The sequence below is a fragment of the Epinephelus moara genome, chromosome 20, assembly GCF_006386435.1.
Source record: "Epinephelus moara isolate mb chromosome 20, YSFRI_EMoa_1.0, whole genome shotgun sequence".
Lineage (NCBI taxonomy): Eukaryota > Metazoa > Chordata > Actinopteri > Perciformes > Serranidae > Epinephelus > Epinephelus moara.
In genome coordinates, this window is record NC_065525.1 from 22,640,533 (window position 1) to 22,712,621 (window position 72,089).

The 72,089-nt window shown below is 41.9% G+C and overlaps 2 protein-coding genes across 3 annotated transcripts in view; both read right to left on the reverse strand.

Annotated features, from left to right (window-relative positions):
- Nucleotides 1-6,607: 6,607 nt before the first annotated feature.
- On the reverse strand, nucleotides 6,608-29,751 carry LOC126407558 (hepatocyte growth factor). Of its 2 annotated transcripts, none has more exons than XM_050072554.1 (18): nucleotides 29,570-29,751; nucleotides 27,927-28,086; nucleotides 27,523-27,635; nucleotides 26,782-26,896; nucleotides 23,722-23,870; nucleotides 20,726-20,846; nucleotides 19,546-19,664; nucleotides 15,653-15,818; nucleotides 15,432-15,565; nucleotides 14,465-14,558; nucleotides 13,094-13,230; nucleotides 12,113-12,142; nucleotides 11,437-11,542; nucleotides 9,949-10,023; nucleotides 9,546-9,695; nucleotides 9,342-9,448; nucleotides 8,819-8,961; nucleotides 6,608-8,273 (listed from the first exon to the last, which is right to left on the reverse strand). In XM_050072554.1, exons 1-18 carry the CDS (start codon nucleotides 29,616-29,618, stop codon nucleotides 8,094-8,096), a joined length of 2,148 nt encoding a protein of 715 aa, XP_049928511.1. In that variant the 5' UTR covers nucleotides 29,619-29,751; the 3' UTR covers nucleotides 6,608-8,093. The 2 variants fall into 2 exon arrangements, with proteins under 2 accessions (XP_049928511.1, XP_049928512.1); XM_050072555.1 differs by having other exon boundaries at nucleotides 13,109-13,230; nucleotides 29,570-29,750.
- A 14,892-nt stretch (nucleotides 29,752-44,643) lies between these two features.
- The window catches only part of LOC126407560 (voltage-dependent calcium channel subunit alpha-2/delta-1), an 84,590-nt gene continuing 57,144 nt past the window's right edge, over nucleotides 44,644-72,089 (reverse strand). The window contains exons 19-41 of the mRNA XM_050072558.1: nucleotides 67,500-67,571; nucleotides 67,148-67,219; nucleotides 66,369-66,430; nucleotides 65,826-65,902; nucleotides 64,889-64,904; nucleotides 60,627-60,631; nucleotides 60,373-60,433; nucleotides 60,188-60,279; nucleotides 58,952-59,033; nucleotides 58,330-58,392; nucleotides 57,618-57,721; nucleotides 57,003-57,092; nucleotides 56,833-56,900; nucleotides 56,680-56,718; nucleotides 55,387-55,458; nucleotides 53,225-53,377; nucleotides 51,748-51,800; nucleotides 51,284-51,339; nucleotides 50,995-51,124; nucleotides 50,189-50,301; nucleotides 49,377-49,459; nucleotides 48,955-49,033; nucleotides 44,644-44,751 (exon numbers count right to left, since the gene is read on the reverse strand). Of these exons, the coding sequence (XP_049928515.1) occupies nucleotides 44,744-44,751; nucleotides 48,955-49,033; nucleotides 49,377-49,459; nucleotides 50,189-50,301; nucleotides 50,995-51,124; nucleotides 51,284-51,339; nucleotides 51,748-51,800; nucleotides 53,225-53,377; nucleotides 55,387-55,458; nucleotides 56,680-56,718; nucleotides 56,833-56,900; nucleotides 57,003-57,092; nucleotides 57,618-57,721; nucleotides 58,330-58,392; nucleotides 58,952-59,033; nucleotides 60,188-60,279; nucleotides 60,373-60,433; nucleotides 60,627-60,631; nucleotides 64,889-64,904; nucleotides 65,826-65,902; nucleotides 66,369-66,430; nucleotides 67,148-67,219; nucleotides 67,500-67,571 (1,650 nt within the window). The 3' untranslated portion in view covers nucleotides 44,644-44,743. The remainder of the gene's footprint in view (nucleotides 44,752-48,954; nucleotides 49,034-49,376; nucleotides 49,460-50,188; nucleotides 50,302-50,994; nucleotides 51,125-51,283; nucleotides 51,340-51,747; nucleotides 51,801-53,224; nucleotides 53,378-55,386; nucleotides 55,459-56,679; nucleotides 56,719-56,832; nucleotides 56,901-57,002; nucleotides 57,093-57,617; nucleotides 57,722-58,329; nucleotides 58,393-58,951; nucleotides 59,034-60,187; nucleotides 60,280-60,372; nucleotides 60,434-60,626; nucleotides 60,632-64,888; nucleotides 64,905-65,825; nucleotides 65,903-66,368; nucleotides 66,431-67,147; nucleotides 67,220-67,499; nucleotides 67,572-72,089) is intronic.

The window sequence follows — 72,089 nt, forward strand, 5'->3', positions numbered from 1 at the left end:
GGTTGTCACTTTGAGATTTAGTGATCTTCCAGACTATGCTGTTTAATGTCCCCCAGCCTCCCCACCCCCATTCTGATGATTCACCCTGCTGTGTGTCTGCCTGCCTGCCTCTCCGTCTGTCTGTCTCTCAGTCTGTTGTGCTGCCTCCTGGGGGCCCTGATTGAATAACTAATGATTAATATCAACACAGCCACTGCCACGGCGACTGATTTACCGCACCCATTGATCCAGACCTTGAGCTGTCATGAAAAAAGGCGCAGATTGAACCGCAGGCAAGGTTTTGTGCGACTAAATTATCGGAGCCTGACAACCCAAATTCTGTGTGCATTGGTGAAAAAAAAAAATACTGCCCAGGACAGAACTTTTCATTCCCAGGTCCAAGCATTGAATCAAATCATTTATTTAACCAGGTGTGTTATGAAAAATAAATTATAAGTCCAGGATTTTATATGCATTCACACCTGGTTGCTGCCCACTATGAATATAATGTCAATTCTTTGGCCGATGAGCAGCTTCATTTGAACAGTTGGGGATTAACTGCTTTTCTCCGGGGTGTTTGCAAAGCAGTTGCTGAGCAAAGATAGAGCACTTTACTCATACTCCTTTCTGCCAGGTTCTTTAAACCCAGAAATATGAAACAGAGACTTTCTGGATAGCTGGTTAGCTTTTCTAAACATCAGGATAATGCCAGTCTGATGTAACCCTTCACTGTTCTTAAAATATCTATCAAAACTGGGACTGAGAGTTGTAGAATAAAAAATTAGATTTTTAAATAGATGTAAAACAGGACTTTGTAAGCCTGGTTCAGTTTTAGCTGTGCGATTGGAGAGCAAGCTGCTACAGTGTAGTAAAACTTGTGCAGATGTAACTACACATCAGATTTTTGTAAGAAAATCATTTTTACCTTTCATCTCTGCAGATGAACTCTTTCATGTCCTTTCCCTTTCTTCTCTCTGGCCGTCTTAGCTGATCAAATATTTTCTGCACTGTTGTTGAAAGTCAAAAAATGATTAGTCAACAGTGGATATCTGCAACATGTATCCAGGCAAGACCTCATGATGATGCAATGCTTAGAACACAAAATTGTATGGATGAAAAATATGACAAAAATAACTTAGATAAAGGCGACATTGGCATTCATCGCAGGTCGTGTTTGTGGCCACCTGGCGAATATAGTTTCAGTTTTCCCTCTACTTGTAGTATCTGACCCTTTAGCTGCTAAACGTTCCATTATTTTCACCAGTAGAAGCTAATTTTGTTTGTCTGCTGTTTGGTGCTGCACAGGTAGGACAGAGTGGAGCTTTTTGCTGAAAACAGCTCCACAGAACATTGGAAACAAGACTGATTAGAGCAGTGAGAGTGGACCAGGATAGTGAAGTTGTGGGCCTGAAAAACAAAACACAGAGCTGAAACATGCTAAAATCATGCATGTACGAGAAGTGGATACAGCATTGGATGCAGGGCCTCATTCATTTCTATGGGAGATACTCAGTGGCGCACAAAGCAAAAAAAGCTCAAATACTGCAGTAAGAGATTACCTGGATCTTCTGTTGTGGGGCTCATAGAGCAAGTGCCATAGAGACTTCCCCCTCCCGGATGGACTTCCAGTTTAGCCCTTTGCTAACCTGAATGGGGTTGAAAATGATAAACTTTAGAAATGGATGAAAACATCCTGAAATATCCAGACCCAGATGTTGTAATTGGCCACTATGTAAAATTGTCTTCAAAGCCCAGCACTGTTCCTGGGGACTTGGCTATATCACTCTGTATATCTTAGGCAAACTGCAGGGTCAGGTTACCACACTTACCACACCCTGTATCCACTGAGCAGTACAGTACAGTGCAGTTCAGTTCAGTACACTTTTTTTCCGTTTCCAGGGTGAAAAGTTGTGGATGGTACCAATGGAACCGTTCGGTGCCGTCCCCATTTTTGGTCCCCCCTCTGTTGGGGTACCTAGCACACAGATCTGGTACTAAAAGGTAGAGCTGTTGACAGTGCAGTCAGTTTATTCGTCAATAGTTGACAGTCACTCTGCTCAGGGTTGAATTGTGACTGGTTTTGAGGGTTATGTAACCACTGTTCATACTATGGAGAGTTTTACATATATTAGTAAACTGTAACTATAAAATGAAAGGATGTTTTGCTGCCTCTTGCTGCAGCTGGAGTCGGCGTGCAACCTCGTTCTGTGGGCGATAAACCAGGTGCAGACTTCCCTCTGTGTCAACAGCGTTGAGGTAACACAGTGGACCGCATTTAAGGATACTGTTTGTGATGGGAACGTGAAGCAGACCTAGGGTCTAGGTACCATGTCTGAAGGATTACTTTTGGTTCCAAAGGTACGATTCTGAAAGTGTTTGGTGGAAACGGAGCTTTAGGTTCTTCACTATGAGTGACCACTTCACATTATACATTTCATCCTTTGTTAATATAAATAAATATTGCTCATAGGGAGAAAAGTATAACAAGATCATGAACGACTCCAAAAGATGAAGAAAAAGCCAAGAGGAGCTCGTTTTACCAACTGCTTAAGTTACTAGCAGTGCAGAAGTTTTCTGATCATTTGGTGTGATTTGGACAGTTAAAGCTACAGTACAGGACTTTTACATAAGTATAAACATCTGTTACATCCAAGGTCTTGATAATAAAGTTCGTACAGTACTGATTAAGCCTATTGGCACCAGGAAAAGCTTTCTTAATTTTGCAGTATACCTGAGTTGTTGTGTCTGTGGTGACTTTCCCTTGCTGCGGAAGCGGAAGCGGTGTGAGCTAATGCCGGTATAAGCAATGGTGACAGTGTTTATGTAATTACTGTCAGTGCCAGAGGGGGGAGACAAAAGTTTGGCACTCCGGCTTTGATTTCATGAGCATTTTGCTTTATTGTGTGTACTGCATATAGATTGCTGTACCTCCCTGAGTTTCTGAGTTACAATTTCTGTATACAATCAGTACAGTCTTATTTTGTAAAATAGTATGAATCCTGATTACTGGCACTATAATCTGCAAATATATTTTAAGCTGTAAGAAAATCACATACATATTTGAAAGTCGCCGGAGAAAGGCTACCATTCAGTGTAACTGATGTCACTGTCAGAGTTCATTTCCTTGTTGAAGTGTGTGGAAAGCCATTACATTCTATTCTCTCTAAGCACACCATGAAAAGTGAGAATCATCTTGATGGTAAACTGAAGTGTGAGGGTGGAGTGGTGGGTCAAGTTACAAGATGAAATTCTGATACAGGAAAAATAATTTTAAAAGCTTCTCTATTATCCCACACACACTCCCTCCTGCTTCGACGGTAGTAATCCTACACGTGACACTTGGAAATATGCACACACACCCAACAGAGTCCTAAAACTGAAGAGTCCACAGAGAGGGAAGGAAGTGCCTGAAAAGAGGTTAAATGACATTACAAAGACAACCCAATTAGATTATGAAAGATATTCTTAACTAAGTCTGAAACTCAATGATCAGTAATGGGAGTCCTGTGGCTTATAAAAGCCTTTCCCTGGGATAATCAGTCTCTCTCTCGCCATCATTTTGCCTCGTTCTCTCTCACTCACACACACACACACACACACAAACACACACACATGTGACACACACATACAGAGGAATTGAGAGGGCACCAGCCGCACTTAGATCTGTGCTCGCAATCATCAGCCAACTGTGGCAGCAAGTGAGAGTCGCCGGCCAGCTCGAGTTTTAGTTCGAAATTCATCAGGAAATGCCAAATGTATCCATCACACCAACTCAGTCTGGATCTATTTATGTGCCCTGACCTGCACAGATGAACGTGTGAGGTCGTGAGTACGAGCTGCACTTTCCACCTCTGTGTAACAAACTACATTACATGTTTAGAAGAAGGGTAGAAAAAGCAACCATTCTACAAACTGAAAGCTCACAGCTGTGATGCTGCACATCTGTACCAGTCTCCCTTTACTCTGTAATCTGTCATATTACAGCACTGCAAATTCATTTTTTCTCGATTTTATCTTTACAAAATTTGCCAGGAACGTCATAAAGGATAAATTGCTGTTTGGAAATTGATTATTGTACTCAATCATTACATACTTAAATGTATGCTATGCAGGATTTTCCGAAAAAACAGTATATAGCACAGGGTTTATCTGATGGACGATGCCATCTTTCATCGTCGATGGCAGTCAGTCATTGTTCACTGCCCATCGTCCTTCGTTCCATTCTTCCACACCAGCACTGGGGCGCAGGTTTGCAGTTTGTAGTGTTGCTAGTGGCATTCATGTGGTTAAAAAGTCGCAATCCTGATTCTGAACTCTCTGAACTGTGAGCTGCCAGATGGGTGAGGTCATACCTCTGTTAGTGAACAAGTGTGTCGCTGCCATGGTGCAGATTTGCCACTGTCACTGATCAATATCACCCTTTTTTTTTTTTTTTAATTTATTCGTATTTATATCACAAGTTCCCATAAGAGGGTCAAAAGATGAAGTTATCAATAATAGTAACATTCATGTGCAATAGTCCACCATCTCCTCCACTCACATTCTTTCAAACACACACATGTGCTGCGGCTGCTCTTACCTCAGTCCTCAGTCCTGACAGTTGTACTACTATAATGCATAAAGCTGGCAATTTGTGGGTCAGGTTCAGGTGGTGGATTAATGGTGACTGATGGACATCATCATATGCCAGTTCGGTAGACATTGCCCAACCCTAATATAGACTCATACAAAAGTCATTCCTCTCAATCATTATCGTCCATTAGAAGTGTGTGGCAGTTAATTTATCTGCGGAGACACTGACCTCTGCCTATATTTCCTTACTTTACTTTACTTTACTTTACTTTACTTTACTATGTCTGGGACATTTCTGGGGACAGGAATGTGTTGGGTAGATGTTGTTGGGACTGTATTAAAGTTAGCAACCAGGTGCCAAACTGTACGCAGCTGGTATCCAAGAGGAAACTACAAAAATGGTGGACAAAGAGCAGAAAAAAAGTCTTGGGGACACTGTTGTGGGCATTTTATGGGTGCAATGTCCAGTTGGATAGCAGAAGTAGAAGTAAGCTTTAGTCCTACAGACTGTCTGTGATTCGGCCCAGTGGCTAATCATGGTGGCTTGGTGTCAGAGATAGTAGAGGTATGATCGTATTGTCCCATTTGACATGCAATAGGCGGTGACTTCCACATGTTTTATTTTCCCAGTCTCTCTAGCAAAGATGATTAGTGTACCGTTACCCTTGGAAAATGCTGCCTCTGGTTCAGGACTGGAAGTCGCACCCATAATTCTCGCAAGGTATCATGGAGGCAAGGAATAAGGCCGACTATTCCTGTATAGTATACCTTTAATTAGCCCACTATATTTTGAGAACCCCACCAAGAAACAATGATACATTCATCCTGAAATAATGAACTTTACTATTTACCATATGAGTCATTTACATATAAACTTTAAACATATTTGTATAATCTAGACATTGAAAGACATGGCCCTTTGGTTCCTGAGTGAATGCATTTCAGAGTCTGTTCTCTTTTTTCAACATTCTCTCTCTCAGACACACACACATACACCCACACACACACACACACACACACACACACACACACACACACACACACACACACACACAATGCTTTCACGCCAACCTGAACAGCCCTGACACAAGCCATGTTCTCTGGATCATTAGCCTCATGTATGCTATAGATCTCACGGTGCACTGAGCTAGGGTCGAGTCAGCCACTCAGCCTGTGTGCGCGTATGTGTGTGTTGGTGTGTGTGTGTGTGTGAGCACTCGTCCTCCTGTCTGTCTTGTTGTTTATGTCTACATTTTCTGTCTTTCTGTCCACCCAGCTGACCTGCAGATGAAAGCAAACTTCTTACACTTCATCTCCCTTTGATGCTTCTACAGTATCTGTTATCACAGAGTGCTCTGTTTGTGTATGTGCGTGTACTGCATACGTGTGTGTTGTGTCAGCATCGGGGCTAGGCGCACACAGTGTGCATAGCAACAGAAAAATGTCGATCCCCGTGTATTTTCTGCTTGCTCCAGAAGTTCCTTAATACAGCATCAATGGATTCACAATTAATCTCCAGCTCACAGTCCCCGCTTTCCTGCACTCTTTCACCTTCACTCACTCTGCTGCTCACCCCCTCAAACACACACACACACACACACACACACACACACACACACACACTCACAGATACATTGTTATGCCCCCCCCATATCTATCTTTCACTCCCTGTCTATTAAACTCTGAATAGGGTGACAGCAGAATACTGCCATTCTGTTGTAGTATTTGATCAAGGACAGCCACAAGGCTGAAATGGGTGGTGTGTGTAGGTATGTGCATCTGTGTGCATGCAAGTGGATGAGAGTGTGACTAAAGATGTGGGAATATGGGAGTGTGTGTGAGGGAGAGATTAGTAAGATTACTAAAACATCTTTATAGTCTCTGTGCGGCTGTGGTGCCATCTTCTGGTGGGGAAGCACAACAGCGTTGACTTAATTATACAGCAAGCAGGAGAGCTGGCTGAGACGATGCACATTTGCATTCAGAACACTCAAACAGGGCGAATGCGACATTTAAAATATGAAATGAAAAACAAACTCATAGATTAAAAAAAAAACACATTTATTATAGTGACAGACATCATAAAACATTTCAAATATTTGCTGAAATTGGGTTTAACATTTAGCATATTGGATAAGATGACATGGAATTTATAGTAAATGTACATTATACAGGAAACATAAGACAGTACTGTACAACCTGTAGAATATAGCAGCTTGCAACCTCTTTCAGTGCACACACATACACACACACACACACACACACACACACACACACACACACACACTCACACTCACACATTTTCTCACTCATATACGGACATAATGCTGTTGTAATACAGAGCCTTCGCAATCACTTACACTGCTAAAGGAGATGTGTTAATTTGTTTCAAGGGCCGTTCAGTGATCTCAGTGAAGCATCCGTTACAGACAATGCAGTTACAAAGACTGTCCCTTCTTTTCCATGACAAAGTTTGAAGTGACAGACTTTGTGACGCTAATATCCAGAGTGGATTGAAATTGGAGGTCTGCCAAGGTCTGAGTGTGGGGAGATGATAATTCATTCAGCTCAGGCTCAAACATACACGCACACACACTCTCTCCTTCTGCAGTTTTCTCTTTGCATACTGACACTACTGCAGAAAAACTTCCAAACACAGATGCACACACACACACACACAAGATGAATTAACACATTGGAAATATTCAATTCTTTATAGAAAGAGCATGAATGTCACATTTTCTGCCTCTTTTTTTAAACGCTTTAACGCTGACCAGCCATACATTCCTTTCATCTACACAGAATGCAAAGAGCACATTCATATATACAGTCAGTGACTTTGCGATAACATTAAAATACTGAAAATGGAGTTCACTTTGGTGCTTCCGTACAGTGGACATCATTATGAGACGGAAACTTGGCTGAAAAGCTGAAATGTAGATAACACACTGTACATCGTTTATCTGCCTTCCACGACATTAATTTCTTTTGTCATAGATCTATAAGACCCAAATCACCTTTAGAGTGTCACAAATACACTCATTAAAATACTATATACAGTAAGGACCACTCTATCTAATCCCCCTGGAGATGCGTGAAGCTTGACGAGAGTGCCCTTAACATTGCCCTACCACTGGATAGTTTTCTAAGTGGCCCATTGATGTACTCTACAAAGGGAGCTGCTGAACCACTGCACTTTGGTGTTCAAACATTCAAGTAATGCCAGGAATCAAGAGTATTCACATACACACATACCACTCTGGTGGATTTGCTACCAAAAGAAAAATCATGTAAAATGGATGAAACCAAATGTTTGCCTGGTCTGCTCCCAACTCAATCAAAAGAATCAGTTCAGGATGTGTTTAAATCACAGTGTTACCCCATGCATTCATCTGTTAAGAGTGCTCAGATCAGGTTCGAATTGATCTGCTGGCTGTGCAGGGTGGAACAACATAGAAACCAGGTGTCCTGAGTGCACAGCTGGATTTACAGAAGTAGAGGCTCTAGGTTTGATTTAGTCCCCCCTGGTTCTGTTTCATGCTCTATTGAGTCTCAGGGTTGGGGTAGTATTTGAAGACCTTGTAGATCCACTGTGTGTAGTAGGGCACATTGATGAAGATGCCAGGCTGGTTTGCTCGTGCACAGCCTCTGCCGTGGACGCTCACTCCCACAATAACCCTGAGCTCTCCATCCTGACACACAAGAGGGCCGCCGTAATCCCTCTGCAAAAGAAGAAAGAGATAGCACATTTATTGACGTCGCTTGTGGAGAAGTGGCCATCATCACTGTTTACATTTATGTCAGGGTTAAACGGAAGCAAAATGCATTTTTAAGCTCCCAGTGACAGACAGTACCATCAGTATTTGTGAACATGGACAGCTCTCCTCTGAAGCTGGAAACCACAAAACCAAAGCTTTGATCGCTGATGAAATTTAGTGCAACAGTCTCCAGCTGCTCTATTTACAACGGACTGAATACTAAGCCTACGGATTCAAAGAACATTTGTTTGAGATGTGGATCAAACTGAGCTTTGAAAGCTCTGTGTTGAACCAAGGCACTAATATACAGTAGTTGAGAATTCACACTGAGAACAATTACTCTATCCAAAGGTCTAAAAGGCCTGTTCTTGTATACCAACAAGGATTGATCGCACTGTATGAATTCTAGTGTGGAGTTTTCCTTCTGATCTGTAAAACAGTTATTTGGCCTCGTGTTTAAATGGTAAAACACCTCAGTGGGAAAAGAATATGAATAAGTAACAGTTTACCTCACACACTCCCTCATTCCTCCTGCCTCCTGCACAGATCTTGGTGTTGGTGATGTGGAGGTTCCCTCTGTGCATCTCTCTACACCTCGTATTACTGACAATGGGCAGGTCCACCGCCTTCAGTATGTCATCGTGGCCAGTGTCTGAAAGAAATAAAGGTTGCACTTTACTGAGTCTGTTCTGTTGTAGCATATGCATTACAAATGCAACCATTGTACTGTAGAGCTGCTATTTTTTGGCATGATTTTGTTTGTACAGAAATTATAGCATAGTTTAACTTTTATTAAAAACATCAATCTTCTGTGATCCTGTGTGTAAAGCAAGCCACCCAACAAGCACTTCTGAGCCAGAGTTGAGAAACATATGGCCTAAACAGTGACCAATTATTTGAGAGAGGACTGTGTTACAGTATACTTTTGCACCTCCAGAATATACAACATAATCCAGGAGAGATGCAATATATTGCAGACCTGGAGACCAGATACAACAGCTTTAGTGAACACACAATATAGAATATCAGTACCTTTGGTCTCCCCCCATCCATACATTTTACATAATGTTCCTTCTGGAATGGAGCACCCAGCAATGGGTAGCTGAAGTGTATGGACATTATCTGCGGGAAGGGCAGGCCTGGAAGTATTAAATGAAAACAGAAAAGCATGAGCAACATCACACACACACACATACATATCAATATATCTTTGAGATTATTTTTCCAGGCACTCACTTAGACAGCCTTACGAGGGCTAAACTGGAGCCCTCAGGACCACATCTCACATGAGCTATGCTGACTTCCTGTCTCTTGGACCAGTCAGGAGCGCCCTCTCGAATATCTGAGACTCCCAGCCACACCCGATACTCGCTGAGGTCTGGAACACTGAAGACAGAGTTAATGCTTAATAAAAGCATTCCACATTTATTACTCTCTACAAGCTCAGACTGACAAGGGCAGACAGTCACAACTGAAGAGAGTTAAGTACTTACGCTTGAATTAAAAGAAATATATATGAACTGAACAAATAAATCTTACATTTAATACACTGAGGATATAAAAGCAAAATGCAGCAACAATTCAAGGTTCAAGCAAAAGGAAATAAACAACATTAACAGACAGCGAGCGTTGAAGTTACCATGAGGAGAAGCACTGTCTGTCAGTGAGGACCCACTCCTCTCGTATTAGTGAACCTCCACACCAGTGCTGTGACCTGAAAAGAGACAAGAAAACAAATCAAGGAAGGCTGTGAAATACTGGACACACACTAAAATTATCTTGCCACTGTTAGAAACTTAAGCACTAAAGTATATAAAACTTGAGGAGGGGGGAAACAGCAGTACAATGAAAACCATCCATCCATTTTCATCCGCTTATCCGGGGCCAGGTCGCAGGGGCAGCAGGCCAAGCAAAGCACCCCAGACATCCCTCTCCCCAGCTACGCTTTCCAGATCCTCCTAGGGGATCCCAAGGTATTCCCAGGCCAGATGAGATATGTAATCCCTCCAGCATGTTCTGGGTCTGCCCCAGGGCCTCCTACCAGTGGGACGTGCCCGGAACATCTCTAAAGAGAGGCACACAGGCATCCTAATCAGATGTCCGAACCACCTCAACTGATTCCTTCTGATGTGAAGGAGCAGCAGCTCTACTCCGAGCTACCTCAAGCTGTCCGTGCTTCTCACCCTATCTCTAAGGCTGAGCCCAGCCACCCCACAGAGGAAACTCATTTCAGCCACTTGTATCCATGATCTCATTTTTTTCGGTCACTACCAAGAGCTCATGACCATAGATTATGGTTTGGGACGTAGATGGACCAGTAAATCAAAAGCTTTGCCTTCTGGCTCAGCTCCCTCTTCACCACCACGGACCGGCGCAGGGCCAGTATCACTGCATCCCAGGCTCCATTCTACCCTGACTTGTAAACAAGACCCTGAGATACTTCAACTCCCTCGCTTCAGGCAGAAACCCTCTCCCAACCCAGAGGGGCCACCGGTCTACAGGCTGAGAACCATGGCCTCAGATTCGGAGGTGATGACTCTCATCCCGACTGCTTCACACTCGGCTGCAAAATGCCCCAGTGCCTACTGGAGGTCAAGGTGTAATGAAGCCAACAGAAGCACATCATCTGCAAAAAGCGGAGACACAATTCTGAGGTTCCCAAACGGGACCCCTCTGTCCCTTTTCCTTTCTTTTCCTCACAATACAAACCTAACAATGCAATTTTAGTCCATAAAACCACATGACAAAATGTCACCTCAAACTTAACACATGAAGTAGTGCGAGACTTTGAGTGTGTATAATAAAATAAAGCATTTGCAGGGCAGACAGGGTATTTTAGAATTCTGACTTGAAGGACTATTTTGTTGCTGGCATTGTTAGGAAAAGAAGTAAGAGTTTTAGAAATTTCTATCTAAATTTCCATCTCTATTTGCGTGCGTGTGCTTCTAAGCCCTGTGGAAAGGCCTCTGAAACAGCATTTGAACCCTCAACTGAAAACAAAAATGAGAAGAAAAAAACAATTCCACTGAATTTTTTTAAGAATTCAAGGGTGGTCTGGGCCGGATGGCCTACTGTTCTTCTCCAGTGGTGAAGGAAAATGTGCAGAATATTAAATGTGCCTCCGTACCCTTTCTGTATGCTGACCATCCAGCTGCCGTCTGATATGCCCACCGGATAACCTCCCACAATCCTGGTTCTTTTATGGACAAAACACCCCCCAGAGGACAGCTCACCTGGAGAAGCAGAAACACACAGACACACACACACCAATATTTTTATACATCTCATGTCATAGAATGCGCATTTTACACATAAATATGCACTCACAGGCACGGCACACTGTAGTTAACAGTGACATATTGTTTACACTGTCACAACACAAGAGGCACTTGAGCTGCCTAATGATCCGCCATAATCATCATTAGATTTAAAACATGATGATGAGGCCATTCATTAAGGTAATTATTGAATGTGTTTATATGACACATGTGTCATTTAAACTGTATACGCCAAGAGATTGAGGGGTTCATCCTCTGTTCTTGAGTTATTATGTGCACAAGAACACAAACACACACACACACACACACACACACTGCTATACACCATATACACAGAAACAGATGCCACCGTGACAACCTAATGTCCTGCATTATGTGCCATGATGTACCATGATGGCTCGACATTAAAAGGACTCCAGGAGGTTCTGAAAACACTACTACTTGCCTTGGAGGCTATCAAAGACAGATCAGCAGCTGAGCCACTTGCAAACACAGATAGACAGACGAGTAGACGGAGACACTCACCCAGTGGAATGGTGTTCTGTGAAGCATCACCTGCAGAAAGTAGCAGAGACAAACAAGAGGTCAGGGAGTGTTAACTGATGCAAGATAAGAGGTGACCTCACATGCGGTTGCAAATTTTACAATGGCCGCCAGGGCCCTCGTGTTTGTCTGACATGTATTGATCATTTTTTTGAATCTGGAGGGCTTTAACTGTATGTAACAATCCTTAAAGGACCATACTACAGTATACAAGTTATGAAGATCATTTTCAAACCCAAGATTAACTTTTTTAGATTTTTGTTAATATACTTCATCTTTAGTTCCAGGCCAGCAGTTGGTCTCCATTAATTTTCGTACAGTGTGAAAATAAATTAGCACACTCTCATAATCTCCTAATGTTGTGTAATCCATCAAAGTAAACATCAAGGTTCTACTAATTTGGTGTCAGCATTAAATTATTCTTGCATGCTCATGCAGATTACACACATGACTGCACTGCATTACCCCGTGACATTAATGGAACTTCGACAAGGTAACAGCAGACAGAACATACTAAAATATCTTAAACATAGCAGCATTGTTTGCAAAATTATTAGCTGTAATGTAAAGTATATTTGCACTGCAACTATGACTATGCCACCAATATAGAGCCATGATCGAAAACACGCACACACACATGCACACAGTCATGATGCCTCTGGCTCTTGGTCCATGTGGGAATAGTTAGAAGGAGCCCTCCCCTGTCTTCCTGATGAGTTGTGAATCTCCTCTGACACACACTGACCTGCAAGCGTAGACAGATCTACACACTGCAAACTAAGTGTGTATATGTACATGTGTGTGTGTGCATGAGACAGACATCCAGACAGAGTGCATACAAATCTTCACTAGCTTTGTCTCAGACCAAGAAGAATGAAAAACTTTCAATTTCACAGTGTCACAGACTATTTTCCCCAACTGTGTGTCTCTATGTGTGATTGTGTGCGGCTTGCATGTACACACCGTATGTGCACTCACATGGTTTAACATTGCAGTAGTCCCAGGGAATGGCAGAGTTGTTGGTGTAACACCAGGGACCATGTTTGTCTTTATCAGGGTTTCTGCAGTAGGTTCCCTCCAGGCTAGCCATTAGCATGCCACTTGACAAACACACAAACATAAAAGATCCAATAACTTATCTTTTATCAACATTCAGTAAGCCCAAAAGACAATTTTCAAAACAAAAGGAAGTTTTTTCCCCCTTCAAGTAGATAATCCGGCTGTTGATGAAAGTAAAAAGGATTTGCTGGTGATTTATAACCATTAGTAAAAGCTGAACAAATTTTGCCAGATAGGATCTGGACTGTAAAAACTACGCAGCTGTGTAGGCTCCGTCCCTCTGGACAAGATAAGGAGGTGATTTGCAAAGGAATTACTCACTGAGACAGTATGTACCCACCTACATGCACATATCTAATACATGCTCATGCAGACATATCCCACACATGGAATATTCTCATAAGAATTTTAAAACCACAAACAAAACCTGTTCCCACACTGAATTCCTTGACCGATAAGGTGGAGAACTGGAAGGTAAAAGGGAGACACAGGAGAGGGATGCTGGGTACTAGTGTGCTGTGTTTCTCGCAGCTAGCATAACAGCCAGCTCTAGCTGTGACTCTCTAACCCTGACTTCTGACCCCTTAGCAGGAGCCAAGCGGTGGAGCTGATTGGCTTTGAAGTGTTCCTACAAAGGAGGGGTTTGGGGTCAGAGGTGAGGAGTGAAGTGTATATCCCCCAGCCAAGTTATCACTCGGAGTCATTCCTGCTGAGTTAGGTCATCTTCAGGGAAACACTTCTCTAGCCATTAGGAGATGCTGGAGAGGCGAGTCACGGCACCCGCAGGAGCCGTTTTCTCCTCTGAGGAACAGGAGGCCCGACTTGATCCGCTAACAACAATAAGACGTAACTAGAGGTCAATACTGGGGCGCCTCCCCGCACTAACCACCATGTCTCAGGTTCGCACACATGGTTCTTGAAAACACAGACACATTCCCCTGCACACTGAGGCTGTCACGCACAAGCTTGTATCACAAAGAGCTAATTTCCCAAGAATTCTCTCTCGTGTTGAAACCCATGAAATTTGCTTATTTTCTGTTCATTATCAGTGATTTCCTTTGATCCCACTGAGCTTTAAAAAAAAAAAAACGTTCTACACTATGTTGGACTCTCCCTGATGGGTTACATGTACTTGAGCTGTGTGACATCTTGATCTCTATTTTAGGCAGAGGCGCTTGTCTGCAGTTTATTGATGGTGCGGATCTGTTTTGTACATCTTTGAGGAGTTTGGGAAAGTTATTAGGTTAGAAAGTAGCAGGGATCCAGCCAGCTGACCTGTTGCTGTGGTTTCTCCAGGGACCACAGGGAAGGTTTGATCTAGTCCTTGACTGCTCTCCTTGGTAATTCTCCCCAAAGCCTTCATAGCAGTCTGTATTTGGACAAAAAAAAAAGAAGTAAAATGAGACAGGCATACTTTATGTCTCTGCGAACAAACAGCTTTGAACAAAAAAACGTGCACAACAGGCAGTGCTCAGCATTACAAAGCTTTTGTAAACCTTCATCACCACAACAATAGTTTTTTGTGCAGTCTTTGTCATGCAGTGTTGTTGTACTCCAAACTATTAAAAAAAGACTAGTCAATTATATGCGGAGGAATAAAAATAACCATTAGTTTCTGATCTATCGTGGTTGTCATTGGATCTCAAATACAGAGAGCTGAGAACACAAAGAAGTCGTCTACAAAGATGCCTTAGAAACATGAGTCGTAAATAAGTTTTAGATGCTGTCTGTCACCCTGCGTCTCATTTCTATATGAGAACGTATTCAACCCTCCAGGGTAGACCACAACGCAACCTCAGAGGGGGTTTGTAATCCCAATGCAAGGCCACATACCCTCAAAGACATGTCGCTAAGATCCCTTGGGAAATCTGCATTTGTGTACTCAGCCATAGATCTACATCTTTTACTTCCAAATCTCTTGCTACCCCAGAAAGACTCCCATCCAGCACTAATCCTTCCACTCCATCTTTCACTGTCCAGTGAGACCTGACGATCCTGAGCCGCTGTCAGAGTTTGTTTATGTGAGGCGAGGTGGTCAGTCCTTCCCACAGTCCTATAGGGCTACAGTACTCCGCAGGGATGGAGAAAACGTGGTTACAAGCCAGTGAGTGTGGTTACAGGGTCTCATGTGAACTTGTCCACAAAATATGAAAATGTGGACTTGTTCTGTGTTCAGGATGTAGTGAAAATCAGCTTTCTCCTCGCTGTTTTTAGAATCAGATAAAGCTGTTGAGTCTCTCACCACTGACAGCCTTGTTTTGGGTGCCGCACTGAGGGATGTTGGTGCAGAACATTGTGCGCACTCTTGGGTCCGTAGTGAAGCACCACGGGAATTCTTGGCCATCTGGATTCCGACAGTAGTTTTCTCTCAGGTCCCTGGAAAACAGAGAGAAAGTCATCCTGTAATCTGCTCAGATTTAAGTGCATGCAGGTGGGTGAGTGAGTGAATGGTGTCTGACTCACTTGCAGGGGTAGGCTTGAGGTATGAATGTGTGGTTATGGGGATACTGAGAGTCCCAGCGTTGGCAGGTGAGTCCAGTAGGCACCACATCCACCGTCCCTCTGTAATTCTCTCCTCTGCCCTGGTAACACTCGGTTGTTTCCACCTCATTATTTTCAGGTGGTGTTTCTGTTAAAAAGAGCAAAAATATGTTGAGGGGTGGGCATTTTTGTTCAAGGTAACATACAGCTTGTTTGTATTCCCTTAAATAACATGGGTGAGTACGCAGATGAAGGAAATAGTTTGGTGAAGAACTCATCATAGTTTTTCAGTCTTTCCTAGCAACCCAAGCTTATACAAGTTTCACAGTATAACAAAACAGTATAGTAATTAAGACTTTAGATCTTGTGGTTTTATAGTTGAAACACGAAAGTTGTTTCAACATTACCCCCCCAGAAAAGCTTCATATTTCCACATTTGCTTACAATGCCTCTCTTTTCTCACACACATTCACTCAGTGGACTTTGAAGCACCGTTTAAACACTAATAAATGCAGAGAACAACACGCTAAACAACAGGTAGCTAATCCCAGCTCAAATTTCCATGTGATTGCAGTACCCCTAGAACTTTTTTATTCTAGGGGTGGCCAGATGGGGCCACTTAAAGTCTTGTGGAAGTCGAAAACCATGTCAATAAGAGAATTAAGGAATCACATACTAGGGCTGCCCCCTAAGAGTCAGAGATTCGAATCATCAGTTGGGGACCTCTAAGTCAACTGCGATTCTTGGGGACGAATCCATCCTCAGATTTAGCTGTAGAGTGGGCGCTCCTCATACACAGAGGAGGAGAAGAGATGCTTTGCCTGGTCAGTTTTTTTTTTATATCTAGTGTTGGCAAAAAAATGTTGTGGCAGATTTACCATCCATCGTTAGCATAGTTAGCTTGTTTGCTATAGTATGTGAATGTCACTGTCACACTGAATGTCCCGCTAAACCCCAATCAAACTCTCAAACTCTAACTTTTATAAAAAATAAGGAACAAATAGTCAAATATTTGTATTGAAAAGCCACATTTGATTCGACTGACATAATTCTCATTTGGGTACAGCCCTTTTGCATACTGACATACTTTGGTTACCTACTTTACAGTTAATGTTACTAATTATCTTTTGTACATAGACTAATACCGGTACATTTAATATTTTGAATTCCAAGACAATCCTGTTTTAATAATGTGAAATGTATCTGCTTATGTTAGACGATGTTCCTCAAATGGGCTGGTTGTTCTTTGATGGTAAAGAACATAACATTTACTGGAAACATGTCAAGGTTAGGGGAGACTTGTGGGTACCCAAGAAACCCATTTTCATTTAGATATCAGCTGTGGCTCCTTCAGCAAGATACTGAACACCAAATTGCTCCCAATGGCTGTTCCACTGGTGTGCGAGTGTGTGAATGTGACTCGTAGTGTTGTAGTGTAGTGTTTGATTAGTCAGATGATTAGAAAGGCGCTATACAAGTGCAGGTCCAGATCTTGAGGTGAGAGTTCAAGGGACCTCTTCAAACATGGCCATGCCAGTTGTTGCCTAACCACAATTTAGCCTAACTCTGAAGCATTATTTAGCCCCCCTATGCCAATATGGTTAATACCAATGAATGCCTTAGGTTGTCTAGTTCCACAAGAGCATGCTAAAGCAGACTCCAAACTCTCTTGCTCAATACTGGACCAATGTCAAAAACTGTTGTTCCCATTTGTCACTCAAACACAAAAGCATGGGAAATAGGGTCCAGATTGAAAAATACCAAAGTTACTCTTTAGGGATTGTCAGGGACAAAGGAAAGGGTGGGGGATGTGTGATAAGTCTAACGACCATAGTCATTTGGTGAATTAATCATGTTGTTGATTTCCTCAGGTAGTCTAAATTGTAATTTCAGCATACAGGAATTTTGAGTACCAACACTCAAGTCAGCTCTCAGGAGTGCCACTGTGTGATTGCACCAAAATAGGACATTAATCAAAGATAACCTGACTTAGTAATTTATGCTGCACAGAAAAGGCAAAGACAGATAAAAGCCAAATTAGTTTGAAATAGTGAATGGAGAGATGTGGGAGACTGTGAACTGCAGAGAAAGTTGGAGGTGAGTGAAGTTTGCAAGAGCGAGGCGAACTTCACATGAACTGTGGCACTGTACTGACACCTTGATGGACCGGACTATATATTATAGAATAAAATACTCTACATGACACATGGCACATTACACATTTTTCCATTTGCCTGCTCTTCTTTTATTATTTCTCCCACTCACACACATGTTGTAGAAATCCCAACTCCGGTCGTAAAAATCACACAGTGCAGGATTTTATCTCCCAGCTGTCAACACCAAATGGTCCAGGCTGTAACAGACAATTTGCTCTTATCAGGAGTGATGCCCGAATCAATTGGCCAAAAAATTCCAGTGTGTTCGCACCCTCGGGTCTTTAAGTGCTTCCATGAGGGTTGCGAATACTTCCCTTTATCTGGTTATAATCAGGTTGTTGTAGCACATGTACAAGCAATTACAAACAATAATGAATAGTAAAATGATTTAGCACTGAGGAAACAGTGTGACAGTGCTTTTGACAAGACGAATGGCTAAACAGCCTCAATGTCTTGGCCACCTGCTTTCCACAGAACAGCTCACTGTACGGATTAAGAAGACTCACAGTATAATGAGGCTGATATGGCCAAAATTGGAAAAACAAGTCAGGAAATCTTATCTGCTCCACTTTTCTTTAGAGAAGGGCTGCTCATTACGCATGAGTTGCAAAAGTTCATTAGCCTGAACATTGTGCACAATTGTATCCGACCATGTGCAACGCTGCAGATCTCCAAGACCCTAAAACAGACATTTTCTGTCCATACAATATGTCTAAAAATAGATATGCACCAGTTGTGACAGTAAACAAAAGAGCAGGCCTTGACAAAAGAACACTTTGTCTCTCTGTCTCTTGCTCCCTCCACTCTGCCTTGTTTTGATTAAGACTAACTGGGTCGTAAACTTGGTCTGTTCCCAACAAACTCCCATATCAGAAAGAGAGTCAGAGAGAGACACACAGAGAGTGCAGGAGGGGGAGACAGTTTTTAGAGGGAGAAAAACAGGGGGGGAACAGTGAATCACTGGGTCCACATGGAGGAGTGCCATCTAGTAAACATGGTGCCAGGACGGCTGATGATTCTAGCAGGCAAACAGGCCAGTCACAGACCCAGGAGAAAGAAGCTGAGCCCAACAATAACACCAGAGCTCTCTCTGTTTTATGTTCTCGAGGACCACAGTGGCTGTCTCAGTGACTCGTCACTGATTGTAGGTCAACTAAGAGCGTGCAGTATCTGCTGGTGTATTACTAAGTATAGACACCCGAAACACAAAGCCAGATGTGACACACACACCTAGCTCTTACACATTAATCACACTGCTTATGGTTGGTCTTTGAGGTGTAATGAAAATGATCTGCTTGTAGTGTGTGTGACCCTGGTGTTGTGTCTGAATGTGTAACAGGAGGTTAATGTGGAGCGGTAACTGAGCCCAGTGCAGTTTGACCACCACACATAAGAGCTGGCATAGAACAATAAACAGCAGCCCAGTGGCGCGGGGGAAAAATAAACATTCTTGCTATTAGAGAAGACATAACAGAGAGCCAAACCAAAGAGGGGAACTCTGTGTGTGCATGTGGGTGTGTGTGTGTGTGTATTCTATAATATAAGCCAACGTGGGGGTAAAGGAGTGGTAAAATGAAAGGTACAGGAAGCTGTAAATTCTGGTGCCGTCAGTCACACTTCGTTGGCCTGCACAGCACACAAACACACCCACGCACATAGATTTCCACTTAACATGCATGACATTCAACCACACACAAACAAACATGCACACATGCTTACCACAAACTTTGATGTTGCAATACTCCCAGGGTGTGTTTGGGTCCGTGGTAAAACACCAGGGTCTTTGGCGTCCGTCTGGGTTTCTACAATAGTTATCATCCAGGCCCTTGTCCGGGTACCTAACACAAAACATGCGGTATAAGAATTTTAATGTATCGACAAAAGGGATATGAGTGAAAACAACTATCACACTGGTGCACGACCCTTAGTGCAGCTCTCAGACTTGAAGCTAAGTTGCACAAAACACTAATTGCCACGTTTCTGAAAGCCCAGAGGTACCTGAAAAGAGAATCATATTTTCATTTTCCTTCTGAATCCTTAGGAGAACAGAGCAAAAGTGGAGAGACAATTCACTCTTGCACGCAACTGAGGCATAAATAACTGGAATGGTGCAAGGACTCCATCTGTGAATCTGTTCAGAGCTCAGGGGAGTGAGGAAGATAATAGGCTGCACCACTACAGGTGTTCTACAGTAAGTCATCCCAAAGTCCCGCATCCCTCCAGGCCTCCAGCCTCCAGGCGTGCAGTATCAGGCTGTGGGACCCTCTCATTACATTAGTGCTATGAGCAGTCTGGGACCTCGTTTACACAAACACTGGGATGATTAAGGATGTGTTAACGAGTCCCCACTAATCCAGACCACCTGCCATCCGACTAGCTGGAACATTCTCTTGACACGGACGCGCGCGCACTTAGCAGACATGCACATACACAAGCAATTAGGGAATATACTAATGCAGCCTGAAATATATGGCCTCTCTATAATAGGTATAAGCTTATCTCATGGCTGGGTATGAGTCTGCTTTATAATCTATGGAGAACTTAAAGGAATTTGGACCAATTATAAATGAGTGAAGAGTTTTCCCAGCAAAGTGTTGCTAAAAACATACAATTACACACTGAATTCTGATAGCATTCCTTCAGGGAAAGGCACACTGGCTGACTTTAAATCACTCCAGAGTCTGTGCACCAAAACCACATGAAATTATTGTGTGAACTTATTATTACATAAAATGTTCTCATGCTTTTTGCCGTACATTTTATGCATCCATGTGTGTGGGCTTAAGTGTGATTGAGCACGCACAATTTGGTGTGACGCTAAGTGATGCAGATGCGTGTGTGTGCGTGTGTGTGTGTGTGTGTGTGTGTGTGTGTGTGTGTGTGTGTGTGTGTGTGTCACCTCTTGGGGTGGTACAGGTGTTTGTGTGGATCATCCAGGTCCCAGCGCTGGCATTCCTTTCCACTTTCTGTGTGGTCCATGGGTCCTCTGTAATCTTCCCCATTACAGTTCATACACTCAACTATGCAGCAAAGACACGCACATACACATGTACATGCAGACACACACACCCACAAACACACAGAGCAACAGATTAGAGGAACACAGTATCAAACTACCAAAAATTCACTTAGCAAAACAGAAACATAGAGAGCACAGAATGAAAATCAATCATGATACTTTTAGCGGCACAGCTATGGCTTGTTGAAGCAATAAACGTGGACATAGTGGATCATCAAATATAACTTTAAAGAAGTATTTCACTGCTGGGAAGATGCTCCTTTCATAAAACTATGATGCTGATGCAGTAGAAAGACGCAACTACACTTGAAATTGGTGCTAAATGACCAGAGGAAAAAAATCAGAGAAAAAGGGCTGTGGCATTTGCTATTGCTCTAGAGGTGGAAAAACCTACAACTACCAGAATGCACTGCGCCGCACCGGACCAATAAATGCTCCCACTAGTGCGGGATGTAATGTGGGCTTGGCCATGGCGAATTACAGCTTAATGGTAAGCTAAAATATGTTTCTGAGAACATTTTCGACGAGACATGGACAACACAGTTTGTTTTTTATAGGATCCATTTTTGCAATACAGGAAACAGTATGGTGCTTACGTTTTGTTCATATATTCTTGTATTACAGCTAAACAGTGCACTAAAATATGCTTCGGAAGACATTTTAGGTGAGAAATAGGCAATACAGTAACAGTATCTTGGCTTATATTTGATCAGCACTGCCTAGTTTTACTACCCTGGAAATCCAGAGTTCTCGTGACAGCCCAATTTGAATTTGCTTGGCGAGTCACTCTGGCACTCAGTAATGATGCTCATCACCTATGCCCATGAAACCGAGCTGCACCAATCACATCGGTGTATCTGATATAGGCGGACCAGAGGCGAGCTAAACAGATGACGACAGCGCTGCGACGACGAAGTCCGGAATCAGTCAGTAAACACTGCAAGATGGCTACAGATGAACACCAGTTGTTTGAAACGGCTTTGGCCGCTACAATGAACGAGTTAGACTTGGCTTTTTCTCTAAAAGAGGAACAGAAGACGGCGCTCGAATCTTTCCTTTGCAAGAAGGACGTTTTTGCTGTTTTGCCGACCGGATACGGCAAGAGTCTAATCCACCAGTTAGCTCCGCTGGTAGCTAAATGTATACGTCACCCCGTGTATTGTTCTGATTGGTCGTAGTGTTATCCAATTGCGTGCAGTGATATTTACAAATGCATGCTTGGTGCCGCCCCTTGAGTTGGGCCATTTTCATTACTCATAGCCAGACCCTAAATCTTTCTAGATTTGGGTCTGGATTTCCAGGCTATAGTTTTACAGTTTGATCTGAGTTTGGTCTGAGTTTAAGAGAGAGGGGCCAGGTTCTCTCTGGATCTGCTTCTATACGCTTCGTGTTTGTGGTGGCGGGAATACAAAAATGCCGATGTATCATCTATCGTTTGAGCAAGAGCCCTAGAGCCAGCGAGAGATGAGCAGGGAGATCTGGGCACTGGTAGGATATAGGGAAGTTTACTATGGCTCATTTACACATATAACACACATTACATTGTATTATGATACACAGCTAGTTGAAAATTGGCAAAGTATCCCCCAAAAGAAGTTGCGAGCACAGAATGCAGATAAATCATGGTACTTTTCGAAGTGTAGCTTTGTGTCGACAAAGCAATAAACTTGGACAGAGTGGATCATCAAATTTAATCACATCATTTTCTGCCTCAAAGTGCTTATCCAATAAAACCTTTTATAAAGTCTTAATAGATCTCCCTGAAGTTCAGACATTATACACATACAGTTAACGTATAGGTCACCCTAATGACATCAATGATGTCTTTGATGTAGAGAAGGCACCCCTTTTTGCATGTTGACTCGTACACAGTCTAGTGTAAACAACAGAGAGCACGCAGATTAGAACCAGATGTTTATGAGTCCGCCGCTGTCATGACAGAGCACTTTTAATACCACTGGCTGCATGCGCATGTGTATTTGTGCACGCCATGCTTTCGTGTCCATGTGTATGTTTCCTATTAGGACCAGCTAATTTCTGGAGAAACCCTTCCAGTCATTTTCGTCTGAACGAGCGCATGCTCTTTATTAAAAATATAAAGTCATTATCTGTGTTGTACAACTTATGATAACCCAGGGGGACACCACATGTGAGCTGGAGAGCAAGAAGGGTTCCCATCCCGTCTTATCGAGTCACAGCCTGGTTCTTCATTAAGGTGATCCAGTGTCATATACATGCGCAGGAAACAACCCGCCTGACAGCATGAATCCCCGGGGATTAGATAAGAGAGGTCATTATCATCCCTTTCTTCGGCAAGACATCAGCGTCTGACAGTAATATTGTGTGATGTAACGTAGAGGCTGAAACACCGGTGGGAAAGTGTTTTTCTGTCATCACGAGTTTTACTTACACGGACCCATAACTCGCACTCAGCAGTTACATTCTGCGTGTGCCACAGGGATGGATGAAATAGCTAACAATTTATCTATAGGAGACGACAGGGGATTAATATCCTCTAACATTCCAACGCCAGCCTCTTTAGGTTCAAACCATTTACAAAAGCTGAGGCTGATGGAATGAGAGGGGACAGCATAAACTGAACCACACACCTGGAAACGGCTGCAGCTGGCCTCAGCAAATAAAGAAAATCTGTGCCCCACGCACACAAACGCACACACACAGATGTAGAGCACAGTTAGAGCCAGCGTTGCTTATTCCAAGGCACTGTGTGATTGCCTAATTTGCCGCAGCACATTTCAGACCATGAAGCCTGAATTGGTGAGGCAATTTGCAATGTGGAATGGGCATTATTTTAAGAGAAATGTCCGCTCAGACTCATACAGTACAGACATATTTTGTGTGTGTGTGTAGCCTACCCTGTGAACACTGCGGTATGCCACACTCCTGGTGTCTGAGGTGTGGCCGGGGGTCTGTGGTAAAGCACCATGGGCCGACGGTGGAGTTGTCTGGGTTGCGACAGAAGTTTTCTCTGAGGTCCTTCTTCCTGAACCTCTTAGACATGAATCTGTCGGGAGCAGAGCCGCAGTTACACAAACAGACACATGTACCAAGAACGGTTGCCAAGTGTTTCAGCTGGCATGCAGAGCAACTTCTTTTGAAAAACACCCAAGGTCGCAGTTTCTGTTTTCTTTTATTCATCCCTGGCAGAATGACGAATCCTCCACTTATTTATAAGTGGGCTGCTGTTTGACTCTGATAGCTGAAACCTGCCTGTAAACACCTCCACCGAAAATTAACAAGTGTACCAGTAATTGATGGCAAAGCTGGAGGGTCAAGCACTCGATGACATGGTGTTATTAATAAGAGAAAACAAATTAATATGTAGAGGCAATGTTAGTTTTCCATGAGGCTGGTTCTGAAAGTAGTGTAAACACACTGACAAATGACTCATATCTTCTGCATCAGGGAAGCACATGGCCGTGGTCACCGGTTGCGATGATGGACACAGTGTGGTCTTTGAGTCAAGCTGTGTTTTTCCACATGATGATGAAAAGATAAAGCTCTGAAGTAGTCTTTTAGTGGAGTGGGTAATGACAGTTACAGAAATGAGAAGGCCCTTGCTGGGCAGTCAAAACGGAGGAGAAATCTTTCACTGATAAAAATGCAATTTGTTCTTGTGTGTGCATGTGTGTGTGTGTGTGTGTGTGTGTGTGTCTGTCAGAGTTTCCCAAGCCTGTAAGCTGACTGATAAAACATACAAAGCGCCTGGGTTTAATTACGTGATCTACAGACATTAATAGCAGCCTGATAAAGCAGGTTCACTGGAGGTACAAACGTATGCTGCCCTCTTTGATTCGTCTACTGCGGCGACATCTCACTACAAAGCCTTTCAAAGTCATTTAATACCTCTGAGTAGTGGGGAGTGGAGACAGAAGGAGGTAGCATGCGGTTCAAAGATAATGAAGGTCTAAGATGAGGTGTACATGTTGTTTCTCTGATGGTTATTAATATCTGGCAAGTCTTAAACTTTGTTCTTATTTTACTGGTGTGTTCTCCTCAGTGTTTTTCAACATTGTCCCTTCACTTGACTTAAAATATTGCAGTCTTTTTTAAATTTAAACATAGATGATGGGAAAAGATAACATACTGCAAGTCATTTGTCTCATATTCTCATGTTTGTGTAGCAGTGAGGATTGCAGAATCCAACAAGCTGAAACTTTTCCCATGTGCCAAGCGTGCCAACTCCCCAGATAGGATTCCTTCAGTGTTCATTGTTCAGGAGGTTTTTACGCTGAACCAGTTATCCACAGAGGTCCCTTCTTCTCCAAAACAAACAGATCAGGTGAATTAAACCCGCAAAAAAACTGAATAAAGCAGTTTCAAGTTATAAATCAGTGTTTCTCTGATGTTGTTTGGCTCACTGCAGATTGGCTGTTAGCTCAGCATCTCCTAATGTAATGTGTGCTCCCCTTTTTTTCTCTGATAATTTTTTTTAGTTTTTTTTTTATATACTTTTTTTTTTATAACTTAAGATCCAAATGCTCAGGAGATTTTTACCAGGAGCCGAATTATCCGCAGAGGTCTCTTCCTCTCCAAAACAAACGAATCAGGTGATTTAAACTGGTAAAAACACTGATTAAAGCAGTTTCAAGTTACAAATCAGTGTTTTTCCGATGCTGTTTGGCTCATTGCAGATGGGCCGTTTGCCCAGCATCTGCTAATATGCGCTCACTTTTTTTCTGTGATAACTTAAGATCCAGATGCTCAAGAGATTTTTATCGGGAGCTGAATTATGCACAGAGGTCTCTTCCTCTCCAAAACAAAGGGATCAGGTGATTTAAACTGGTAAAAACACTGAATAAAGTAGTTTCACATTACAAATCAGTGTTTTTCCAATGTTGTTTGGCTCACTGCAGATTGGCTGTTAGCTCAGCATCTGCTAATGTGTGCTCCCCTTTTTTTCCCTGATTACTCAAGATACAAATGCTCAGGAGATTTTTTACCAGGAGCCGAATTATCCGCAGAGGACTCTGCCTTTCCAGAACAATTGGACCAGCGATTAAAAACCTGTCAAAACACTGAATAAAGCAGTTCTGTGTTGAACGATCAGTGTTTTTCCCACACTGCTCATCAGAGTGGCTGAGTGGCTAACACGAAAACACAAATGGCCCTATCTAGACCAAGTGTTGATTTGTCTGTTCTGGGCTGCGGCAGAAACATGTTGTTGCAACCTATTAGACTCCATGGATGAGGACCCGCTCTCTTTGTGGTTATAAACGGCTTATTTTGAGACAACAAAAACTCATATTTTCAGTTGATTATACACTAAAGAAAACATACTTATTATGTTATATTCCACTTCTGCCAATATATCCCCCTACATCCTACACACTGGACCTTTAAAAGAAACTACATCTACAGTAGACTTAATATGAGACTAAATACTTTGTTGGACATTTTGTAAAGGATAAATGCAGTTATCTTGTAGCTTACCAGGCAATTAGTGCTAACTTTCATAATCCTATAGAAGGCATTGTTTTGCTTGCAACGTTTGTCTTTAAACTCCACTTAATTGGCCCCTTCTCTATGCTGCATCAGAAAGTAAGCCTGCGTATTGAAAAAAGAGCTTTATCTGGGAATTTAGCTGGGGATGTACCTAAAGCTTAACCAAAAGCTGCATATTAGATATGATCCTAATCCCAGAAAAACACACCCACACATGCGCGCACACACACCTAGATAAACAGTAGGGGCGCAGCAGGAAATGATCTGTGACTCTGTAAAGCGTTACAATGAGGTCAGATCTGATGAATGACTGCTCCCAGGAGCCTAATCAACCCCTAATATATCATACTCATATACACACACAGACACATGCAGGCTAGCCTCTAGCTACTAGCTAATTGCATCAGTAACAGTAAGAAGTGGCTTTAACACTACTTTGTTTGACACTGTGGTGAAAATCAGATTCTTACTTGTGTTCATGAGGAATAGGAGAGGCCCAAGCCTGGCACAGGATCCCGCTCACTGTCACTGACCTCCGCCCCCTGTAGTTCTGACCTGTACCCACAATGCACTCCCTCACATAGTCTGAAAGAAAGAGAGGATGGGGAGAGACGGGGAGACAAGTTGACAGCGAAAAAGACAGCGAGTGAGTGGGACGAGCCAACAACCTGATCACTGTGTTGTGTACACAGAGCCAGTATGGATGATGAAGAAAACAGACAGAAGGAGATGTTCAGCTATAATGCAGAGCTTAACAAGGACGTGACAATGCCAAAAGCCAAATCTGTTTTCCTAATCTTCTGCAAAACATTTGGATCCAGTAAAATAGGCTACACAGCTTGCATGTTCACTGTTGTGGTCAGTCAGAGTCAAGTGGGATGGGGGTTTCCGTCGTTTACACAAACTTAATGACAGAAAATGAACCATAATGTGCTGCGACACAATAAACACGACAATGGTCCTTGCCCTTCCTTGTCTTGATCTAGAGAAATGGCATCATGACGAAGCTACAAACACTTTGAAAATGGGTATTTATAAAGTTATAAAAGTATCCTGCATATTCTAAAACAAGGAGTGAACTAAAGCTTACTGCTGATTGGAAGTGACACTATGCTTTGCAGTTTTCTGATATATTTCCAGATATGGTGACAGAAGAAGACGTCACTTTAGTATCAGCCGCTAAAGAGGAAAGTTGGAACAGCAGAGGGTACCTTTCTTTTGATAGAGTTGGTAGTTGAAGTCCTGTTGGCTCTGAACTCCTGGTGAGTTCTTGTCGAACGACAGCCACTGGCATTTCCTGTTTTTATGATCATAGAGAAACGCTCTGGAGAATAAAGAGGAAAGGAAGGGGAGAAAACGAGAGTGGGGTAAGAGTGAAGTAAATGTCAAGGCTGTTAACACAGCTGTTACATGGGTATGCTAAGCAGTTAAGAGGCCTGCCGAACCAGACGGACAACAATGCATTACACAGGTGGAACACATAATTAAGCAACTTGAGGAACAGTACTCTCTGTGCACTGATTCATTGACACTGTGGCAGAGTTACTTTACTATGTTACACAAAAAAAAAACCTGCAGCTAAAAGTGTGACGCCACAGTGTAAGAGCAAACATACCTGCAGCTGAAGGGAAGTCTTCTGTTGCGGCTGCAGGCTTTTGCACACTTGGCCGTGCTGACCCTCTTGCTTTTGGTCAGGTGGGAGGCATCTGGAGACAGGACAACCAGCCGTATCCCCTCAGTCTTCTGGTAGTCCTGGAGCGCATTTCTCTTGCCCTCTGATACACAATTAAACAACATGTCCATGACCTTCAGCAGTGTTTAAAGGTAGTCTGGCACCACGAGGTTGACAGCACTGATTACAAGCCTTGGTGTCATCATTACAACAGATACTCCTGTCTAATTTATGGTTTGTTTTATCAATAAAAGGAATACAAGGAACATTGAACTGTAAGATGCTACAAGATTTTATTATAACAACATATATGCATATTATAATAACAAAACCGGTTGTTTTTAGAGAGACAAAGTGACATTTCAAGTTGTGATTGTGCCACCAAAACCAGGCATCTGAAGCCCATTACCAAGTGGTTTTTGTTCCCAAATGTACACACAGATTTCCACAAAGTTTCAACATTATTATTACTATCATTATTATTATAATCAACCCAAAGCCCTCTCTGTGTCTGGTAGACAGTGTGTATAATCAGCTAATGATCCCACTCAGACTGAGAACACTGTGCAACACCATACAGTTTGTCAATTAGTCCTATTTAACTGTTATTAATCTACAGGACTTAATAGGATGCACAGTCATTTATCACTGCCCCCCCAATAAAAACCAAGGCTGCCACAAAATCAGAGAGCCAGTTACACATTTACATTTAGACAGAAAACTCGTTTCTCCTCCTCCCACCCATCTCAACTCTCTGCCTATATGCACTCCAGTCGATTCAAGAGCTTTTATCATGAGGAAAAAAACTTAATCATGTGGTGTTTCTGTCAGAAGGGTGCTTGAAAAGCTGTCTATTCTTGGAAGTCATGTAAACAGCATAAAGGCAGCTGGTGTTTCAGATTCAGGATTTGGGTGCTGGTGATGCAACCTGAGGATCATGCACAGAGGACCGGACCAGGCATCATGTTTGTCCGATCCTCAACTTGAGTTCACCGTGTCGGCAGTTTCAGTGCCTTAGAGGGAGCAATGAGCCGCACAATCGCGCTCTGCTATGACTACAGGATGACTCAAGCACTAATTTGATTTTAATAAGGGTCATTTTGTGGGACGGTGGTTTGCGTCTGTTCACTTTACCATAGCGTGTATTTATCCCGCGATCCATTGAGATAATGCGTGTCTTACAGTAATGCGTCCCTATGCGGTGTAATGCGCTCTGGCACAGAGCGGGCGCAATACAGCAAGAGTTGGGATTTAAAAGCCCCTGTGTGATCGTCAGTGATGGCAAAAGCATTTTTCATATTTCTTCCAGGAACTTAAGAAATGTTCTCAAGACTGATAATCACTTTTAGCACTGTCTTGTTAGAATTAGATGTGCAAAATAACCGATACAAACATCACAATGAACAAAACACTAACCGATACATTATTATCTGAATATTACGCACACCAGATGATGGTTAAGTTACATTATTAAAGATATCTTATCTGTTTTGCACTGAGCGCAAACCAACGCGTTCAGACACCAGCTCCAGCTCCAGCTCAGTGGCGGGCGTCATGGAGAGAAAAATGGTTTTCGCCAAACTTACCAGAACAAGAAATGATGAAGAGTCCGATAATGAGCTTGTAAATCCACATCGCCACGTCACGCACAACAACACTTTCAGAGAACCAAGTGTGGGAAAACAAACGCTGCTTGCTGTGCTGTCAGACTGCGACCAGGAGATGTTGCTTCCACCACTGCACAGATGATGCGTCTCCTCTCTAAGTACTTCCTCGCTTCCCTCCCTCCCTCCTTCCCTCCCTCCCTCTCTGTGCGTACGACTTTATCCCCCTCTCCCTCTCTCTCGCCTCATCTCTTTCTCCTTGCAATTAAGTGTTTTTTGATTGGCCTGAATGGCACAAACAATACAGCAGTGACAGTGCTGAATATGTCAGGTTTCATGCCCTGATCTTTATGTCACTGTGTGAGTGAGTGTGTGTGTGTGTCATTAGGGTATAACCACGTGTTACCATTTGTTCCCACTCAATAATCAAGACTTCCTGTTATAAGAAAATATGACATTATCAGCATATTTTGGTTCTTTTTCTTTCAGTTTCTTTGCTGAACTTTGTCCCTCACCATCCTGTCTTCTCATTTAAAGCAGTGGTTCCCAACTGGTGGGTTGTGGTCCAAAAGTTGGTCGCAGGTCCTTTCCGATTGGACCGCAACTTACTTGCAAATGTGTTGTTTGTAAAAACATTTTACTTTTCAGCACAGAGCCTTTATTTTAAAATGCCATTTCCTGCTGTAGAGGTAGCGACTAATGGACAGCTACTTACAAAAGGACAGTAAACTAGCAAGGTACTTCCGTTTTCACAGGAAATTTTACGTTTACATACAGTCCCTTTCAAAATAAAGGCAGCACGTCGGTACAACACCGCAAATTTGAAGTTTTATTCCTTCAACAACAAACACACATGGTTAGGTTTAGGAAAAAAAGAACAGGGTTTGGCTTTAGAATCTTACATGAACACCGCCCTCTCAGGTGGAAGTCGTGGTTTGTTGGACCCATCCACTGCCTCTCCTGACCGCCTAACTTTCATTCTCGTCTTGCGGCGTTTCCACCTGACACAGCTGGGCGCCGGTAGACCAAAATGCTAACCGGCTGCGTATCATGCTGACGTTAAAGGATGCCTTTTTCCGTTGGTTTCTGACGCCGCAAGTCACTGCCCAAGCACCGGATTTCGACAACTTTGGAGTGAGACCAGGCTCTGCAAACATGTCGATTGCATGCCTTTATTTTTAAATGCCATGTCCTGCTGTAGAGTGAGTGACGAATAGACAGCTACTTCACAAAGGACAGCAAACTAGCTTGACGACATGGCCAAAAGCAAGTATGTCACCGAATGTGGAATGTGGACCCTGTGACTGGACCAGTTGGGAACCACTGACTTGGAGAACCTATAAAACAGCATGCCATGTAAATATACAAATAAAGGTCCTCCTCAGAATGTGCAGGAATGTGTATTTATTGAGTGAATTCCTCAGTGAGATTTAAAACTCCCATGAAGCATGATGATGTCTGACAGAAACACACTATAAATCCCTGCTGAAAAACTGAAGCAATATAATAATAATTGTATTTATTCAACAGATTCTGTGTCCGTCCCTCCCTGTCACACAGCAGCATCAATCATCTTCTTGTATCTTGTTTCCCCCCCCCAAGATAACCGAGTAGCACAGTGTGCACAATGTAACAGATATTGGCAGGCACTTGTCAGCGCAGGGAAACTCAGTGGGGATGTAAAAAGAGGAGGGGGAGGAGTGTGTGTGTGTGTGTTAGTGTGTGTGTTAGTGTGTGTGTGTGTGTGTGTGGTTGTTTATGCTACTTTCCTTCTTCCCCCCTGTGTCAGATAAGAAGTGAAGTTACTGGTGGGAGGTTGATGAGGACAAGACATCCCAATCCATCTCCTGAGTGTCATCTCTATTTGCAGCGATGACAGCATGAGATAGGAGATGTGACACTTAGCCGGCCTTTTGCGTTTTCTCTAAACACACGGCAGCAGCAGAGCAGCGCTCCCGTCCTCTGGTGACAGTCCAATGAGGGTGCACGGTAAGTAGGAATCACATTAGTTATCACGGTGCAGATTGAGAGTTAATGCATTGTGGGAATTCCCGGTATTTTCTTTAAACAGAGGGATAGATGGGTAAATCTGTAGGAGGAGACAGACTCCATCTCTATCTCCTCTCTGGTTCAATGAGTAATGCTCCTGTGGCTTCCTGAGAGGACCACAGAGCCATTCGCAATAATAAACAATCAGCCATGAGTCAGATACTTTCACTGGAGCGGAGCACAAGTCTCATTTTCTCTCTCTTCCTCTACCTTCTTCTCCGTACGTACACATGCAACGCAACCACACATGCTCTCTGTTGCAGGCAAACATGCATTCAGTCTGTCTTTTCTTGTGTCACACTCACAAACACGCATGCTCGTACATAACCAGCAGCAGATGACTGCTCAAACCTTCGACCAGTTTGAGCCCTCATCACCACAATCTCATTACTGACTCTCCTAGCAAGAATCCAGTGGGTGTTTTCGCTGCGTCTGCACTAGAGGATGGAAATTAGAGAGACCCGGTAGCCCACTGCTCACCATTCAAGACGCCTCACATCTGTGGCTGGTTATTGCCAGAAACTTCATATCTCCATGCAGCTGGTAATGGAGGGAGGAAGTTCAGTGGGAGATGGAGATGATATGGAGAATGAAGAAGTTGATACTGAGATAGTGTAGATGAAGAGCAATGTGAGTAGAATGGATGGACTGTAGCGGGGAGGTACAATGCAGACCAGTGTGCTGACGGCTGGGCTGTCGGAGTGCATATTTGTGGAGTGTGTGGAGTATTAATAGACTTCCTGCAGATTTGTTTGGAAGTTTTTGTGTGCATTGTGTGAGTCAGATGTTGTATACCGGTATTCCTTATGTGTCTATGTATGTGTCCATGTGTGTTTTCATCTGCAGCAAATTAGTCGGACCTCATTGTGACCTCTAAACGCCCCAGCCTCTGTTCAAGACTTCAGCCGTGTGACCTTATGTACAAAAGATGGAGTGGGATGGAAAATTGAAAGAAGGGATGACAGGGGCAGGGGACGGACAGTGTGATAGTTTGAGTGAGACGGGGACAGATAAGAAAGTGGAGAGAGACTCAGACAGAGGAAGTGTGGGAGTGCAGAGCAGTTGTGGCTCAGGTATTTCACTCTAATGAGAAACCAAAGAAGTTTAGGGGTTGTGTGTGTGTGTGTGTGTGTGTGTGTTGGGGGTTAGTGATGACAGTGGTGGGTCTAGATGCTGTAAACACAGATACTCTGTCAAGACATCCTCCTTTAAACAAACACACACTTCCTGTTGTCAGTACATGCGACTGTAGTTACTGCTAGTAATTGAGGTCTGCTGACAGTTCGGGTAACACAAATAAACTACGCACACGCATCTGTCCACACAAACAGTTAAAAAATATGGCTTCTCAGATGTGTAACACAGGACTTTTTTTTCATTCAGCCCTGTGGTCTGCCTTCAAGTCACATTTCCATTTGATTTTTTAGATTGCGACGGTGAACAAAAGGCTGGAGAGTGGGCAGCAGACAAATGCGAAACCGGAGTTTTAACACATCAGTTCATTATAATGCACATTAGCAGAGTGAGTCACCAACACATCCCCCAAAATAGCTTGAAAGAGGATCAGAGGACTATAACAGATATACAGTAAAACACTCAATATGCCATTGATTTTTCTTCACTCTCTAACACAGAACAACTGCTTTTGTCATTGTCACCGACACACTGAAACTTACACTATCGATCACGGAAAGTGGAGCGCAAAGTTTTGCAAATGACTCATGATGTGCTGAATCATTCAAAATTTAACAGCGATGTCATGTCTGCAGATGTGCCTTGGAAATTGCATGGATTCTTCTTCTTTTTTTGGCAGAAGTGATTTTACTGTCAGCAAAAGAACCTTTTGTGAGTAAAATTTACAAGTTTCTCATGAGACAGCAACCTTTGAAACCCACAAACTTATGTTGAGAGATACAGAGTCTTAAGACACTATTCAACCCTGTCTCCTAGAAATTACATTTGTATGTTACTAAACTACCTTCTAATTACGCTGTTTTGGCAATGTATTCGCCTCCTGGATTATGTTCAGACACAATGTTTCTGTCAAGTAATGAAACACTACATTCATAGGCCTCGCAAGGAGGTGGTTGTGGAGGATGGCGGGCCTACAAAGTGCAGAACCTTGACACCAGAACTCCGAGTTTGCATCCAGACTCCTGTCTTAGGTTTAGACAGGAAATGCACTCTGGTTAAGGTTAGGGAAAGATCGTGATTTCAGTTAAATGTCAAAAAAAAAAAGATGCTGGATTGCACGATTGCCTATTTTAGAGGAAAACAAAACACGTTTTCATTGAACATTTAGCTAATATGGTCAATTACAACATTTTTACAAACTGACAGATTCATTAATTCGCAACATTACCTCATTATGTTAATACAGAACTTAATACGCTTGGCATTTCTTTTCCTCAAAACCTATTTTCTGCTTTGAATTAATCATACATAAACAGAATATCTAGGGGACAGGGCTGAACCGTTTCAACTCAACAGAACACGTCCCACTCACAGTGCACAGTCCTTATTCAGTCTTTTGTCTGTCCCTCCTCCTGTGTTTATGGGTGTTGATGTGAACGCTTGAGACACAGCCTCGAAACAATTCATCAGCAAAATGGCCTTGTGAGTTTGTATATCCACGCAAGCCATAACTGTTTAAATGACACATCCTTTAGCATCGTACACATGAAGCTTGTCGCACAAACACATCAACATCCCACACACACCCTTTTGTGCCCTTTGACAGCAGATGTCAAACACACAAATAGGTCACGTTTACATACACTAGCTGTATGGTAAAGGAAGGACTATTTAGTGCTATTGTCCTGCTTTCAGATATAAATGTTTATTTTTCAAACCATGGATTTAGTGGTTTATACCTATACTTCCTCTTAGGATCTGTTAATTAGAGCTGGATATTTAAGTAGAATTACTAAAAATCTATGTTAATACCATAAAACCAGTGTGACCACAGGAGATATTTAGAACAGTGACATTTTTTAACATGTCACTTGCACACAAAGAGGCCTATTGTAATTATCCAAAACCTATTATTTAGCTTCAAGTGAAAAATTCCAAACATATATCCCCTCAAAAGAATAACTATTACTAACTACTAACAGCCAAGATAGGAAACCAAACACAGCCTGAGGACAAGGGGAAAGGGGAGAGCAGGTCTTAAAATAGAGGCTAAACCTGTGTTTCCTCATTTCTTACACATCTGCTAACAGTCAGCTTGTCTTGTCTGCTGCTTACTGCTAATTTACCCCCGCATGACTCATGTAGAACTGGAGACACACATGGGAGGGAGGGTGGTCGGCAAAATTAAAGAACAGAGGAGAAAAAAAAGCAGCTCTGGGGCGGCAGGTACATTTCATCCCACATGTGTCTGTGTCAGACCTCATATGTGTAATTAACATGTTGATGGTGAACATGGCGCGAGGCAAGCGGGGCAGCGTGCAGCCTGGGTCTTCAGAGCCCACCTGAGTGATTCGCCAGACATGCACACAGGTAACTTGAAGCATGAAAACACATAAATATGTTCTGTGGGGTCTTTAGAAGCCAGCTGCAAAAGTTTTACCACTCCACTTTCTCTTAGTGGAGGAGCAGCGCAGCAAAGATGCCAGTGCCACAACACGATAACAACCATGTGACCTTTTACCCCCCCCTCCAACCTATGCTGCTGCAGCGGAGAGGCAAGGGGCCCAGCCAACCCAGGTGGTATGCAACCAAACTGGGTGGAACTATGGCCTAACCCTGCAGGCGTTGAGAGACAAGCAATAGACACCCTGCATACCACATCTACCGGGTCATCAAAGAGCAAGGGAACACGTAGGTGTATTATGCCCAGAGGGAAGTCAGGTGCAACACAACTGGCACACACTCAACCCTTTTTTTAACCATCCCTGTGACATTTCAGCAAGCACCACCCTGGAAAGAAGGCTGGCATTTCCAAGAGTCTAAACTTAGGCATTGTTTGGCAGGCCTTGCAGGCTGGTAGCTGTTGAACATCAGTCTCTGCATGGTCTGTGCCAGGGCACTGATGAGGCTCCTGAAAAAGTGACTTCATCCGTGGAGGACGCTGAGCAGCGGGCAGATCATTGCTTAAGAGGAAAGAGACAGTGTCATGGAAATCCTTTCTATCCTGTATGATTGACCAGCTCATTTATGCAAATCACAAGCACACATTCACCTACCGGAGATTGGAGGTGTGTATAACCTTTAGAGTCCAGCAGTGGGCGGAGCCTGTGTGAGGTAGACCTAACAAGAACAGGTTCGGCCCAAGTATCTCTTGTTTTTATTAAGGCATACTTAATGGTCCCTTTATTATTCAATAAAACGTGATTTGTTTTGCACATAAGCAGCAAAGTGCTTTACAGATGACTGACAAGCTTATATTTATGTTAATAAATCCATTTTTAATGCTTTATGACTCAGTTACAAGACATTAACAGCAGTATTTTAGTTTCCAGGTGTCAAAAATCCCTTTGATTTGTGAATATCCTACTCCAGTACAACTTTAATGTTAAAGCCTGCAATATAACTTGATGAAATATTATAGCAATACCAAGACATCTACCAGATGCACTAGGTTAAAGTTGGAACATTCATTTGCCCGAGAGGATGAATCTTTGGTGATGCTTTGACTTTTCATCTAGCACCGTTAACATGCTCAGAGGTAGAGCGAGTCGTCCACTAATCAGAAGATCTGTGGTTCGATCCCTGGTTCCTCCAGTCTGCATGTCGAAGTATCCTTGAGCAAGATACTGAACCCCAAATTGCTCCTGATGGCTGTTCCATCAGTGTGAAAGCGAGTGTGAATGGTTACTGCGCTCTACAAGTGCAGTCCATTTTCCATCACCATGTCACTGTTTCAATTTGTCCAGTACTTCAGTTTATGACCAAAACCTTCAAATATAATGACATTCCCATCAGTGTTTGTTGTGCTTTGTGTTAAGTGCTAGCTGACAAAAATTAGCATGTTAGCATGGATGTGTTAAGGAAAAGTAAAGCCTCACAGGTTTAATAGTATGGCTGTAGACTCTTAAGACTCTTAAGTCCTTTGAACACTAAGTCCATATTTTTTCGTAGACGTATTTGTAATCGATCATCTGATAAAAATCCATCCGCACAGAAACCTTGCACACGGAGTCTGACGCCTTTTATTGTTCAATGAAATAATACTGCGCAGCTACTTAATTGCACTCTGCTCATTGTGTATTTCTGGATAATGTTACATTCTCTTTGTCATGGAAGATTTCAAGAAGGACATTGCTTATATATATATATTTTTACTTGTAGAACTTGCTGACTCGCTGTCCACTTCTGCCCCGTTCCTCTCTCATATTGCGGATGCATATGTCGTGCAGGTTACGCCACAATTTCTTGACTGCTTCTTGTTCAAATAACTCTCTAAAGGCGTTCACTGGATGCAAAAAACGCAGAAAATCGAACCTCTTCTGAAAACTTAACAATGGGCATTGTGAAAATATACCTTTGTTGACACTTTTGACCAATAACAATGGATTACTTTGAAGTTTATACATTTTTATGACATTTAAAAACATCATTGCTGTAGATGTACAGTGTGTGCTCTTCTGGTTTATATTATTTTTAGAATCAGAGAAGTGCATTCTGTCCAGTACTTATCCTGATACTATAGGTTTGTGTTGTACTGAATGGAACATAAACTATCTGAAGCACTATTGTTATCCATGGAATGTGACAGGTTAGATAAAGTATGCATCCTCAAGTGTGCGCACAATACAAACAACAACCCAGTTGTAAGAGCATTACTACATAGCGCTACTATGGTATGTTTAAAACACCTTACAGTTTGAATGTCATGTACGCAAAAAAAGTACTAATAAAGAGACTTAACAAAATACCTGAGCCCATAGAGAGTGACATATACCCTCTAACCTTGGTGGATGTGCGTGCCCCCTGCAAATCTAACACCTCATGTTACCAGTTAATGTATGTTAGGCCCCACTCTAAACACAGAGAAAATCCACAAATCAATCTCCAATCTGCGCTGGAATGGAATGTGTCCCGTTGAGACTGTTCACCTGGACAGAGTTTTCCAGTGTTATGCCTGCCAATCACTTCGAGTGCACGCACTCAGACGCACGCAAAGCATGCTTACAATCTGAGAGAAGAGGAGAAGAGAGAAAAAAAAGAAACCAAGGTAGTGAGAACAGACAAGTGTGTGGTCATGTTTATGGGTTTGGAAAAGCCCGTGGCATTTCCTGATAATCCATGCCAAGTGTGTGTTTGGTGTTCTTTCCAACCTCAGTTTGTCTAACACCAGTCTTTCTCTCCCTCCCCATTTTGCAAATATATTTTAAGGTTTTCTTTGGCTTACGTTGTTGCCAGATTATGTGGAGGTTTGTAAGAACAGGTGCCAAAAAGTTTGAACAATCGCAGGAAAATATCTGAAGCCTATTTAGGATCCTTTTTTGTGATTAAGAACTTATTTGACGCTATCTGTATTTTCCTTTTGCAGCAAACAAAACCCATTTGGAGTTCCATAATCGTTAGTAAAAACATTAAGATTTATCTGCAGACACTGTTTGATCCAAGTCTGGGGAGAAAGAGTTTGTCTCATACAGGAAAACACCCAGCATAAGTCAGGTAGAAGTCACTGACAGTACTGGAGGACTTCAATGCACAGTAAAGGATAAGTTTAGCTTTTTTATGGGATGTCAGGGCTGCAGAACCTTAGTGACCCTGATGCCCTTTCCCCGTTGTGTTTTATTGTGATGGAAAAACTGTGACCTTTCAGTTGCTGCTTACAGGAAGTGTACTCTTTTTCAGTATTAGAAAAAAACAAATGGTGCCAATTAAAAATCTCTCAGCTAATGTAAACCACATTATAGCTGCCAGATTGAGGGAAGTTTATTCTGACTTGGGTTGATTGCCCCGGGGGTGTCATGACCCAGAGCCTGCTGAGAGTGTTGAGACTAAATTTAATGCTAATGGTACAATCAGAGTGTCATTGAGCCGCAAAACGCTTCCAAAAATAGCATTCGCTGGTAGAACTCTACGCAAATGGATGTTGTATTACTATCAAATGAACTTTAGAGGGGCTTACTAATGACATGCTGATCCTTGGAGCTCCAGTCACGGGTCATGTTGTTGATGCAGCATCAATCTCATGTGTCACTTCCTGCAATTAGTGGAACAAACTCAAAAAGGCACTCTCCGACTTTAACGTAACCACCAGTGAGTCATGCAGTCTCAGCTCTGAAATGGCCCTTTCTTAAGGAACCAAACACTGCTGGTGTTCTGGAGAAATATCTGTGTTGAATCAGCGGGTAAAAAGGAAAAGCTGATGGGTAGAAAAACAGCAAAACTATTCTTGAGAAGAGGGTATTTGGTAATGAAGGGGGGGAAATGAAAGGAAAATACCCATTACTCAAATTAAAATATGTCTGTTGTATGAATCATTGTTCTGTTTGACATCATAACAATACCAGAACAATTGCATAAACATCTTTATGGAAAAGAACAAGTCAGAATGGAGTTTTCTGATCAGGGAAAATTTAAACAAATCCCCCAATTTGCCCGAGTTTTCGAAACCATTTATTTGACCAAGTGTGCATTATAATCATCTTTGAATTGTAAATCCACATGTGCACATATTTACTACACTGCAAGTACAGTGGGCCAAAGTTAGATCAGAAAATAAAGACTTTTACAGACAGATAAGGTCACTATTTTAATGCTCAACTCTATTTTCTCTCCAAACAAACAGTTTAAATACCATGGTAAAAATATGGACTTGTTTTGTGTTTGGCCAGCGGTCTAAGACTCATGCCATAACTGCGATCCCACGGTTTGATTCTGGCCTGCAAGCTTTATTGTATTTCATCCCCATTTGCTCTCTTACCACGACTCTGGTCACATTAGACTATCAACTATCCAATAAAGGAAAAAATAAGAGGTAGAACAGAGAGAAAGGGAAGCTGCTGCATGTACAGAATTGACTCAGTTAAGCAGTGATTAGCACAGTCACTTTGATACCATATGTCAGCAGTGAAGTTGGGAAGTTGTCACAATGAAAAGGATCCATGCCCAGAGCCACAAATAAACAGACACAAGTTCTAAGAAATCAACAGCAAAAAACATCCGTTGATTCACTCTCTTATTGTGGGTTTTTGATTTGAAGAGTTACAAATTACAAATTGAAAAGAGATGTCGAGCTTGTCCCTGCTTTCCCTGCGTCTGTAACTTCTTAAGCCAGGCATGTTAAAGGCTACGACCTCGTCCCCATTTACAAGAGTATCCTGTTACAACCTCCCTTCTACATATCGCTGTATAGCACACATACAGAGACCTCCCAGTCCGACACATCTCCAAGAAAAACAAACGCCTTTATACTTCTCCACTCCAAACTGCGGCCGTATTGATTCTTAGATTACCATCAGATAAACACAAATACCATCAAGTGAAGCGTTTGTAATTTACAACTACTTTGTAACGCTGGTGTTAGCATCTGGCTTTCTGCTGCAGCTCTGGGCAGGAGATGGCTGAGCTGTCTGTGTCAGTAATGTTGGCAGAGGCGTCATAAAATTAGAAACACAGATATAAGACCTCAGTCGGAGCTCATGGGGACAGACTCTGCCATCCTGTGTCATTATGCATACAGTCAAGCTTTTCATTTGGAGGGAGCTTCTGTCGTCCTGTTCAATGTGGTGTTCATGTGGAAATGCACGTGTGTGTGTGTGTGTCTGGGTTTGTACCGCTTTGTACTCGGGGATGGAGGAGGAAGAACTCAGTAAACAGGAAATAACTAGTTCATGCAATTTTTTTTCTTTTCTTTTTTTCCTTTTTTTTTTCAAAAGAGCAGTTACGTAGGTAATTTCTGGGTCGGTCATTTCTACTTAAAATTGATGATCTCTACCAAGTGTGTTTTTATGCTGAAATAAACAACTTTATTAAGTAAGATCAAATCAATAAATACATTTTAATATTTTTTTTATTATGTGAGGTTGAGCTTTTTTGATGCCGCAAACATGTCTACCAGTCCATTTAATTTAACTAGCCTTCAGCTGTTAGCACATTAAGTATATGAATACTTCACTTGTATTTTGGATTTCTATAAGAACATTGTTTTTCCATACTATCTGCACTGAACACCTGTTATCGTGCTCTGTCTAAAATGCTCCAATTTAGCGCCTATGTCTTTAAGCCTGATCTGCTTTGATTGGTCAGCACCTGTACTCTTAGTGTCTCTGCACCATCACTGCTGATGGGCAATGACTGTGAGCGACACTTAAATCTTCAGAACCGGACATGCTCCAACACGAACATCATTTGAAATCAGGGATTAACGATTAACAACATCAGCAACCAAGATTACATGTTTCCCTGACATTAGCATGTAGCTACATGTAGCATTGTATGTAACGTAAACACTTGCAGTTGTATGCCTGGAACAGATGAACATATAAAAAAAATGTATCATAAGGGTTGCCTCTAGCTCATTGACAGAGTGTGTGCCCCATATAGGCTGAGTCCTTTGCAGCGGCCTGGGTTCGATTCCAGCCCGTGGCCTTTTACTGTGTGTCATCCCCTGTCTCATGTTTCCTGTCTATCTTTAGCTATACTATCATACTAACTATCAATACTACCAAAGGCAAAAATGCCCCCCCACCCCCCTTCCAAAAAATATATATGTAGACCCTTTTAGTGTAACAGTATGACATTTTTTTGGTGGGCAAGGCTTAGCTGGAGGCAAAACAACTCTCCACAGACATCAGTTAGCCGAAGCTAACAAGTTCTGTCGGCTTTTTTTAGACGATGGAAGAAGATGATGCTAGTGGTGCAGTCAGAAATACTCATTCTGAGTGCTGTAGCACACTCTGGCACAAACTGGACCATTTTTAAATTCAGAGTACTCTCAAAATGTACTGTTCAGTTTTCCAGAGCACCGCACTGTAGGCACTTTGTCTGAGGAGTGCCCACAGAGTTAGCATTATGGAGAAATCCAGTATTCCTCTCAATACCTCCTAAGTTTCTGATTAGGTGGACATGATAACCCTTAATACACATAACATTACAACAACCCTTTCCCTAACCTGATATAGTGTCCCTAACCTGATATAGTGTGCTCTGCATTAGGATTTTTAATGATCGCCTCGGTGCAGTCCTTTCGTCTCATTTAACCAGAAATGTCTTTGTTTTTGTTGAGGGGTAGTCCTTCTTCTATTCTGGCATCCAATAACAAAACAAGATGACATTTTAAGACTCCTGTGCAGCCTACAGCCATGTGGTGGTGAGTCAAGTTTTGCCTCCAGCTAATAAAATGACCTCATTGTGATGTCGTCCTTAACCGGGTCTATAAAAAAAAAAAGAATTTTGTCACAAGATGACATCAGCTCGTCTCAAAAGTGCAAAAAAACAGTTGGAAATAGTATAGTAGAGCTTGAGGTATTCCATCACAGAGACTTTTACACAAGTTTACCTAATTATTTGAAACTTTGGCCAAGTTTCATATGAACAATTGACACTGTAACATTATATACATGACAGAAAATAATTAAAAGCGTAATAGGCTGCCTTTAACAGCCACTGAAAATCTTGTTTTTGCTGACTCTCACTGAAATAGCTGACACCGTATGTACACCATTACATCACTGTTTGTTGGCCGTAATTACAAGTGCAACATAGCACTGTTCTGACTACACCCAGCGACCAATCTCACCCATCAGTCACGCTCTGTCAGAGATAAAACAGACTTGAGACTTTCAACCCGAGAGGTCAGTGAAACATTGTTTTTCAGTCTGGTGTTGAATTATTCCTTTATCCTAGCTTCTTAAAATTATTTGACATTGCTAAGTAGTTTAGAAATTATCTGCAGAGGGCGATTTGACAAAGCAGCAATGACCAACATGTACCTCACACACAGACAGAGACAGTGAAACACAGATGCGGATGCGTTTCCCTTTTTCAGCAGCTGTCTCTTTTTCCAGGAAGTATGACATGTTTGGTCTTCTTGCGGAGCCAAAGCACCCCGCCAGATGTGACAATAAAAAAGAAACACATCGGGTCATAACAATACAACACTTTTATTGTGAATATATTATATTTGCACAATAATTAACACCATATTATAAACATTTTTTCTTCTCTTTCATTTTCTCTTTTATACAGTAAATAGTATTAGTGTACAAATGTATACAAAATTTATTCAGGCTAGTCAAGTTCCACAAAAGAGTAATTCATGTACAGTATTAAAGCACAATCAGATATCGGAGGGACACGCACATGCCTGCACATAGACACCCCCGGGGTAAAACACAAGTCAACACGCGACTTTGATAGACAGGCATAACCTGAACACTCAACAAGGTCAGCATGAAGGCTAGCTGGAGAGAACTTTAATTGTTCAAATAGCTAAAAAAAGGAAAACTTAAATACCTAAGTGTGATCTTCATGACTTATGGTAATGTAAGGCAATGCAAAATTACCACTGGTAGTAGTGTACTCGCAAAGTTCTCTCCAACAGGCCCTGATGCTGACCGTAGGCATAGACAGCGTTCAAACACAGAACAAGCTCATCCCATGACATTGCAGCGTTTCGACACTGAGCCCTCAGCGTCTGCTTCACAGCACTTATAGAGCAAAAAACAAAGAGGAAACAAGCATAAGGAGGAGAACAGCAAGGAGAAGAAAACAAAGAAACAGTCATTTTGATATGCTGATCTCATTCACAAGTCATCTTGGCTCCTGAGTCTGGTGATCCAGAAAGGGAACAGAAACAGGACTAATAAAGAGAGGTGCTGGAACGCAAAACTCAAGTCTGGTTTAGGTTTGTTTTGACCATGAAGGAAAACGATATTCCTCTCCCATAATCAAAATCACGGGTTGTTTCTGCTGCTGTCGGGGCCAAATAAATTAGTACAACTGCAGCAGATCTGGCCCATTTCACGACGTATTACTGCAAGGGCTCCCCTCTCTGCTGTACCGCAGCAAGCATTAGCATAGAAGCATACATGGTGAGAATACAACTCTGATCCCTTGTTTCATTCAGATAACAGACTGTCTGAGCTACTATGTAGGCACTGGGAATTTGATGCATCAAATTGAAGACAACCAGAGCTGTCAGACCAAGTACAAACATATCTGAAATCGTAATATCCTAGCAGATTTTCACATGATCTCACTTATCTCTCAGAGAGGCATCTAAGATATCTATCTATCTATCTATCTATCTATCTAGCTAACTTGAATACTGATCTACACCCACATCTGAGGAATCTCTTAAAATAAACCAGCCTGCAGATTCTCTGTAGTAGGTTTCTGTGTATCTGTGGTCCTGTGTGGAGCTTTGGTGTCAGAGTACTGGTGTTGTCTTTAGCTCTGTACTGAGCACATGCTGCTACAATACAACACCTAGCTAGTCACGAAATGCGAGTTGATTCTGAGTGCAAAAAAAGGAAATGGAACAGATAAATAGATAGGTACAGTACATTTAAAAAACACTCAAACAAAAGGGATATTCTTCATAGTTGCACTGGTTGCCGGAAATAAACAATCATTACAGCATAATGATTCATACGCAATAAGTAGAATAAGCAACAAACAATATCGACGACTACACAAATCAACGCTGTCAGTGAACATACAGTCTTTGAATGATATTCAGTTGGCATAGTGGGACTCTTCACCCTCCGCTAAATAAATCAGAGAAACAAATGAGGCAGAATTAAAGGGTTTGGTTAGCTCTTACTCTTGCACCATAGGAGAGTATTAAGGAGTATATCATGGACGTGAGTGCAGCCGAGCACAGTAAATGTGTCTCTATTTTTGAAAATGACTTGGAGGAAATGAATGAGCACCCTTTGGCATTGGAGAATGGAAATGCTGATACTGCCGTCAGAAAACAAGATGTCTTGCTGCGGATATACCGCACACATCCCGGATGGTGTAACTGGAGTGTCCTCTGAACTCGTGTGGGATGAGATGATAATCAGTGTGTAAGTGTGTGAGTGTGTGTGTAGGGGTCATGAGTGTTGTAAAGATGTAATGAGCCACAGCAGCAGTAGTTGGAGCCCAAGCATCGGCCAAAGACACGGGCTTAGGCAGGTCCCTCCTCCACAGTCAGAGTCATCTTCCTGTGGGACAAAGCAGTTGTAAATCAATCAGATAAACAGTCTTCTTCTACATCCAGTAGCTCAACTACGACTACCAACAACATTACTACGTCTGCTACTGATAATAATGAGTTCATAATTGAATTGTATCTTGTCCTATGGAATTCTATCATATTATATCCTACTGTGTTGCATCGTATCGTATAACTAAGCCTAACTTTGCTATTAAAGGCACAGTTACACATTTTAGGAAACATGTTTATTTTTTTTTTTATTATTATTTTTTTTCATCCGAGCAACTGCTGGAGAAAAAAGTGTGAGAAAGTCCCAACAGGGTGTGTGGGAGGGGTGGTGGACGGGTCAAATAAACTCCAGACTGTCACCCGGGACAGTGTAGTTGGCTGGTTTTGAGGCTCATGTAACCTCTGTTCATACTGTGGAGTTTTAAATACATTAGTAAACTGTAACTATGAAATGAAAGGATGTTTTGCTGCCTCTTGCAGCAGCTGGAGTCTGAGAAAAAATAAGTTAATTCACTGGGCCGACTGCTGGCAACTTTTAAGATGGAACGTTAACTAGTTATGTTACTCAATGTACGAGTTGACGATATAAATCAATCAGCACACCTTAAATTTCACTGTGACAACTCGGACAAAAAAAGGAGAATTATGAAGTCAAAAAAACTGGCTCATGCACACCTTTGAAGAGTCTCCTGAACAGGTGCGTAGGAAAAAACTTCAGCAGGTCAAGAAAGAAAAAAGATTCCCGCACACTGTTGCCAAACTTGCAAAATATTTAATGGGACAAGGCAGCTACGTTTCGGTCATTACAACCTTCGTCAGGCAGAGTCCTGTGACAACTCAGACCATTACTTTAGTTTTTATTGTCTCTCTTGGATGACATACAGTTTTAGTAATGAGTGGATCTTCAAGTGTTTAGAAATATATATTAATTTCGACCAAATTATGTGAACTGCATATATCCCAATCCTCACTCTGAGAGGAAAAAAAAAGCATCATGGAGTGTTGTTCCTGTGGGCTCCAGCAACACTAAACCCCTGAACTTGCCTGAGAAGGACTGAATGCACAAACCAGCTGTTTTTAAATATCCCATGGAGAGAGACTCTCACTGCAGCCTGTTCCATTTTGTTCTGAAAATTTCAGTGAGCAACCTCATTCTGTGGACGATAAACGAGGTGCTGGACGAAGCAGTGAGTGACAACCCCGCCCACATGAGAGAGTACCATTTTCGGTGGAAAAGCTAGGCGGACCTGGGGTCTAGGTACCATGTCTGAAGGGTTACTTTTGGTCCCAAATGTACCATACCGAAAGTGTTTGGTGGAAATGGGGCTTTAGGTGCACTGAGTACTAAAAACAACAGCTTTTTATCTATTTTTACCTATGTACCAAGTTTATGTTTAAAAGTTGACACTGTATATTTCCTGTGAAAATGGAAGTTTATTTGAAAAGAACAAATGCATGTAGAGAGTGTACACTGACACACTCTCCCTAAGCAACCAAAACTGATGCTGGAGGGGTAGGCAGAGCATCCTTAGTTTGATGTATACGGCTACTGACCAAGCATCAGTATTTGATGGGTTGGGAGTGAGAATGTGTTGTTCTTGCTAAGAGTTAGTTGAGGAGATCGGTATCACTGTCTTTGCAGATAGTGGTATTAATCTTCTCATCTAACTCTGCAAGAAAGCAAACAAACATGTTTCCTTGAACTTTTCATTTAAAAGCTGTGCTGCAGTTACAGAGGTGTTCCGCACCTCACTCTGCTTTTTGTGCATGTATGTGTAGGTGCATGCCCCTGCCTGTGACAGTGTGTGGCTTTTTTTGTATTTGATGGGAGTATTCAGGATATCCGTGCATGCCAAAGACCTGGGAGAAAGAGATGGGAGTAGTCTGTATTCAAAGGGCAGGAAAGCCACGTGGAGCTTCCTCTGTTTACTCCAGTGGCAAAATGGACTGGCCTAGACATAAACTGTCTTCCTATGAGAAGCTGAGCCAAACCTAATGGGACTGATGGAAAGAGGAAAAGGGTCGCAGCCTACTTTTACTCTGTTCATCTACTTCCTCAGCCATTCCTACCCTTCCCTTTGCTTCCCAGCACAGCCTCGCCACAATACAAAAATGCAGACACATGAATTAGTGGCCCGTTATGTATGTGATCTACGCCTTCACAACACAATGAAAGGCTGAGTTCACAAAGATATGGGAAATATTTTTTCCAAATATTTAGACGTCTTATAAACTGTTGAAAGTTGGGTGAGGATGCAATGATCTCACACATGAGTTACCCACCTTGCTCCTTTGTTTCACTGATTTACTTCAAACGGTACAATACATGAACTTCCATCACATCTCTCCAAAGGTACTTACACCTATTTAGTTGACAAAGCGTTTACCAATGCTAAATACAAGTGTAATTGCTGCGGATATATTTAAACATAGATTAGTGCTGCTATTATCGTATAGTGGTTGTGTGATGCTATTATATAGAGTTAATCAACACTTTTAACTGCCAAGATTTAATCTGCTCTCCATCTGTTGAGGTAAAAAACAGCGGAAAAAAGCAAGATGCCAAAGAAAGATGTAGCATTCTGTTAGGGAGTGAGGCATGCAACAAAGAAATAAATGTATCTGCTGCAGTTTGTAAGAGTTCATTCTAATGGATTGTGTCCCTTCCAAATTATTTATAGTCTGTACAAAAAACAAAAATGCTAAATGCAAATAAAATATATGGTAACACTTTACTTGAAAGTATCTACATAGGGGGGCGTGACACTGTCATAACTATGACATGACACTGTCATGAACATTATGTAAATGTCATAAACGTTTATGACGGCTGTCATTAAGTGTCATTCGTTTTTTCTAATAACAAGTTGACATTGTTTGGGTTGTCTTGATTATGACAACTTGACATTAACCAGGATGACATTACCAGAAGATGTGTTTGTATCAATCATTATGTCAACTTGTCATAAACATAAAAAGAGGTGCATTTCTTGTTAATGTCAAGTTGTCATGACAAAGACATCTTCTGGTAATGTAATCCTGGTTAATGTCAAGTTGACATAATAAGGACATCCAAAACAAATTTAATGTCAAGTTGTCATAATCAAGACAACAATGTCAACTTGTTAGAAAAACCGAATGACACTTAATGACAGCAGTCATAAACGTTTATGACATTTACATAATGTTTATGACAAGTTCATGACAGTGTCATGTCATAGTTATGACAGTGGTGTCATGTCATAGTTATGACAGTGTCATGTCACCCTTATGTAGATACCTTCAAGTGTTACCAAATATATATAAACAATAACGAAATAATGTATAAATGTACATATTGTTGAGAGAGAGTTGTCTAGGTGATTAAACAACCATAACATTGGTATGTTTTAAGTTGGTTAGAGTCTGGAATCCATGTTACTGGGATGGGTGGTGCTTGAATGGTTGTAAACAGGAGCGTAAATTCAGACAGTGCAGGTAGTGAGGTTGCACTAGGGCCCGTGGGGTGGGGGGACCCAGAGAGAGTGGGCCCTCCAACAATGTGTTGAGTATGGGCCCTTATTAGTGACTGCCACCTTTAAAATATGCCTGTGTTCGAAGAAGAACTCTGATTAAATTAAAAAATATTTCCTATATACACCATGAAAAAAAGCAAACCCACGTCCGTCATGTTTATTTTTCTTTTTTTTTTGTAAAATCGTCAGTAGCATCTATACCAAAATTACATGCTTATTCTATAACTATAAATAAACTATTAAAAAATGTTAAAAAAAAAATATATTTAAAAAAGAAAAAAAAAATTAAATTAATAATTTGTTATTTTCTTTGGTAGTTTTTGTTATATACAGATGAGTCATGATGATTAGGACTGGGAAATATGTTGACATTATTTAACATCAAGTCTCTGATCATGTGACGAGACGATATACGCACAATAGCATGCACTAGTGCCCGTCATAATAGCGTGCACTGGGGCTCACTGTAACTACCTTACGCCACTGGTTGTAAAATAGGTTAAACCAGTAATGACCCAGCAAATATTACATAAAAATATTTTAAAAATAAAGTTTAGATTTAAGTGACATCAAACCAACCACTGTAGCATCTGATTTGTCCTTGCCAAGCACATTGGGATGGCCCGTAAAACAGTAAAAATCATAGTGGTTAATAAGTCTGCAAGATGCTTTGTGAGGACACTGACCCTGAACAAGAACCAGAAACAACAAGAGAGGTGCGGGGCTCAATGAAGAACCTCTGCTGATTGGACACAAGGGCTCATCCTACCAGACAGGAGCAGCAGCCATCAGAATGCAGAATGATAAAACAAGAATGACAGATGATGAGTGAAAAGATCATATGAAGCAAGATAAATAAAACTAAGAGTGAAAATTGCATGCAAAGCTCACACAATAAAAACATGTATAAACAGATGAATAAAAAAGAATTAACTGAATGAATAAATCAAGCATGGATCAGAGGGAAAAAGCAGGCAGTGCTTTGAATCTCTGCAGAACTCTGATGAAAACCAGACAAAATTGACAGAGGCCAACTGTGAAGCCGAGCAAATAGAGCTGTTTCCAGCAATGTTCCCTGCACGGAGACACGTGTGTGATTGTGTCTTACGTTTTCATTGTTGTCGAAACACACGTCCGGCCCTTTGCGGTGTCTGGGGTTCTGAGCCAGCTCGCATGGATCTGGACCTTCAGCTGAACACGCTCTCTCTCAGGAAAAAGTGATTTACCGTCAGCAGTACCCATTTACCACTTTAAACAGCAACAATTAAATGATGTGCTGACTCTTAATTTGTCTGCCAAAAAGCCTCGTGTAGTTCCAACTCATCAGCCTTGGCTGGAGACGCCCTGATTTATTCCCCCAGATATTTGCTGATCTTCTATTTAATGAAGCATCGAAGAAAGATTAAAATAAGAGAAGTCAGAATTCATCCTTATCATGATGTCATGCCACATGTATGTGTGTTACAGCAGCATGTGTGTGTCACGTGCATGTCAGTGAGTTGTGTCCTTATTAGCAACTGGAGGCCCTTGTCGTGACCCCATGGTGGTGACCCCTGACGAGATCTGCACTGACACAGCCAGTAGGAAGCTCCATTCAAGAGACAAATATACACACTTATATTGTACATACACATACACACTCCTGCTCTTAACCTTAATTCATCCTGATGGCAGCGTGCACCCCAGATGAATTAAAACAAAGAATCTGGGGGTAACGTGAGACATATGCTGTGCATCTGGTTTACTGTTCACCCGTGAACACTCAGAGGGGACCTACTGCAAACTCCTTAGGTGTGTGTCCTTGTATTGAGAGTTTAAAGCCCCCCCTGTCATATGGGTGATGGATGGAGGGGGCTGGAGAGTAAAAAGGAAGTGTAATTCTCTGTTCGATTTTTACAAGTTGAATGAGTGAAAGGATACAGGGTTGTTCAGCCTGTCGTAGCGGCCTGGGGTCACAGGACAAACACGTTGCCTTGGCATCGGTGATCAGGAACACTAGGTTGGTGTTTGGCAGCTTCTCAGCGCGATACATCCTAGAAAGCACACACAGTGTATACAGCATTTATACAGTAATATACCTGTGGTGTAAGGACATCATGCACCAATTTACATGCAGTGACTTCTCTACTGCATTTGCATAGAGTTTACACTGCATACACACACATATGTTGCGCACATACACACCCATACCTCTTCTCTCCTCTTGGGATTGCCTTTTTATGGCAGTCATGAAAGTTTCTGTGTCTACAGTCGTTAACGTTGGGGGGTAAAGCACCAGACACGTGGGACTCATAACACCCAGTAATTACAGCCATATTTAACCCCCTCCGACAGCCCAAATTGACAAAAAAAGGAGGTGAGAGCAAAGTGGATGTGTAGTGGTCCGTGAATGTGTGTATTAGCCAGTTTGAAGTATCGCCAGAGAGCGAAGGAAGAAAAACAGATAAAAGAGCTTTTGTGCTTCCCTCTGCAATTCCGGTCACTGACAGATCAAGGTAATCTGCGCGTGATCAGAACTCATCAGAAAACAGCTGCCTGAAATCAGGCTGGAAAACAGAGAGAGAGAGAGAGACCAGGAAACTAACACCATCCTAGACTCATCCCTGCAGACCATTAAACAGAAGGATGTCCAGGAAGAAAATGGAGCAAGAAGTGGAAAATCTTTTGCAGAATGAAAATCGGAGCACATGCAGATTTGTACACACATGACGAAAACACCCACATACCTGGAGCAGTTTCCACAGTCCAGGACACCTGAGTATGATCTTTCATCATTGTCAAAGAAGTACTGAGTCTGCTCTGTGATGCAGCTTTCCTTAAACATGGCATCTGGTATGTCATCATCTGCTGACTCCGCTGGAAACAAGAGGCAGGTTTAATAAAGAAAAACACCGGGAAGGATTAGTGAGAAAGCGGAGGGGATTAGAGTATCGCAAATGAAGATCGGTTGCCAAATATCTCATCTACACAACGCTGACAGTCACATTTTACACAAACACAGCTTTTGTTGCTCACCTGCTTCTAGAAGGTCGGGGAACATGAGACTAAAGAAGAGTTGCTGGAGTATCGACCTAGGCGCAGAGAATGAAAAAAACAAAGTGAGTCACACGGATGAGTCAAGACACCATCTTTAACTTATTTACATTTAACAACCAAACACTGTTTAATAACAGCCACACATCTGTTCAACACCGGAGTCACGGCTGATGTAAATGTCAAGGGAAGTATCACTCATACTATTTTAAAAGCTGGTTATATTGCAGTTGGACAGTCATACAGATTGCGGTGCAGTGTAATGTTGTGTAACTGCCCTTGTCCTACACTGACCTAGCCAGCTTCATCCCTCAGCAACATACAAGCCCTCTCCCATACAAACTCCTACCCTACAGTACAAATGTACTCCCACTCTAACACGCACACAAACACAGAAGGTGGAAAGAAACAAAACACAGAAACACAAACACAACCTGTGCACTCACCAGGCAGCACTGGAGGCCCACCAGCCAATACTGAGTAGGTCTGCAATGGTAGGCTGGAGGACGACAGGAAAAGAAAGTCATGCAGAGTAAATTCCAAAATAAAGCAGGTAAGGATGAAGAAGAAAAACTATTTAGTTATGTGTAAGAGCCACTTAAGCACATATTTATATTTGGTAAAAATGTCTGTTGATATGACATATCATATAGGTTCTGATATTATTTAAGTTTGCACAACCATTTATGTATACTGGATATATAGAAACAGGACATCAAGTCGGTAGCGGACTGTACGGGATGTAATTTTGGAAGGACTTGGCCTGCCATTTTGTTTTCTTTTTTTTTGTGTTCTCAGTAAACCTCATTCAACTTTTTCCCAGCCTCATGTGGGTACTGTGGATCTCCATTAAAGGAACAGGAACACAAGTCAAAACTGAGACACCTCACAGAGTAAGTGGCCTATGAACTTTGGCATGTTGAAACAGCCACTATATTTTTTCATTTGGCTGTTTTATATCAGTGCTTGTCCTGTTGACGCGTCAGAGTCAGGTGTTTTAGGATCATAGACTCTATAAAATAATAGCTACTGTGATGTCACCCATTGGTTTGTGGACTGCTGTTTTGAAGCCTTTAGTTTGGCATGTTGGCCGTCACCATCTTGTTTCTTGGAGCCAGAAGTGACCATATTTGGACATCACCACCCATACAGCTGTCATAAATGTTTAAATTAGCTATAGAAATCAAAACTGTTTTGCACCAGGCTCTAAACATATTTATTTCTACTGTATAGTTGGGCATTTTAACATTAGCGTCTATTAGGATTGACTCTGTTTTGGAGCCAGCCTCAAGTGGCCACTCAGTGAACTGCAGTTTCTGGCACTTACGCACTGTCTTCTATTTTTCAGCCTGGGAGTTTGCCGCTTGGTAAGGATAAGGGCAAAGAGGTCATAGTAAGGTCTAGTTCTAGCCAAAACCTTAGATATTTATGAGAATAAAGTGGTAAATGTATGTGAGAAAATTCACAAATGTACTTTTTGAAAGTCAGGTGACGAAGCAAAAATAGCAACACAGTCCATGGATGGATTAAGAAGTTATGGGTGAATTGGTCAAGCACAGAGCTTTTACAAAGGAGACTGGGGTTTGAGTCCTGTGTGAGTCAGTGTTGACTTCGCTGACATATTATTTCCAGTTTTTGGGATGTATTAAGCTGGTGAATGTCCACTTTATACATACACTTTATCAGAATAGCTGAATAGTGGGAGTATACACCTCAGGTCTACATGGCAATCTTGGCTACGGACACCTGGGTGCAAGTAGCATCGGCTTTTATATTAGTATGATCAAGAATCACTATAGTTTTGTATAAACAAACAGTCCCTACCAGCATGTCAAAATAAGGCTGTAAATGCATAGATGTGTACACTGTAATTAGCTAAGAGAGTGACTGCTGACTGACAGCTCGTGTGAGTGAGTATCTAACCACAAAGACGGAGCGGGGTCCTGCTGCAGCCTTGCTGTCTTTTTCTGGGTCGCAGACTGACTGGTAGTCATAGGTCTTGTTGAAGGAGTACAGGGAGGTGTTGACCAGGTTGATCATCAGCACGGGATCCACCTCGCCAAAGAACTGACCTATCTAGACGAGTTCACGCACACACACACACACACACACACACACACAAATACAGTCAATAAAAGTGTAGTGTAAGACTCTGCTTGTACAAACATAATCTCTCAAGACAGATTCTGCAATTTACATTGTAGACGTGCAGGTGTATCCAGGAAATGTGTACCTACTGAAACAGCAAGTTCCGCATCCATAGTGACCGCTCCACCCAAAACGCCGTCCCGTCAACGTGAAAAAAAATATTTTTTCCAGCGGATGTCTGAGTTACAACATGATTGAGCTAACTGGAGTAGTTTCATGTCGTATCCGACAACGGGAGGCTTTTAACAGATGACGTCCTGATGTCAACTGCAGCCACTAATGCTTTCATCGTGATTTCCCATAACTGAATAAATACCACACATAGCAACACAAAACTGCTTTGCTAGCTCAAGATACCCGCTGGAAAAAATATTTTATTCACGGACCGTTTATTGAGTTATTACCTTATTTTTATACAGTCTATGGTTATTACGGACACCGCTAATGGCTAACATTAACAGCTAACAGTTAGCCCAGCTAATCTACAATAACCATGTTATTATTTACAAAACGTGCACACAGAAAACGTTTGTTCAATCATTGTGTTTATAGACTTTACAAACATCAGATTAGTCTATACGGTGATAAAGTGACGTGAAAAATGTGATATATAGCTAAACTCTGCTGGTTTTCTGCCCGAAGTATTTGTAAACAACACGGCGATTCCCTGGGGGCACCGCCGGAAGTGAAGGGCATGAGCGATCGCCGAGGCCCCTGCACTTCCATTAGTCAAAAAACTCCGGGCTGTGCCTCCAGAGGTAAAGGAAGAAAAAAAAAAAGTTTGTTTTTTTTTGTTTTTTGTTTTTTGTTTTTTTTGGTACAAACACAACATACAGCTGTGAACTATCTCCTCTGGCAGGTCTTTGCCATTCACAGCTGCGCATCAGTGCGCTGAAAATGTGCATTTACGTGCTCAGCCAATCAGGATGAGCCATTCAACCGCTCTGGGGTAGCTCAAGTAAACAGATGGCAGTCAACCTGTCACTCTTCCACTTTGCTTCTAATGCCATGCCCTTTCACCCTCTGATAACGCAGTCTGAATAGGTGGAGAGTGGCGGTACTCTCCAGTAACAGTGCAGCAGTAGTTAGAATTTCCACCCTGAACCAAGTTTTGAAGGCAAATCATGTGTAACATAAAATGAAGATTATTTGTAATCCTATGATTATAGTCAGAACTCCGTAGTTTCAGGAGTAGCTCAACACTTGGTGAATGAGCAATCATCAGGAGCAGACAAAGAGAAGTGAAGGGCTGAGGCACATAAGACAGTCAAAAAAATTATACATCCCTGTGGACACTAAATGTATCACAAGATGAGAAGAAGAGATCGGAGGGTGCTTATTCAAATGCTTGAAGACCATAAACTGTATGCCAGACACTGTGATGGTAATGGATCAAAGACAGCAGATGTCCTGTCTTAGCTGACATGAAATGTTTCCAGACCCACTGCATGTCCTACCACGGACACACAGGGGCTTTAAGAGTGGAGTTAACACAGCAGAGCTGACTCCTCGCATACACAGGAGACTCACTTCACTACGGCTTCCATGACGGACTAAAACCCATCAGAACCTTCCCTTTGATCCTCCTCCAGTGGCCAGTGCTTTACTTTACTGAAGACGTGGATGTACTGCTGTCCTACAGGAGCTTTCAAACAGCTCACAGCTAACAGGCCATTCTCATAACTTAGCTGAGTCATGAACCCTTTATTTGACCTCAATATGAGATTGATGGATCCCTGTGACAAAGAGGAGCTAGGTTTGTCTAGAGGAAGAGTAACATAAGAAATATGAATCCTGGCAGTCTTTGATTAAAACCTTTCTGACTATGTGACCACATATGGTTTTTTTTTGTTGTGTGACGGATCATTTGAAGAAAGACAGCAGCTAAGTGAAGCATACATGGTCATGACAATGTGAAGAAGCTGGTTGTAACTCACCAGGGTGAGATACTCTTCCTGGTTGGACATGAGAAGAAATCCGCCATCGTCAAGGATCACACAGTCTACATGCTGCAGGGTAAAAAGATAAACACATATATACAGCAATATAAAATGTACGCAAATATAAAACAGAATAACACCAGTAAGAACAATTCCATCCATATTTTTTTTTAATAAAATACTAAAATATTAAAACCACTACAAACAACCAAAGGCCATTGAAAACATGTATGTTTTAAGATTTGTCTTAAAACTGTCAGTGGAGGGGGAGCATTTGATTGAGAGCTAAGTCTATTCCAAAGCTTTGGAGCAGCTACCACAAACGCACAATCTCCCCACCAGCCTCGATTGTGGGACAGTTAAAAGACATTGCTCTGAGGGGGTAAGAGGTCAAGAGTTGGAGAAGGGGCAGAGAAGTTTAGCAACATACTGGGGTGCTAGCCCATGTGTGGCTTTAAAAACAAACAACAGAACCTTAAATTCAATCCTGTATTTGATAGGTAGCCAGTGCAGGGATACTACCACTGGTGTAATGCTGTCTTGGCACCAGTGAGGAATCTCACTGCAGGCGAGACAAAGATGACTGGCCGACACCCAGGTACAAAGTGTTGCAATAGTAGCCTGGGGGAGATTAATGCAGTGGTTATAGTTTTCATATCATTGTTAGAGATGATGGGCTTGTGTTTTGCAATGTTTCGTAGTTGAAAATAACAGCCTTTCACCACAGAGTCGATTTGTTTGTCAAATTTGAGAGCAGAGTCAAAATGACACCAAGATTCCTGGCATGGGTACGAACTTATGATGTGAGTGACCCTAAGTGGCTGACTGCTGTCTGTGGTGTGGGGGGGGGGGGGGGGGGGCAAAAACAATAGCCTCTGTTTTGTTATCATTTAACTGAAGACAGTTTTTTGCTCTCCAAGATTTCACATCCAGGAGGCAGTTAAGGATGGATGTGATGGAGCTGAAAGGTAAATTTGTGTGTCGTCGGCATAACCGTGAAAGGAGACGTTGTGCTGGTGGAAAATGGAGCCCAATGGAAGCATGTACAGCGCAAATAAAATGGGCCCTTGAAAAATATAGTGATAATGTGTAAATTTATTCATCCCTCAGTATTTAAGAACAAGTAAAATACATGAATATATTGCAGGCAAGTCATGATGGTTTTTTCCTGTAAGGTAACATGAGATTTCTAATCAAGGCTGTCAGCACAGCAATGGTAGGGGAAACAAAACTCAGAAAAGACTAGACAAAAAGTTATCAGATTAAATTAAATAAACTGCATTGCCGTACCTTGTCGTTCCTCAGACAGCCACAGATCTCGTCCTTACACTAAAAGCACAAAAAGTGAGCCAGACAAAAAGTTAGTGCTGTACATCCACAGATAAAGCTGTCAAAGATTATGTATACAATGCAAATAAACCTTTATTTTAAAACACAACTTACGTTGAGTTTCAGTGTAGCATTTATGAAACTGTTCATCCAGAATGAGACATTCAGTTTCACTCCCACCACTATACAAAACAAACCACAAAACAGGCAGATGCAAAACAACTGAGTCTTTTTATTCATGTTGCATCACAGGACAGAATCAATCTGGGATTAGCGAGACTGACCTGCTGGTTTGAGCGTGACTTCATCAATCGTGAGGTCCACCGCTTTGCTCACTAGAATCCCTGACTCAGAAACAGGCTCCCTGCCCTCTGCTGCAATCGAGAAGTGATACACAAGGGAAGAGAAACAATAATCATGGCAATTTAACTTAAATTACGTTTAAAAAAGCTTGGCAGGGAGTATTTCAGAACGGGAATCACGGCAAAATGGGAGTAATTGCTGTCCATTGAGGGGAATTCCATACATTTTTAGCTGCTTGTAATTTATGTGAGTGGAGTGGAGTCTGTGAGGCCAGTACATGTGTTAATCCAGTCAAGTGTAGCTGAAAGCGCAGCTACATTACACTGACGTTTGCCTGTCCTGATGTCTGTTAGAGAGATCAGTGGAGATAACAGGAAGTATACAGGGCAGGAGGGAGGGAGGGTATGAGCGCTGAAAGACACAGCGGGAAAAGGAGAAGGATAAAGAGAGTGATATCAGAGGCCCGAGAGTGTGATCTTTGCCAGTAGGATTGGGATGACGTCCAAAGGCAGAGAGCAGGATAGGCTCAGTGCCAGACCACATTGAAGATCCTCATACACACTCATACACATATCCCAACCTCTCAGCAAACTTACGGTTGAAATATGGAGCTGTGAAAATATAAATTTCATTGTCCAGGGTCCTTTTGTAGAAGCTGGACTCGTATGTCTCAGGATTCTCAGTCCACTCTTCCCCAGCACTGAAAACATTAATAAAGTCACATGATATTATATATGGACCATTACAGGCACATAATACCAAGGAAATGTGTTTGATATATCAGAGAAATGTCTATTTTATTCTATAGCCAAATGTTTGTCATCGAAATAAGAGTCACACCCAGTGCACTTGATATATGTCAAGGGCATGATCCTGTAAAAGCAATAACTGATTGTATTTCATGTTTTATAGGCAGGAGAAATATGCATTCATCTTGGGCTGGATATTATATTCTGACCAAGTGCAGCCCCCAAATTTAGTTCAGACAAAAGTAGCAGCAAGGAAATTGAGGGAAATGAGCTGCATTTGGCTGCTGGATGTGCAGATTTGACCCATGTCCTGCACTGGCTTGGCGAGCTTTGGGAGTTCAGCTGAAAAGTGTCTAATCCTCTGTGTTCTGGAAAAGAACCCAGTGGAGCAGGTGAGTAAAGCAGCCAAAAGCGCTCAACCTAAGAGCATTACAGTCTGTATCCATTTTCATCTCTCACATTTACACCACCAGATTTTTGGACAAAGCCTGCCGTGCTGTTACAACGACGCCAGCGCTGATGCTTCGAAGTGAAACTGAGAAGAAAGAGGGGAGAGTACCTTCTTGGGAGGACTCTTGTGATTCCTCCATCTGTGGCTACAAACCTGGCCACTATCCCATCCCTGAGAACATGGAAAACAACAGCTCCGTCAAACATCAAAGCCAATTGCACTGACAAATATTAGAGAAAGTATTTGTGAACTGTAAAACCAAGCTGCAGACATGACACAAATTGTTTTACGGCCGCAGTCACTTGTCTCTATATGCCCTAATGTTAAACAGATACCCTACAGTGTGTGTGTAAGTGTGTGTCCAGATTATTTCAGACAAGTGGGCATACCATGAAAGGAAACACAGTGATGTAATTATTTTATTTTCCTCTGAAAACAGCATGTCTTGGCAGAACTTAATATGGCTGGGTGTGATGTGCATTTTGCACTTTGCTTTCATCATGTTTCACTAGTTAGACGTGATCAAATCAGAGTAGAGAAGAAAGAAAGAAAACTCTGGCTCAGTTGGTCAGTAAATTGCGCATGAAATAAGTGTCAGCTTTGGTAGTAGAGAGCAATAGTGTGCACATGCAATGCAGATTTCCACATAAGAAGAAACACTTATTTTTAACAAGTACACATAAATACTGCAAGGTAAAAAAAAAAAACAGCAGAAATATTTGGCACTCACACTGTCTGCTCGTTCCAAAGTTTAACCAGTTCAGCTGTCAGACCTGCATCCAGGATTAGTCGATTCACCAGGGACACATTACCTGTGGATGAAAGACAAGATATATTCCACATATTGCGGACATTACATCTCCACAATAACAGTGCTTAGTAGGGAAATACGGCAGTGGAAGCAATGCCAGCCTATTGTTTACGAATCTTGGCAGGGGAGATGAATATATTATGATTTTGGCTCGAGCAAGAGTCACTTCTGATGTGCCACTGAGCAAAACACTTGGCCCAGCATTTTTTTTTTTTTGAGGAGATCTGTTTACTGGCTAACAGTAAGAATACTGAGAAGACAAGCGATTAAGTGTCTGAAGGTGGAAGTCAGGCTGAAAAAGAGCAGGTGTGTTCAGCCAAATCTTCTCCCTGGATAAATGAAGGGAAAAATATTGATCTCATGGCACTTGTTAGGAAATCATCCAGCAGGGAGACGTGTTTTCGTCGGTCTTCTCTGAGTGATTATTAGACAGTCAGACAGCAGGAAGTAACTTTGTGAAGGATTGGCTGTTGCAGCTTTAGGAGAGAGATGGTGCCAAGGTATTGAGTTTGAACCCTGTTGTCTAGAAAAGTTCTTTCAGAAAACGTTCCACTTCCTTTGAGTGTTGTTTTAAATCTTGTCCATAACTTTTTATATAGACTCAAGAATAAATTGTGAGATCATACTGCGCAAACAGCAACAATAAAGGCAGTTTAATGCATATTTATATGGTTTGACCTTGGGTTGAAATGGATCAAGGATACCTCGATCCATTAGCTGGATGATGGTGGTAAGCCATACCAGGGGGGTAGATCCATTAGATGATGACAAATCAAACATCATGAGTCACTGTGAAGCATGACAACATCAGGCTTCTAGGAAACTCAGTCGATCAGGCTGATGTCACTCTGCTTAGTCCACACTAATCTAATGACCACAGTTAAGCTCTGACCTTCAGATGCTGACCACCGTGATATCAGAGTGGAAAGTTACACCACGACTAACAGCAAAACACACCACGCATGTATACATACGCACAAACTTCCACTCTCTTCACTGCTCACATAGCGATGCAACTCTGTATATTGATTTAGGTGACATCAATGTGGGTCAGCGGTATCATAATACTCAAGAATACAAACAATGCAGCACAATGACATCACCGCCAGAACAAATGTGTCGAGTAATAACAGTGGAAAAAGATGCATGACTTACATGCGTCTGGAGCGTTCCTATCAAGATACTGGCTGAAGTCGAGGGCAAACTGGGTGTTGTTGAGTGACAGCTTCAGGTCTTTGCAGTAATCCCTGAAGGAACAGTATTGATCAGTTTCAATCTCAGCCCTGCATTTGTTCCTGTGAAGTGAAAATGGGTTGTGCAGTGGTGTCGAGATCACTCACCTTGGAGCGATGAAGGTGTAACCAAACTCATCAAACCTCTCCTGCTGTAGGGTTTCCATGGCTTTTGAAAACAGAAAAACAACTGATTTACACAGATTAAAGCTGTGGTGCAGAATTTATGTTCCCCCCCTCTGGTAATGAGAGTAATAACACAAACAATGCAGACATGCTTATGATGTAAGCCTGCAGGTAAGCTCGCTGCATCTCCCCCACCCCCAAAAGCACTATCTGTTAGTCTTTTTTTTTTTTTTAACCCTCTCTCTTAATGGCGTGTTTCCTTTTTATCCGGAACATCCTCTCCAGAAACTTTTCTTGGACATTTCTTAAGACATGTTCTCTCCATGCTTCCCCCTTTCGCTCTGGCTGTTTGATGTTAAATGCATCAACTCCATTACGCCAGTGTGGACGCTTATGCCTCATTTCCACCAATCTATGTGACTGCCGTCCATAGATCCATAAATATACGGATGATGCCTCTAGTGTCCAAGGCAAGGAAGTGCATTTCTTCACAGATTGATAGAAACCTGATAGAAACTACCTGTAGCTGTGTGAGAGAGGCCAATTTTGTCCATTTTTCACCGTTCACTTGTTTGGAATATGTGCTTGGAACATTACTAGGACAAAAACAGGACCTGCCAGGTACGTGGCATGTTTTGTGAAATATTTAATTAAAAAGGCGTATGAATGGCTGAACCAGTCATAATCACAATCAGACTGTAGATATTGTATAAGCATATTTTAGCAGAATAACAGATTCATATTCAGATTTGTAGTGAGTTAAAACCAAATGAACAAGTTCTTTTTAATCATACAAACTCACTTGACAATCAACATAAGCAACTGAATTCAAGGAAATAGCCTGTTATCTGGTTAGCAGCCTGTTAGCTAAGCTGTTATACGGTCTCTCTGAAATCCACCACAAAAATGCTTTTTAACATACTCGCAGCAAATTCGGGATCAAATTATTACAGAGGGGAGTTTCGCAGGCACATTGGATATCACAGAGATTCCCATAGGAATGAATGGACTTCCAGTTGCCTTGTCTCTGTACGCATACGCATCCACGTAAGTGGAAATGAAGCATAAGGGATGGTGGGTCAATTTACGCTTGATATATACATTCTGTCTTTTAAAAAAATAAATAAAAAATTTAAAACTAAAAACTACAGTTTTTGATCACTAATTATGTACAGTCTGTTTTCAAAATAAACTTCATTTTTGGGTTTACTTCCTTAGGGATTAGGCAACAAAAGGACGTGGTTAAGTTTAGACAAAAATACTTCTCATCACTAGCATTGTGAGCTATATACGATATACTGGCATACAATGTTTTTATTAAAATGACTCAATTGAATTTTTTTGGTTTCACACAGGAAACGAACAACAGACTCCTGGGTGAAAGTCTGTAGTTTCATTGGCCCACCCTCCTCCCTTCCCTCCCACCCTATCCAGACTTTCGCACTCATTATACTTCGGTAGTTACCGGGAGCGTAAAAATATGGTGCGTCTTGTGCATCTCATACAGCTGCTGAAGGGTGCTTTGGTGCAATGGTGTCTGACGCTGAGCACCACTGACCAAGTGTCTGTATTTAACAATTTGGGATTACAGAGAGCTTTCTCTGGCAGTGATGGGCTTAATTAGCATTGCACAAACTTGTTGGGCAAGGGCTTGAATGTAAAGGACATCATTTATATGTAAAAGACCTGTATTGCAGCTTTCAAATTGTGAACTCAGTTTATAAAATGTACTGGTATTTGTAGTGTGAGATGACTGCATTAATCCAGAAACTCCTGACAAGCGGATGGTCATAACATACTTTAAGAAATGGACACTGAAGTGCACATACTCAAGCTGAAAGCCCCCCATCCACACACACATACATACACACACACAGACACATAAAATATTGGACAGATATGAGGTGATGGATTAAGGTAGAGAGCGTGGATGGAGGTACAGTGGGGAGGCATGAGAGAATAACTGAGTGAGAAATACTTGCCTTCTTGCCCTGCAGTGACCCCAGAGAGACGGAGATGAGGAGAGGAGAACGTAGGGAAGACAAAAGGTGAAACAAAAATACATTCATCATCTGACAAATGAAGTCATACCTTGGAAAATATGCTAAAAAATTGCGAATATTTCCCACAGTAGGTAACAAAATACTGCAGTGAAAGTATCTTGGATCTAATAGGCAAATGCGAGATGGACTGAGTGGACTTTCTACAAACAGAACAGTAAATGAACAAAAGAGGGATTACAGCGAGAGAACAACATGTAAACATACAGTAGTAATAAAGACAATTGCTTCCACTCTGTGCTTTGTCTGCCCTGGCTCTGGATTTCATTTAAAATAGTGTCTGGTAATTCTTATCTCATAAATGACATGACAGGCATGGATGGCCATCATTCACTGGTCTCTTAAAATGAAGACATTTTGGACATTGCCTTTAAAATATATTGAGTCGTGTGGTGTAGTCTGCGAAAAAAATTACTGAGGCGCTGAGTTTCCTCTGGGTCATGGAAATCTGGTGCAGGATGAAACAATGTCCTTCACATAAAACATAACAGGCAGATTCATTGTCCCTCTGTCTCTATAGGCTGAGCAGGGTGTCGCTATGTCCAATTTCTTTCCACATCATGCATTCTTTCTCGTCTTGCTCTTTACTCCTCTGTCACCATCTCTTCAACCCCAGCATTAGGTCATGTGCTCAATGCATGCAGCGTTTTTGCTATACGGATGAAAAATTTTCATCTATCGCACCCTTGACTGGGATAATGTATTAGGAGGACAAGTGGCTGCAGGAACCACCTACTGCAGTCACCGCGGTAAGATGGATCGAGGTATTGGTGGTCTGGCTCCAGCGTGAAACTCTATATGGCTGTACAGAGAACTTTAGAGTCCCAGGCTCCCTATCGGAGTGGTCTGTGGCAGCAAGGCATGGTGTGTTACTTTCTTTAACAGGCCTGTAAACGTTCTGACAGTCTTTATGGCACAGTGACAGACTCGTTATGGCAGAGAGGGAGTGATACAGAGGCCGAAACACTCAGTCAAAATCTCATCTGTTGGAATAACTGCACCATTAGCCGTTTATGCTTCGTGGTGTCACATCAAAGTTATGAAAAATCCACTAAAGCCAGATGGTTATGTGCTGATTCTGGTGTTTTTCCTTCTAATCATATCCCTTGATCAAAGCGACTATCCGCTCATGCATCTATAAAGTCATGATTAAGCTTTCATACTTCAGAGTCCATCTATTGATCCATCCATCCGTGTAAACATGTGAATATATAGTGGAAAAACATGGAAGAGCATCACATGGCAAGAGGAAAACATATCTCACAGTATAGAGCAGGGGTGTCAAACATATGGCTCATGGGCTAGAACCAGCCCGCCAAACGGCCCAATCCGGCCCACTAGATGACTAGATTAAGGGTGCTTTCACACCTGCTCTGTTTGGTTCCGCTCAGTCGAACTCAAATTCATTGCCTCCTAAGTGTGGTTCGTTTGGGTAGGTGTGAACACAACAATCACACTCTGGTGCGCACCAAAACAACCAGACCAAGACCTTCTTGAAGAGGTGGTCTCGGTCTGGTTACAAACCGACTTGTGGTGAGAACGTGTTCGGACCTTGATCCGAACCAACTGCAGTCGCATTAGGCATTGTTAAAAGGATAAACAAACATGAGCATGTTACTGTCCCGGAGGATTATTAATGTGCACCTCCTCCTGTACTGCCTTAATATGCACATTCAGCACATCCAATGCATTAAAACATTGTTTTCTAGTTGGAGCCGCGCCTCGTTTTCAAACTATATGGTTCGACTAAAATGAGCAAGGCAAGCAATAAAAGTTGCACAATATCCAGCACTAAAATCAACCCACATAGTTGTCCCTCCATTGTGACATTAGAAAGTGTTGTATTTATCTCGCAAGTGTACTCTTCTTCAACGTCCTGTTTACTTCCTGGATTTTTCCTGCATGGAAATTCTGACCAATCAAGAGCAGCTTTCTCACGCAAGACATTTGTTCTGGTCCGCTTGTAAATGTTGCACGAACCAACTCTAGGAAATTATGCAGCTTTGAAACAAGATTAGTCCCTGATTCAGACCAAAGCAAGCGGACTCTAGGTCTGAAAGCACCCTAAGAGGTGCCAGGTTGCAAAATATTGTCAATCAGCAGCTTCAGTTCAAAAGAATCTGTATCAGGAAATGCGTGAGTAAATGCACATGTAATGACAGTGAGAAGTAGACTGACTGAATGTGGAAAAACTGAGACATACTGTTTAAACTGCACTTATTTTTCTTAAGACATCTCAGACTGTTCAACTGTTATGTAAACGGATGAACGTCTACAGAATGTACTTGCAATTCTTTACAAAAAAAGGGAAATATTGGAGCTGATTGTACTCATAATTATTGTGGGATGGTTTTATTGGTCCCGCCATCTGAGATCAAATTGGGCTGCAAGTGGCCCATGAACTAAAAAGAGTTTGACACGCCTGGTATAGAGAATACTTGCCCCAAGAAGAAGCTGTACGATTCCAGTGTAGATGCAGGTCAGGAGAGGACACACAAGAGAAAAACTTGCATTAGAATCAAATGCAAAGACTTGTATCAAGAGTGACAGTTGCACATATAGTATGCGTGTAAGAGTTTCAAAGAGTAAAAGCATGAAAGAGCTTTGTCCTTGTGATTATTAGCTATGTTCTGAGCTGTTGGGAGAAGCAGCCAGAGTGTATCATACAGCGAGATGGCCTTGAGAGCGCAAACAGAGCAAAAGAAAAAAAAAAGAAAAGGGAGGAGGGGAGAGGGATGTAGGAGGAATAAAGAGAACGAGGTGAGGACAGGTTTACAGATTAGATAGAGAGACAGATGAAAACAGAGAGACAGACAGTAAAAAAGTCTGTCTGCTTGGGTAGCCCGTTACCCCTTGAAACATTTAAGAAAGAATAGATGGGCTTAAGCACAGTGAGGTAAAGAGATGGGTTTGAAACATAGCAAAAAAGGGTGGAGTGCAGAAAAAGGAAAAAAAAAGCTTGGAGGAGAGGCGATGATGAGCAGGGAGAAGAGGTGAGGGAGGTTTTGTCTCCTCCTAAGACAGGAGGAGGGCCAACGGAGGGGAGAAAAGAGCAAAATGTAGACAAGATCAAAAGAGCTGGTGCTTGGGCTGGGTGTGGGAGAAGGAAAGCATGTGGACGAGTGTGTGTGGGAGTGCGGTGCGACTGACCAGTGGGTTACACTACAAAAGAAAAGCACCATGGGGATCCGCTGATCTGAGCAGCACATACAAAGGAGTGGTTGTGGTCTCAGCCAGGAGCGAGTCATACAGAGCCAGAGGAGATACTCAAGAGTACGCCCCATAGAAAGTATGCATGGGAGTTGGTTGTGATGCACCAGCGTAATCAGATATGATTGATTTGTTTGCACACTATTTATCATGTGATATACTTACACATAGCTTTCTGAATGTCATCCCCCAGTTTAGCCTGAATGAAGTGTTCACTGTATTTCGGCAGAACAAGAGCCAGGCTGCAGAAAAGACAATCGCAGTCACACTGATGATAACATTTTGTAGCTGGAGATCATTTTAGTGAGTTATTTGTTTTAGGAAAGGTCATTCAAACATAAAATGTTTTCCAAAATGCTCTGTAAAGTGCTTTTAAATATTTGATTTGCATGTGATTACAGGGAATTCATATCGATTAGGCAAAAAATTCACAACTACTTAAGGTTTACGTGTTTTATTTATTTATTTTTTAAATGAGGTGCTTTTCTGCATGTTCACTAAAAAGCAAAAACACTCTCCTAAATGTATCCCCCATCAACTAAGCAGAGCCAGCTGTTAGAAACGAGAGAGTGACCCCTGTTGGCTTGAGTAGTGTCCTCCATCAGCTGGAGTGCTCTCAGCAGTTAGTGGCAGTGAATTGTCTTAAGTGACACACAGACAGCTTAATGAACCTTAAAGAAATATTACAGAATTGCTGAGACGGCTCACCTGTAATCTGTTCCATTGACCAGCGCGAATGTGTAGGTCCTGACTCCTCTGTCGATGTACCTCTGCCAAAGATGATTTACACAGGAAGTGGCATTCAGAACTGCTTCATAATGCAAATGTAAGTACTTCACTTTCTTTTAAAGTGTTCAAAAATACGCCAGGACACAATTAATATGTAAAAACCACATCTGTACAAATGAGATTTTTTGTTTTCGCTCAAACAAGGAAGTCTGGCAGCTCATTTGTGTTTCCTCTCTTCACTTTATATTAGCGGATGAATATTCTGGGTTAACCTCAGTGCAAGTTGATGTTAATTACTGCGAACAATAGTGAACAATGTCTTCTTTTACCTGGGTACATGACAACTTTGATAATGTAGGAGCATAAATTGCAATTAAAAAGTATAAGGTTTGCATCTTTTAGAAATGTTTTAATAAAATCTGTGAAAACAACAAAAGCAATGAGCCTGAAAAATGACAAATAATAAAAACTCAAACTAACTGCTGCTGTAATATCTGAATAAATTAGCTGAAATAATTATAGTGACAACAGTTTGTTTGTATTAATTATAAAAATCTCACATTTTCATCTGGATAATGGATAAAATATTCTGAAAACATATTGTTAGTATATCAGTTTTACAATGTCTGTCCTGCAGACTGTGCAGCCGCGGAGCAGAAGCATGATAGGAACCCTCTACAAAAGCATCCAAACAAGTTTAAAGCTCGCCAGCATACTCCTGTGTAACATATTAAGGACCTTTCAGTATTTTCTCTCACCTCATCCTGAGTTTTCACCAGAGTGTTGATGGTGCGTTCGCCTGTCTCACCATCGATCATCATTCTCCTGATCTATGGGGAGAGACGAAGAAACAGTCAGTGTACAGTGCGTGTAGTTCCAGAGTCACTAGTTCTGTTTCGATGAGTTGGAAACACTCTGTCTCACATCCTCATGCTAACGAGTTAGGGACACTGAGTAAATCACTTGCTCATGATGGCTTTATGAGGAGACAAGAGATATCTGGCACCTGCCTGGATGCATATCCACCTCTGAGCCTTTGCTTGAGTGTGTGTGAGGATGTGTGTGTGTATGGCGGTGGGGATTTCCATGTATCTGCACACTCTACTGTACCTCCACTTTGATGTCATTCTCCAGCTCAGCATCCAGGAAGTCTAGCGTCACAGGTTCCTGGAATTTAGGATTCTGTGGAAAGGGATATTTCAGTATGAGGTGTGACATAATTTACGAAAACTACACACACACGCACACACGCCTAATGAGATGAAAAAAAAAAGAACTTTTACATTTGACTGGAAGCAAAGTTTATTACATAAGAACCCACTTTGATATCAGTCTATCTAAAGCTTGCTGAGTTGATAGAACCAAACGTTATAAAATCAAGTGGACCACTTTACAACTGTTATTCAGAGATTGGCTCTTACTATGGCAATCAGCCACAGAGAGGAATGTCCCTGTGCATTTTAGTACTGGAATTACACTGAATAACATATAGTGGACTTTAATTATGTGAGCCACAGTGTTCTTTTGTACTCAATTCAGGAGCAATGCCAACTATTAACCCTAACACATGATTCCAATCAAATCCATGGGATAAAAAAAATAGAGAGTACCATATGGCATCGTTTTGACAACATATCTGTGACACCAGACACAGCTGAGTCAGATTTGATACAAAGTGACACTGGACCCTATTAATGTCCTCTCTTAAAAACCCTATACGTCTGAGTGGCTTTATGGTGGTATAAAATAGTAGCAGTAATCTAGTGCTTCTCTATAAAACAGCAGTACATGGAATCTGATACCAGTCTGTCCTGCGCAGCTTTTGTTCACTCTGTGACTCAAAATGTGGGGTGATGGGGTGTAAGCATACGAGTGTTTTCTACCAAGTGTCTTGTTTTTATGTTGGAATATGCATGGTGAAACCGAAAATAAAAAATAAACTGCTATTAGAGAAAGTGTGAATCAGTACATGCAGAAGAAAGCAATAAATGAAACAAACAATTAAAAAGCAAACCGAGTTCCTTACATTTGATGGAAAGTTAAATGAAATGAAGCAGCAAAGGAAGATGATGAAGACGAAGCATCTCGACATGAAAATGAGAAAAGAAAGAATAAAAGATCAAGAGGTACAACACTGGGCGATACAGAATGAAACATCAAACATACACAAGAAAGACAGGAGAGGATATGAAAAGGGCGGAAATGGGAGCGCTGGATGGTGTGAACAGCAACAGTGAAGAAGATCAAATGGGAAATAAGGAGTGAGAAAAGGAGAGCGATGAGATTAAAAGGCAGAATGAAAGAAGGACAGAATATTGTTAATGTCAGCAAGAGATTTGTCGAGGTGAGCTGGGGTGTGAGATCAAAATAAAATCGCTACTGCAATTGGGGAAGGTTTGTGTGATGAATCTGAAGTATGTACAAATATAATCAAATACAGAGAAAGCCACTGCTGAGACAGAGAGGGAGACGAGGGAAATGTTCAAAGGGCCGAAGGTCACCATCTGTATTCACACGTTCTCCCATTTGGCTGATTCAATGAGACAATGGGTGATTGACAGGCAGCCCTCCAAGCTTTACACACACACACACACACAAAATGTCAAAGAGTTGAAGTGAAAAAGTAATAATAACAATGCTGTCTTGTTTGAATGCTACATTGAATTGACCTTTCACTAAGCCCCGCCTGTTTGTGATAGTCCAACAAGCTGTCAGAGTAAGCTTGGAGCCCTCACTTAGACTAACTGCACTCCCTGAAGAAATATTATCATATTTTTGGACAAATGAAACAGTGATTCCAGAGAGAAGCAGACAGAGGGGTCTACAGTCTGTGCTTGAAGGATATATCCAGGATGTCAAACTGACTCAGCAGCAACAACAGGTTAAAAAGACAAAGAAAGTTAGAAGCTAAAGCCGAACTATAGGCTACAGATCACAGTGTAAAAGTGAACCACCACATCACTGCTGATCGCCACAGAAGACAATGAATATAAAGGGAAACTTTGCTGATATTGAACCAGCTGCGTGGCATCACAGTGTGTGCAGATGAACGGTGTTTGGCTTCTCCCTCGTGCTGCTCCAGGGGAAGTCAAACAGCATTCATCTGTACACACTGTGATGACACACAGCTGGTTGAATATCAGTAAAGTTTCCCTGCTTCCCTTCACTGGTTCCTGTACAGCAGGGTCGGTCTTTTTGCCACTGTTATAATCATTAAAAAGCAAAAGCAGCGTGTGTATACATTCAGTAGGCTAAATCTTCAGTAGCTAGCTAGCTAACCCTACACTTTTCAGGGTTTGATTTGCTACGTTATGATTGGCCAGTCTGCATCCGGGGGTGGGATTTAGCGAGGGGTAATAATTGAGATCATTCTGACAGTGCCTTTGTGTTTTATAACAGTAGGGTTGCTCTCAGTGGACAGTGCTTTGGCCACAAATCACAATCTCAATACCACCCAGTCCTCTTTCCACTGTGTTTTCGTTCGTACTCATATTTGCAAGCTGAACTTCGAAAATGAAAACTGCAGCAGAGAAGGTGTCCATGGAAAAGGAAGTGAATGCTAAGCTAAATAACCAACAACACTATTGAACAACTTTTGTGAAAACCAACAAAAACCTCTTGATTTACCAAAAGTTGCTCTCTCTAAACTGCACCTACAAACAAGTACTTTTTTTTTAGGTTGGTCACATCCTTTCTATTAACGTAACCATTTCTAGTTACGTAATGCTGAATCATTCAGTGTCACAGACCATTGAGAATAATTTTCCCCCTCATTTAGGTACGACGAGGACAGATATATCAACAGAATTGACGCTTGCATAAACATGAGCACGATTAGAAAACATACTTGCTCATTTGTGAAATGATTTCCATGACCAAAGCGATCATTATAAGCGACAATAGAATGTACCATCCCTTCACTTAGGGGGAGTTCATACATAGGGTTGTAGATCACATAACAGAGAACATAATATCCCCTGCAAAAAGAAATGACAACAACTGCTACTGCATCTACTGAAAGCTCTATCTATGGGATTACAGTACAGAAAACTTTACACCGCTTTAGACTCTACTGCTGCAACCTAGGGTACTTCTACTTCGTCTCACCTCATGAAAAGTGACAGCATACTTATTAGTGAGCCTGAGCTTCCTGTTACGAATCCTTTTCTAGGAAAGTAATGAAAAGATGCAGTGATGCATTTTGGTGTTTCAAACATGTCACAGTAAAGGGAGGAGGGGGTTTTCAAAGTCCAAAAAACAAACAACCTAATGTCAAATACATAGACTGTGTCACTCCCAGCTGCAACTCAGTAACCATTTTGAAAAAGTATTCCTACACACACGCAGCTTTGACCAGAGTTAAGTGTTTCAGTCTGGGTGAAATAATTGTGAGGGGACAAAAAACAGAGGGAAATCCCCTTTATATCAGACAGAGAGAGACAAAATGCAGTCCTGCAATACCTCTCATCACTGCATTAAAAGGAAAAATCAGAGGGATATAAACATATAAACATATAGACATTTATAAATATCCTGCATGCCTAGTTACCATCAAACTACTTTTGTTTTTTTCCCGTTGTTTACTCCTAGTATGTGGGCTTAACATCTGTTTTCTTATTGTGCTTTGAAAACATGTGAACCACCCCCTCAATAAAATCTATGAAACTCTAGAAATAAAGGTATACTATGCAGGAAAGTAGTAGGAAGAAGTAATACCATCCAATTTGATCCAGTAAAGGTGTGGTATTATCTGTACAGACTCTGCTCTCTGCCTGTATCGTCTAATTTTGCGTTGTTCAGCCAAAAGCAGTGCACAGGTGAGGTCGGGATGTTATAAAAAGGTAGCAACCATGTGCCAGACTGTAGGCAGCCTGCATCCAAGAGGCAAGCTACCAAAATCACAGACACAGTACTGAAAAACATACATATAGTGAGGCAAAAAGCCAAGCAAACAAAGCTCGTAGCAAACTTAGAGTGAATCCGGGATTGGTTTTCAGTCTGACTATCACTAGAGAGCACTGAAGGAGAGGATGGGCATGAAGAGCGATGCAGTGTTGGCCTCTTTTCTTCTGACCAGGTTAGCTTGCTAAAGTATCGGACTTTCCATTACAACAAATGTAACTTTCCTTGTAGCTTGCAGGGAACGTACAAGTAGTGTACGGAGGAGGGGCCAAGTTTGCTGTATTTGCAACGTATACCTTAAAAAACTGATGCACAGCTGTTTGTCTTGATGGATTAGATTGTTGAGAGTTGTGGATTGATCGACAGGATGTAAAAGTGTCCCCTCAAGGATCCACTTTTTCAGATCCAGGAAGGGGCCCCTCTGAACATCATGACCCTAAATACAGAACTCACTCAACCACTGTGCAGCCTGTCAGAAAACGCTTACCTCAGGCTCCTCTTTTGGGGTCATGGCTAATTTCTACCATGTTGCATCTTAATACCTGCCAGTGGCTACAAGTTCAGCTGCATATTTTTTGAGGACTTGTCAGACTCCTGGAAGACTAGAGGCACGTTCATGTGCTGCTAATAGGGATCCTTGAATAAACAACAACAATAAACTACTTAGGCCCTTTGGCTGGTAAAGTCAGGCAGCATAAAACTGATATGATAAGTGACATTTTACCACTTGAACTTTTGTTGGAATGGCTGGATTCCTTCATTCATTTTCAGTAACCAATAATTCTGTTAGGGGTCACA

Coding starts and splice junctions, on each gene's coding strand:
- LOC126407558 (XM_050072554.1), bottom strand. CDS start 29,618: ATGTGGATTTACAAGCTCATTATCGGACTCTTCATCATTTCTTGTTCT. Junction 12,143..13,093: donor ACCATGTGAGTGCACATACG/GTGTGTACATGC, acceptor TACTTTCTGCAG/GTGATGCTTCACAGAACACC. Junction 9,449..9,545: donor GCCCTCGTAAGGCTGTCTAA/GTGAGTGCCTGG, acceptor TAATACTTCCAG/GCCTGCCCTTCCCGCAGATA.